Below are 72089 nucleotides of genomic sequence, written 5' to 3' on the forward strand. Positions count from 1 at the left end.
AGTGTTCAGTACTTCTTTACATGAAGTTTTCAAATGTCCTTCCAAAGTCTCTCTTTCTACCTCTGTTTGAAATTGTACATGAAATTTCTGTTATTGTTTCTGCTATATGATTTTATCATATGAAGATACCATGGATTACAGTCTTTCTTTTTTCATATTTTCCAAGAAAAAGTTCCATTGAAAAAAAAGTCTCAAGTATAACATCAAAAAATGATTGTTTGTTAATAACAGTAAATGCTCTTACCTCATATGCTTTCACACCCAAATGAGCTATTAAATTGTCCCACACTTTTCACATTTCACTATTTGCTTTCTTTGCGTATGTTTTTCCATTTCACCACTATTCTTCAGGATTGTCTCTGCATCTACCTTTTGTGTTTTCTCTATAATGTCCCCCCACCCCCCCAGGAAACATCTTCTGGCTCGCTCTGCACAACAATTTATTTAAATAAATCATCCCACAGCCCTTCTGACTGGAGAGTTGTAATTACATAGCCATCATTTTCTTACTCATCTCCACCAAATTTCTCTGAAACATTTTATGAAAATCCTGCACACATTATCCAGTCATGAAATTTGCTTGAACCTCATTTCTTTCACCACTCCATCATCTCCTCTCTTCTTCTGCCTCCCTGTTTCCCTGGGCTGCCTCTGCACCTGGAACAGAAATAGGAAATGCTCCCCCACAATAAGTCCCAGTCACAACAATGATGAGTAGGGAAAGTTCCCTGGTACACTAGCCAGATTTCTCCTTGAATCTCCCTTGAAAAGATGTTACTAGCCTAGTGGGAATAACTCTGTAGACAACGGATAAAGAAGGAAAGAAAGAAAGAAAGAAAGACATTCTGTGTCCATTCTTCTCTTAAATGAAATCAAAGGGAATATGTTTTTCTTGCTGATGCTTCATGAAGCAGAGGGAGGAAGCGTTTCAGGGCAGCCCAGTGCAGAGCTATAAATAAGCCCAATCACCTAACACTCCAATGAACACTGATAACCAAGCACTACATTCCAAAAATATGACAAGCCTGGTGCATTGTGTACTTCAGAAAACTTTATCTTCCCCCCAAAAATTCTGATTACTTTGTAGAAATTCAGCCCTGTAACACATCCCAGACTGATAAATACATCTCCTCATTTTGTTTTCCTCAGCAGTGTATACATCTCCATTATTTACTGAGTGAAACATATTCAGAAATATATCACCCTTTTCCCTCTGCACTCGCAGAATCACTAAGTTCTGATATTGAATCAGGCACAAGAGGAGCTGGCTGAGTGGTTGATAGTTATACAGTGTCTGTTTGCACATCCCAGGGGAAGTGAGATAGTATGATCCTTTACAGTGTGCTTAAAATGTAACCCATTAGAGATAGGCCAGTGTATTGTACATTTTTAAAGGATTTGCCTTACAGTTTTTGTCAAGCAGTGTGCAGCTCTGTAGGCAGAGTCAAGCTGGCACTATCTGGTACACTGTCACGTGATCTACCACAGACACTAAGGGATGGGCTTAAATTTAGAAAAAAAAAATACAGTGATGGCTGCCTGAGGGATGCCCTTTGATGACTGCTTTTTACCCATGAAAAATGGATGGGCCAGATGAACCAAGAAAGGGCTGATGATTGACAGGTGATTGGAGAAACAGATTAAAAAGAAATGACATGACTTTCTAACAAGACTGTGTAAAACATATAACTCATTTTAAGCTTTACTCTCTGAACAAATTATAAAATTCATTTTGACCTTCATTTTGCCCCTACACCCCTTTATAAAGACTATTATATATGATATAAAGGATTTCACCCCCCCCCCATTACAGAGTATTGCTAGCATTTGTATACTTTGCAAAAATGTATATGAAGAGTACCCAGCCCTGTTGCAGTGAGGGATGAAGCCTTGATTACAGCCTAGACAGCCTGAGTTCAGTTAGTGGCTGAGGTTCTAATAGAGACAGAAAGAAAGCTTCAAGTCAGAGGCTTGTGTCATCCCCCACCCCCATCCTAGCAACAAAGATCGGGATGGGGTAATTGTTCAGCTACACCTCAGTAGTTGAGCCACTGCTGGAGACAAGACTGCCACTAATGTGTGTGCCAGTGCTTTATGGTGATGTGAGTAATTACACCATAATGTCCATTTCACATCTCCCCTTGGACACTACATATTTGCGGGTCAGGGAGGTGTGAGTAGAAAATAACAAAGGAAAAGCCCTTATTGATGCCACAGGATGGCTTTGTGATTGGCTGTCTCCATAACAGAATAACTAGGCTGGAGAAAGCTCTCACCAAGTGGGGACAGAATGAGCCACATGGATGACAGTGAGCTGATAGTTAGCGGACATCTTAAACCATACAAAAAATCTACATCAAAAGTGCATGTTTCCTATGCCAAACTGTAAGTACATTAAAAATTTTGAAGAGCTTTGAATCTAACATCATAGTAACAAATAACCTGTACAATACCTATAAACAGCTTAGGTGATAGCATCTTAATGATGAGTTATGTCTTTATGTGGAAATTGTATTTGCATATTCTTTGTTTTCTTATTTACTTTGCATAAGCAATTTGAATGTCAGTTAGACAGCCGGTAATGAAGAAAATGACCTGTTTGTATAATAATTTTATATTTTTCTCTCTCTAGTGATTGTTGCCCGCTCTGTGCCAGTCAACAGCTCTGAGCTTAATGAGACTCTGGTAATAACAGCAGGAACTACCACTATGGCTATTAAAGCAAGGATTGTCATTGAAGGGACTGAGCAAGGTATGAATGGACATTATCTCTAACTGATATCAGATCTTGTATGTTCTCTTGTTGTCTTTACAGCACATTTACACCTCTTACTATCTTGCCATGATGGCACTGCAGATGAAACAATAGATGCCAAGACATTTTCCCAGATAGTTCTCTCCAAGATAAGATGCCTAAATTGTCATTACTTTGAAGGCACTCCTTGATTCATTGTATAGAATGACTGATATTCAAACGGATGTACCAAGACAAGTAAAGAATTTTCTGAGTTAGTATGGCTGTGATAAGACTTGGGCAACAATGTACATTATGGCAGTGTTAGGGATTTACAATTAAAACTAAAGTCTGCAATGTCATAGCCTGCAGCTGACTCCACTGAACAACCTGAACTGGTAATGACAGCAGTCATTATATAATGTTCTTGTGCCTTTTTTAATAGTTACCTGTTGAAATTCTGAGGATTGTAATTGCAATTCTCTCAATACTGCAACAACATGTGAATGAGGAGAATGTATCCGCACGTTGTATTTGCTGTATCATGTATGCCCGCCACTCTAAAGGACGGTAATATCAGAGACCGAATCTATAGGTAGCGAGGGAGAGGGGCAGAGTGGGGGTGTAGATCTCATGCAAAATGCTAACAGTGTGCAACACTGGATGTTAGCATATGCTGTTTTATTTTATTTAAATTTTTTTATTTAATCTCAGTTTATTTTTGAAGGGCTGGGATTTACATAATTTGTTCTCACAGTACTGTTGTGGAGACTTTTTGTTTTTGCTTGATCATAATCATACTCATTTTTTTCTAAGAGAGAAGTTAAACTTCGGATGACACTGCTTCAGTGGAATGCTTCTGGGAAATGTTGTGCAGATATCTACTCAAAAAACTTTATTAATTACATTTTTCTGAAAGATTGTAGAAAATTTAAAATTATTTTGAAAAAGATTTAGATGTCACTGTTACAGATTTAGGTTAATAAGTTCTTACCAGCTAAGAGGCCTGAGTAACCATACATAGGCTAGCCATGGCACCCTACTCAGTGATAACCATACTGCTTGCTCTCATAGTAAATCTGTGAGCACCCATCCAATCTTAAAAGCAGAATTCAAATAAGACCAATATGTATATTATTTGACATGCAATTGTGCTTATTCCATAGGTACGGATTCCTTGGACGAGAAACATATATTGCAAAATGATCCTGTTTATAATGCAGTGAAAACTGAGGTATTTTAAGTGAGTGCATTTACTATATAACCAATATTTCTGAGTTTGAGGAAATTCAGTAAGAAAGGATATTTCAGAACTGGAATGGGAGACAGAGATCACCTTATAGGAGTTGACAGGTCTATGTCAAATAATTGAATGGCTAGATTGTCAAACTGCATCTTGTCGTCAATGCAGGGTATCAACCCCCCCCCCCCTCCACACACACACCGACTCTGAGACTGCACCACAGTGGGGAAAAGACCACATTTTCTGATCCCTACCATAACATGATCTCAGTCAGAGAAGTTTGACAGCCTGCATTGTCGATGAGATGATACATTCAGCAATGCAACCATTTGATTATGTGACTTAGACCTGAGTTGACATGAGAATGTATAAAGTGAGAGGGATTTAGTCTTTCCAGGTATCTTAGAGAACTTATTACTTTGAGTTTTATTTAATAAAAAGATCACCATCTTTCTAGTTTGGCAAGGTGGATGGTGTGATGCATTCTAAATGGTGCATTGCATTCTATGGTTTGTCCGATGAAGGAAGAATGGAGGACGATTATGATGTACTTGGAATTGGCAGATATAGCCTTGATAATTAAGTGCTCAATTTATGAAGATTTTCTAACTATAATGGATACACAATGCTCAAAGAATTGTTTATTTCTGATAAAGGTCTTTTGACCTTTAATAAATGTCCCAGTCTTAAGTGGGGTCCTCTTTATGTGGTAATCAGTTGGATAGACTTGCTTACCAAAGGCAGCTACACTATTTTTTTTTTGTCATTAAGTTTAAGGCTACAGTCAGTATACCAATTATTGCCCCACTAAATAGATATAAATGTCTAAGGAGGAGGAGTCAATAATATCCCCCAATTTACAGTCATTAAAAAATTTGGTTGGCCATAGACCTTTGATATCTGTTTTCTTGTCTGAGAAGTAGATGCCAAACAAGAGGGTAACTCTGGATAGAGTCCTGAGGGACAGCACTAGTAGCATGACTTTTAGATGAGAACGTACCATCAATTTTTCCTGTGTGCATTTAGTCAGGTAACCAGTCTGTAACTCAGTGAATAACATAGGTGTTTATATCTGCATTGTGAATTGTATCAAAGGTTTCTGATAATCAGAATTAACAGAATGGTCTTTCATTACGGTTTCCATTACATGCTCTGAGAAACTAATCAAGCTAAGGAGACAGGATCTACCTTTTTCAAAGTCACATTTCTTCGGATGATAGGTTTATAGGTCACCAGTTTCAATTTTTATGAAGGTGATTGAGGTGGGCTTTATGGTTTGGCAGATGATTCTGATGAAGATAATATGGCAATATTTTTCAGGATGTATGCAGTGGTGCCACCATTGTAAAGTAGCACAATGGTGGCCATTCCTTAAAATAAGGTGTGCACCTTTTGGAAAGACTAAGACTGAAAACTAGAAACACCCTTATATGTTATATAAACAGCCTTATATATTCTATGAACCCATGGATATATTATTTACGGTTTTGGAGAAATCTTCTCAGATATGGATCACAGTGATTTCAGGAAAAAGGAGGCTTTAGAAAAACAAGGGAGGGGTATATCAGGGTGAATGAGTAGGGTGAAACTGAAACTTAATTTTTCAGCTGGGGCATTCACTTTGCCTTTGGGAAATAATAGATAATACCATTATCTGTAGCTCAGTATAGGGTTCTGAGCTATTTCTAATGCCATAATATAGCTAAAAAAGGTTTTCTGGTTCTCCTTGGAGTAGGTGGCTACTTCTCAAATTTTATTTGTTCATGTGTTAGAACGTTAATATTATTTTATTATTAGATTTGTGATTTGCTAATTTCTACAGTAATGGAGTTTTAAAAAGAAAGACATTCTGTGTCCATTCTTCTCTTAAATGAAATCAAAGGGAATATGTTTTTTCTTGCTGATGCTTCATGAAGCAGAGGGAGGAAGCGCTTCAGGGCAGCCCAGTGCAGAGCTATAAATAAGCCCAATCACCTAACACTCCAATGAACACTGATAACCAAGCACTACATTCCAAAAATATGACAAGCCTGGTGCATTGTGTACTTCAGAAAACTTTATCTTCCCCCAAAAATTCTGATTACTTTGTAGAAATTCAGCCCTGTAACACATCCCAGACTGATAAATACATCTCCCTCATTTTGTTTTCCTCAGCAGTGTATACATCTCCATTATTTACTGAGTGAAACATATTCAGAAATATATCACCCTTTTCCTCTGCACTCAAGAGAATCACTAAGTTCTGATATTGAATCAGGCACAAGAGGAGCTGGCTGAGTGGTTGATAGTTATACAGTGTCTGTTTGCACATCCCAGGGGAAGTGAGATAGTATGATCCTTTACAGTGTGCTTAAAATGTAACCCATTAGAGATAGGCCAGTGTATTGACATTTTTAAAGGATTTGCCTTACAGTTTTTGTCAAGCAGTGTGCAGCTCTGTAGGCAGAGTCAAGCTGGCACTATCTGGTACACTGTCACGTGATCTACCACAGACACTAAGGGATGGGCTTAAATTTAGAAAAAAAAAATACAGTGATGGCTGCCTGAGGGATGCTCTTTGATGACTGCTTTTTACCCATGAAAAATGGATGGGCCAGATGAACCAAGAAAGGGCTGATGATTGACAGGTGATTGGAGAAACAGATTAAAAAGAAATGACATGACTTTCTAACAAGACTGTGTAAAACATATAACTCATTTTAAGCTTTACTCTCTGAACAAATTATAAAATTCATTTTGACCTTCATTTTGCCCCTACACCCCTTTATAAAGACTATTATATATGATATAAAGGATTTCACCCCCCCCCCATTACAGAGTATTGCTAGCATTTGTATACTTTGCAAAAATGTATATGAAGAGTACCCAGCCCTGTTGCAGTGAGAGATGAAGCCTTGATTACAGCCTAGACAGCCTGAGTTCAGTTAGTGGCTGAGGTTCTAATAGAGACAGAAAGAAAGCTTCAAGTCAGAGGCTTGTGTCATCCCCCACCCCCATCCTAGCAACAAAGATCGGGATGGGGTAATTGTTCAGCTACACCTCAGTAGTTGAGCCACTGCTGGAGACAAGACTGCCACTAATGTGGGTGCCAGTGCTTTATGGTGATGTGAGTAATTACACCATAATGTCCATTTCACATCTCCCCTTGGACACTACATATTTGTGGGTCAGGGAGGTGTGAGTAGAAAATAACAAAGGAAAAGCCCTTATTGATGCCACAGGATGGCTTTGTGATTGGCTGTCTCCATAACAGAATAACTAGGCTGGAGAAAGCTCTCACCAAGTGGGGACAGAATGAGCCACATGGATGACAGTGAGCTGATAGTTAGCGGACATCTTAAACCATACAAAAAATCTACATCAAAAGTGCATGTTTCCTATGCCAAACTGTAAGTACATTAAAAATCTTGAAGAGCTTTGAATCTAACATCATAGTAACAAATAACCTGTACAATACCTATAAACAGCTTAGGTGATAGCATCTTAATGATGAGTTATGTCTTTATGTGGAAATTGTATTTGCATATTCTTTGTTTTCTTATTTACTTTGCATAAGCAATTTGAATGTCAGTTAGACAGCCGGTAATGAAGAAAATTACCTGTTTGTATAATAATTTTATATTTTTCTCTCTAGTGATTGTTGCCCGCTCTGTGCCAGTCAACAGCTCTGAGCTTAATGAGACTCTGGTAATAACAGCAGGAACTACCACTATGGCTATTAAAGCAAGGATTGTCATTGAAGGGACTGAGCAAGGTATGAATGGACATTATCTCTAACTGATATCAGATCTTGTATGTTCTCTTGTTGTCTTTACAGCACATTTACACCTCTTACTATCTTGCCATGATGGCACTGCAGATGAAACAATAGATGCCAAGACATTTTCCCAGATATTTCTCTCCAAGATAAGATGCCTAAATTGTCATTACTTTGAAGGCACTCCTTGATTCATTGTATAGAATGACTGATATTCAAACGGATGTACCAAGACAAGTAAAGAATTTTCTGAGTTAGTATGGCTGTGATAAGACTTGGGCAACAATGTACATTATGGCAGTGTTAGGGATTTACAATTAAAACTAAAGTCTACAGTGTCATAGCCTGCAGCTGACTCCACTGAACAACCTGAACTGGTAATGACAGCAGTCATTATATAATGTTCTTGTGCCTTTTTTGATAGTTACCTGTTGAAATTCTGAGGATTGTAATTGCAATTCTCTCAATACTGCAACAACATGTGAATGAGGAGAATGTATCCGCACGTTGTATTTGCTGTATCATGTATGCCCGCCACTCTAAAGGACGGTAATATCAGAGACCGAATCTATAGGTAGTGAGGGAGAGGGGGCAGAGTGGGGGTGTAGATCTCATGCAAAATGCTAACAGTGTGCAACACTGGATGTTAGCATATGCTGTTTTATTTTATTTAAATTTTTTTATTTAATCTCAGTTTATTTTTGAAGGGCTGGGATTTACATAATTTGTTCTCACAGTACTGTTGTGGAGACTTTTTGTTTTTGCTTGATCATAATCATACTCATTTTTTTCTAAGAGAGAAGTTAAACTTCGGATGACACTGCTTCAGTGGAATGCTTCTGGGAAATGTTGTGCAGATATCTACTCAAAAAACTTTATTAATTACATTTTTCTGAAAGATTGTAGAAAATTTAAAATTATTTTGAAAAAGATTTAGATGTCACTGTTACAGATTTAGGTTAATAAGTTCTTACCAGCTAAGAGGCCTGAGTAACCATACATAGGCTAGCCATGGCACCCTACTCAGTGATAACCATACTGCTTGCTCTCATAGTAAATCTGTGAGCACCCATCCAATCTTAAAAGCAGAATTCAAATAAGACCAATATGTATATTATTTGACATGCAATTGTGCTTATTCCATAGGTACGGATTCCTTGGACGAGAAACATATATTGCAAAATGATCCTGTTTATAATGCAGTGAAAACTGAGGTATTTTAAGTGACTGCATTTACTATATAACCAATATTTCTGAGTTTGAGGAAATTCAGTAAGAAAGGATATTTCAGAACTGGAATGGGAGACAGAGATCACCTTATAGGAGTTGACAGGTCTATGTCAAATAATTGAATGGCTAGATTGTCAAACTGCATCTTGTCGTCAATGCAGGGCATCAACACCCCCCCCCCCCCTCCACACACACACCGACTCTGAGACTGCACCACAGTGGGGAAAAGACCACATTTTCTGATCCCTACCATAACATGATCTCAGTCAGAGAAGTTTGACAGCCTGCATTGTCGATGAGATGATACATTCAGCAATGCAACCATTTGATTATGTGACTTAGACCTGAGTTGACATGAGAATGTATAAAGTGAGAGGGATTTAGTCTTTCCAGGTATCTTAGAGAACTTATTACTTTGAGTTTTATTTAATAAAAAGGTCACCATCTTTCTAGTTTGGCAAGGTGGATGGTGTGATGCATTCTAAATGGTGCATTGCATTCTATGGTTTGTCCGATGAAGGAAGAATGGAGGACGATTATGATGTACTTGGAATTGGCAGATATAGCCTTGATAATTAAGTGCTCAATTTATGAAGATTTTCTAACTATAATGGATACACAATGCTCAAAGAATTGTTTATTTCTGATAAAGGTCTTTTGACCTTTAATAAATGACCCAGTCTTAAGTGGGGTCCTCTTTATGTGGTAATCAGTTGGACAGACTTGCTTACCAAAGGCAGCTACACTATTTTTTTTTTTTGTCATTAAGTTTAAGGCTACAGTCAGTATACCAATTGTTGCCCCACTAAATAGATATAAGTGTCTAAGGAGGAGGAGTCAATAATATCCCCCAATTTACAGTCATTAAAAAATTTGGTTGGCCATAGACCTTTGATATCTGTTTTCTTGTCTGAGAAGTAGATGCCAAACAAGAGGGTATCTCTGGATAGAGTCCTGAGGGACAGCACTAGTAGCATGACTTTTAGATGAGAACGTACCATCAATTTTTCCTGTGTGCATTTAGTCAGGTAACCAGTCTGTAACTCAGTGAATAACATAGGTGTTTATATCTGCATTGTGAATTGTATCAAAGGTTTCTGATAATCAGAATTAACAGAATGGTCTTTCATTACGGTTTCCATTACATGCTCTGAGAAACTAATCAAGCTAAGGAGACAGGATCTACCTTTTTCAAAGTCACATTTCTTCGGATGATAGGTTTATAGGTCACCAGTTTCAATTTTTATGAAGGTGATTGAGGTGGGCTTTATGGTTTGGCAGATGATTCTGATGAAGATAATATGGCAATATTTTTCAGGATGTATGCAGTGGTGCCACCATTGTAAAGTAGCACAATGGTGGCCATTCCTTAAAATAAGGTGTGCACCTTTTGGAAAGACTAAGACTGAAAACTAGAAACACCCTTATATGTTATATAAACAGCCTTATATATTCTATGAACCCATGGATATATTATTTACGGTTTTGGAGAAATCTTCTCAGATATGGATCACAGTGATTTCAGGAAAAAGGAGGCTTTAGAAAAACAAGGGAGGGGTATATCAGGGTGAATGAGTAGGGTGAAACTGAAACTTAATTTTTCAGCTGGGGCATTCACTTTGCCTTTGGGAAATAATAGATAATACCATTATCTGTAGCTCAGTATAGGGTTCTGAGCTATTTCTAATGCCATAATATAGCTAAAAAAGGTTTTCTGGTTCTCCTTGGAGTAGGTGGCTACTTTCAGTTCATATTTTGTTTTGTTTGTTAACCAGCTAAGCCCACTGGATGGTGTCCCTTTTCATGAGTAATGTGGGAGCACTGTCTAGTTAAATGACTTGCTCATAGCTACACAGTAGGCAACTGTAGGAGGAGGAATCAAACCCTATACCCTTAGTCACAAGAAGAAACTCATTTTCAGCACACAGCCATAATCCTCTGCACTGACTAGAAGACTAACCTAATATCACAACTTAATATTACTAATTATGTGCTTGAGTTCTTTGTTTGCCCAAATACAATCTTATGGTGAGATTGAAAATCTTTAATATCAAGAAAGCAATTTATTTTTCCCCCAAAGCTAGTTAGTATGTTTATTTGTTAGTTTCATCACAGGGTTTTATTTTTTTTTTAATTTCCTTTCATTTTATCTATTTTGAAATTTCCTTAGGTAATATTTCTATTTACCAAAAATCCAAGAATACGCATTACAAAATAAATAAACATAAATTAGTTATAAGTGGAGACATTACACAATAGATACAATACCTCAAATATTTTTTAAATTCAAAACATATTGCATAATGGAAATCTGTTTAAATATACTTATGGTCTGAATTAACAGCTGTTCAAATTACATCTTATTGGAATTTACTTTCTCATCATAGTGGAATTTCTCATGTAGGGTTTTATATACTTTATGAATGAGCAACACCCATAAAATGTAGCATTGCATAGTACAAGGCATCTATATCAGCAGATCGAATGCTAAAAACAGCGAACGCTCTTCTATTGAACTTAAAAACGCAAAATTTTAAAATGTCGAAGGAACAAATCAGCAAATTTTTTCCCAGGTAAAACAATTTGCTGATTCAAAAAAAAAAAAAAACAATGTACAGGCAAAATAAAGTCGAGGGCAGTGCCCCCCACACACCCCCAACTTAAATATACCAACTTCGAGATTGCACCACAGTCGAGAAAACAGCAAAGTACAGAGAACGACCCATCAATTTTTTTTTCCCTGGGAAAAAAATCAATGTTCCCTGCCTTCGACATTTTCAGGTTTCACATTATCGATATGAGCATTCGCTAATTTAAGCGTTCGCTTTTCTGATAGGAGCCCAGTACAAGGACTGAACTTTTTCATCCATTTCCTACAAAAATGGGGAAAAGGATGAGGTTGCAATCAAACAGTTATCAATGCTCAGTATTTTATATATATATATATATATATATATATATATGTTTATATATATATATATATATATATATATATATATATATATATATATATATATATATCACAAAACTCAAACTCATGCCCCACTAGGGCTATTTAATAGTTTACTAAATATCAAATATGGTCCATAAACTCTATTTTTGAACTAAGTATCTACAGATTTTTTTAAAAGCCTTGACATGGTCAGTGCTTGTTATGTGCAAAGGTAGCATGTTTTAAAGTTTGCTAGCCCTAAAATGAATGAAAAGAGAGAAAGTGATGACTGGAGGCATCTAATTTACCACATACATAACTTTATTCAAAACAGGGCCACAGTTTTTAAATGCTGTTTTCCTCTTGTGTTTGGAAGAACTGGTAGCAGTACTTAAACCTTGATAGGCTTTAACAACTTCACGTATTTCAGAATTTACTATTACATCTGAACTATGAGAGGTCATTTTGATGAAACCATGAGGGTTCTTTCTGACAGTACCTTTTTCCTCAATGTTATATTAAAACCTCAGTTGGCTTGAGTACCAAAGTCTTTTAATGCCTTGGTATCACCATCAGGCATGTCAGTTCTTGCATTTTGCAAAAACTGGAACCATTTAGCTCGACTTGAATACCAACAGGCTTTCTAAGAGATGTAGCCATGGTTTGAACACCAGTACTTTTTATAGCAAAAAAGTTGTATATAAGCCACATACCACAATGTCTAGGTTTTTTGCACATACTACTAACTGTCTCGCAATCTTTAGTATCTCTATTCAACATACTATGCACTGAGTTAGGTAACATCTACTTATCAAGTCAGCAAGACAGAATTCATCCATTTGTTCCAAAATTACTCAATGAAACTACTTACAGTCACTTAGATTAAGTATTTCCATTGCCAAAGCTGCAGCCACCACCCAGTGTGCCTAACGTTCAAAGACAGGCAAAACACACCTTTGCATTATTATGTTGACATGAAAATGCATCTGCTGCTCTTACAGCTACATAAAGAAAGTGGAAGAAATGTAAGGGCTTAACACTCCCATACCCTCTTTATAGCTTACAGCTTCTGCATGAAGAAACAAACAAAAAATAAATAAAAAATTAAAGGATAGACATAAAGAAAACTCAAAAGATAGCTTGCTTGGTCTGAGCTGCTGCCAATAAAAAATGATTCTCCCAACATGCACTTATTCTAACTGATAAAGATTTTAAAACTTTATGTACCAAAGGTAATTCATAGGATCATAGGTGTTTACTAGGCTAACAACCACAAGGGTCTTTTTAAGCCTAGCCGTGCATCCCAAATCTCTGACAAGCTCTGATACCCTTGATAAGTGTAAGCATGGGTCTGGGAGATGAACCATTTACAGCTTACCTGTTTGCATTAGAGACATAAGTGCCAAAGCAGGGATGAATTTCCTGTTCTCCATCCAGTTGTCCAAGTTACACTTGAATTGGGTTAGGGAGGAACTCTGCTTCACATAGAAAGGGAACCTGTTCCATAGACGGGGTAGTCTCTGGGATACATACCTCTCTGTCTAGCAGGTCCTATTTATATCACAGGCAAGGTTTAAGTCTTTAGAATGGGTAATTCCGGTGCTGTTTGTTTTGTGGATATGCAGGAGGTCCATCAGAGTGGGTCTGACAATGCCCTGTATGCCAGGCATAGATCTCCCCTCAAAAGTCTGTAGACAACAGAATACAGGGATAGGGCCTTGAGGCAGTCTGCATAGGACATTTTACTTATGCCCTGTATTCTTTTAGTGAAGAACCTCTGTGGACGTTCCAATTGTTGGATATGCTTGGTTAGGTGCATACCAAAGTACTCAATGATAGGTCTGATGAATGCCAAATAGAGTGGAAATATGACTTTCTTAGACATAGATTCCATACCTTTGTTTATAAGTTGTGCAACATAGAATGATTTCCTCACTACTGTAGACATGTAATGGTCAAAGGCTAGATTACTATATGTGTGTGTCCTTAAGTCCCTGACTACTGGGTAACTGTAAGGGGTGTGTTGTCAATATATTTACCAGGGGGGGGCTGATGTCCCAAAAGACACAATTATGCATTTCTTGGCATTTAGTTTGTCCATGGCTCTGGCACCAGTTTTCTTTGTCTGTGTCAGCCCCTCCTGGAGAACATTTGTGTCAGTGTGGGATTCAGTGACAGCTCCTAATTTGCTATCATCTGGAAATTTAGTAGGCCAGAGACCACTGACATTGACCTTGATTTCAGAGAACTAAATGCCAAAAAGGAGTGGTCCAAGGATTGATCCCTGAGGGACTCTACTTGTGACTGGCCTCTTTGTAGAGGTGGACTCCCCAATTCTAACTTCCTGGGTCCTGTCTGTGAGTCAGTTGGCTATCCACAGGGTGACATATGCATTTGTACTTAACCTCCTGAGTTTGCCAACAATGGCCAAGTTGGTTATTGTGTCAAATGCCTTGGCCAGGTCAAGGTAGGCAATGTGAACCATTTTTCCCTCATCCATTGCTTTGGTTATCTTCTCAAAGAAGTCCACCCAGTTGAGTAGGCATGATGTGCCCTTGACAAAACAAAACTGGGTTGAGTCCAGTGTCTGGATGTTTACTATACCTCTTTTGATCATTTCCATGATAATTCTTTCCATGGCTTTACATATAAGACTAGTGAGACGTATGGGTCTGTAGATGGCCCACCTTTCTGCAGAGGGATGACTGTTGCTGTTCTCCATTCATGAGGCACAAAACCTGTTTGGAGGCTACAGTTAAATGGTAATTTCAAAGGCCTTGGTAGGTTATGTTTTATGCTATTTAGAAGGCATCCTGGTATATTGTCTGGGCCCATTGATGCAGTGTTCTTGGTATTAGAGAGAGCATTAAGGATCTGCTCCCTAGTGACAGTGGGGGGAGTTATATTTGGTGGTATTTCCTGAGGAAAGGTTGTTGTTCATTGTTGTTCACCAAAACATAATTTGTCTATATACAAATCAAAATTCAGTTTATGACCTAGTACCAACCTAAGTGTAAGGTGCTACTTCTATAAGCATTTTAAGTAACATCAAGATCCTGCATGCATACCCTGTGACTATGGGGAAACAAGTATCTCCTGAGGTTTTAAAGCATTGTGTTTCATATCCAACTTAGAAGACCTTTAAAGTCTTTCTGTAATCACTCTAATGTACCACGCATATTCTTTTTAGTGGTTATTTGTGCAGTGTCATCCAGACGGACAACAACTTTAGAATTTGATGTCTACTTACTGATGGAATTCACATGTATCATAAACAGTGGGTGGTCCTTTTTACAGCCCTGAGGTACCCATGCTCCTGTGTCTTATGAGAGAAAATGAAACCCCTAATTTAGTAATAATCTGATATGACTATTTAGATTTTACTGTAATTGTTTCTACACCTAACTCTTCCAAACAACAAACAATATCAGAGTATTTTACCTTATCAAAGGCCTTAGTCAGGTCAATAAACTTTGCCATACAAGGCCTGGATTCATGGTATACTTGTTCAGGGAATATTATTATCATATTGCTAAACTTACCTCATGCCATTCATGCAATTGCAGATCATTTTCTCCCAAATAATGTCAAGATAGGCTGCAAATATTCTTTCCAAAATTTTATAAAATGTAACAGTATGGCTGTTGGGCAATCATTTTTAACTAGCACCTTACCGCCTGTTTTAATGACAAGAAATAATATCAATGTTTTTCAGGCAGAATAAAATTTCACTTTAAAATGATTGAACTGAACAGATTTATAACTTTCAGATATAAGTGACACCTAGTTTTAAAGCTCTCAGATCAACTCCATCATTTGTTATGTAAGGGTTGTTAGGCTCCATAACATAATCAGCTCCATCATTTGTTATGTAAGGGTTGATAGACTCTGTTAACACAAGCAGCACCATCATTTGTTGTGTAAAGGTTGTTAGTTTCTGTAACACAATGAAGTACATTTTGCCTCAGAATATAATGAGGAGCTAAACTCTGAATGAGTATCTCTTAATATCAAACACATCTCTCCTAGAATTACCATGGCAACTAAATGCTGAAAAGGAAAGATCCGAGCACAAAGCCCTAGGGGATTTTACTGGTTCACTTCATGCCTCAGATGAGGTACCCGCCACATGAAGTATAGGGGTTCTATCTTTTAGCCAGTTTGCTTTTCATTTTACAACACGGGAACCTAGTGACAAAGCCATATTGCTGATGGACAAGACTAATGACATTTTTTTAATTTCATAACTGATGACATCTTTCTTATTTTTTTTAATTTATTTAACATTTGTTTACCAGGAAAGTCCGATTGGGATAGAGCTCATTTTCAGGGGAGGCCCGGGGAGAAGCTCTGAAGATGCATGTCTTTGTAATACATGTTGTCTGCTTCAGTTGAAGAAGTGATTTTAGTCTTTCACAGCATCTTCAAAACATGTTATTTAATGATAATAGGGGATGAAAGAGATTCTGGGATATATGGAGTTTGGACAATGGTTTAGGGTACAAATTTGCACAGAATTTTAGCTCATATATTGGTAATGCCAACTGGCTTGGAGTGGGTGGTTCAATTTAGAATAAGTTCTGAGTATTGCTGGGTAGTATTCCTTAGTTTCCTAACACAAATAAAGAAGGATTTGTAATTATCATTACCCTCTGTAACAATTTCAGGGGTTGCTTGTTTTTTTTAATTACATAATAATATTTTTGGTACTCTCCTCGGCACGTAGAGTTTTGGATCTGATGTATAATTTGAGGATTTGTTTTTCTTGTGGTAAATTCCATTTATGTTGGTAGACAACTGAGGTGGTTTGTTTTTGAATCTCCCATTTAATTTTACTCTGTTCAGGACTGCTAATTCTATGGAGATATCAAAATAAGTGTATAACTCCTTGGTGTAGCTTGTTGCTATGCTGGCATCAGATCTGGTACTGACATAGAAGAGTTATGAGATCTCATCAAAGAACTTCATAAGGGTTGCATGTTTGAGATCCTTAAATACAGACCCCGGGATTCATGAAGCTCGGCGCAAGGCCAGCGTTAGGCTTGTGCCGACCGTGCGGCGTGAGGATGGTGCAGTAGCACCAAATGCATAGTAATGAAGGCGCGCTGCTGACACAGCCACGTGCACAGGAAAGGAGCGCGAGTGCATAGGGCATGTCGAAGTGCTGCACAGAGGCGTGGAAATGGCAGCTGTCGATGTGCAACCTAAAATGCTTGCATATAACAGGTTGCAAGATAGTAACCACGTCAGTGTCCCTGGAGACTGAAATGTATGCAAAGCATGCAAGAAAGTACCTGCGAACACAAAGTGACGAAGCAAACAGAAATGCACAGCAGGGAATAACGGGCCCCTATCCCGCGAACAAATGACATGGAAGACCGTGTGGCTGTAGTCCAACGCAGTATAGATAGCCATACCAAGTGGAAGTAAAATGCATCATATGTTACCGATCCACCAGTAGGTACGTCCAGCCCAATGGTGAGGGTCACCAGCTGACCCACAATGTGAGGGAGGGTACACAGCTGGGCAGATGTGTCCATAACAAAATACACAAGAAACGTAGATATCTAGTGACCATACGTCCGAATTATATCCCACAAGGCATGTAATAGTCACATACAAAAGGTATGTCCGTATTTCACATACCAAATGTGATAGGAAATAGAATAAGCATGTAAACGAAACAGAAGGAGCATGCAAACAGCCACAACAATAAGGACACATGTAGGCTGAAAGGAACAGTATTATCCACACCATCGACTAGGATTACCACCTTTCCCACTTTGCGAGCGACAGTCCCTCTTTGGGCAGTTGTGTCCCGACAAAAACCTGTAACAATGGCAAATGTCCTGAGATTATAGGACAAAATTATTCCCTATATGTTATGTAATAGTTGCATTAAACAGGTTTTCTGTATCTAAATTACATAAATGTTATAGGAAACAGAATAAGCAACTGAACTGCTACAAGAATAAGCTTTTATATAGGCAAGACGTCTAAGTTCTATCCTGTGTACTGCTGTGGGTATGTGTCGGCCTGTAAAATGTGATGTGTGTACCAAAAATGTCCCACTTTGGCCAATTGAAAAGGTGGCAACCCTACCGTCGACTGTGGGGAGGTGTTGTCCACTACAGTCGGATATGTGTACGGAATATATCCCATCCTGGACATAGGAAAAGGTGGCATCCTACCAATGAGTACAACAAGCTGCCAAAACCCGGAAGTCAGCGGTGCAAGCCGAACTTGTCAGGATGTGTCACAGTCGCATGGGTAGTACCCGGGTATACCAAACATGTAATGAAAGAGAAGTATGGACGTGTGCCTATGTGCGTGAGGTATAGCATGTGGAAAGCAAACATGGCAGGGTAGTCCACACAACCATACAGGTACCAGACACATGTAGGGTATTCAATGTGTCACTCTGGCCGTGTCATGGGCCAACAACCAAAGCACAGATGTATGGGGTGTGAGGAATCTGTGTGTGTGGGGTGGATGGGTAATGGTACAATCCTCCAAGGTGATACTGTGTCGTATGCAGAATAGGTGAACCAGAGGTGTATGAGGGAGCAGAGGGTGAAGCTGAAAGCAACACAAACACATGTATAAACAGCTGCAATACAACCAGACAGGCCATACTGTAGAACACAATCCCACAAACAGATGAATATTGAAATGTGCGATACAAATGTATAGATATGTCACTGGCACATACCCACAGATTGGTCCTGATGGAACTGGCCATAACAAATGCAACACACCTGGATGGAATTGGCCATAACAAATGCAACACACCTGGATGCATAATAGACTACGCAGCATCCCCTCCACATCACACAACCCACTCCCATCCCTGAGCATCCACCAAATCCAGCTGTACTAGGTCCACTGGTGTGGTGCAGCCACAGCTACACATAGTGACCACTATGCATATGTAGTAGATAGTGTCACCCTAGGCAGTTGCAGGATTGCACACGACCTCAGCACATCTTTGTAACTCCAAAACGATGTTCGGTATACCTCTTGTTGTGGACCGGTACTATTCTTGGATATCCCTCATGGGATATGTAACCTGTGTAAACATTAGAACAGAAGACACGAAGTCCAGTCCTGTAGATATCTGGATAGAAGTTGGAATGTGCATTAGAGGTGTACGACACTGTCCAGCCCTAAGTGGTCATGCATAACCTACTGCCCAGGATCAAACACTTTCCCGTGACGCATGTGTCCCGACACGAATAAGTGGAAATATATTGCACACATTCGCATAGTGGCACATGGTATAAGGGTGATGAAGGCACTGACGTAAACAGGATAACCCTGATCTACTGTGTGAGGGACACTTAATGTGTGTGTAGGTGTGACCGACCATACCTGTCAACCTCTGAGAGCAAGATATCTGGACAAAGCCGTGAATAAAAGTATACCTGTCAGCTTCTGAGAGCAAGATATCTGGACAAAGCCGTGAAAAAAAGTGGGACAATGGACCATTTGTAAAGAAACTGAGAAAGTTGATAGAATAACAGTTTGTACATTGGCATTAATTTCCTGAAGTGTATGAAGTCTGAAACTCAAGTGTCTGTCATTATGTTCTGACTTCAGTCTTTAGTGACTAGCTACTGATTTGCCAGAAAACAACAGTGTATTACAGAGGTCCGTACATATTTACAGTAACAAACCTTCACATTCGTTTACTGTACCACTGCATACCTGTAGTTAATTCATGTCCAAAATAATAATCCTCATATGAATGCATACAGGAAATAGTCAAATGTGAATGGGAACACCCCTCACCGTGGATTATCTATTGTAACCACCCCCACCCATATTATGTATTGCCAACATAAAAAGCTGCTGACAGGTGCCGAAAGACCTGTGTCTGTAAACATAGGTAAACCTCTATAAAATGGACAAATGCTGTCCATGTGCTTCATCTGACATTTGAACTCGGTCAGGGCAGTTTCGTTCACCAGGTGGACAAGCCTAAACCCAGATCACCACAGGAACACCCTGATAATCAAAGACCTGTATGTGCCAGGACTATAAGCCTTGGTGTTCTGCATATCCTTGGAGTGATTAAATATGCAACTTGGGTCCAGAGCAGTAGGGAATAGGGAATGTGCAATATGTAGTACCGCGTTTTTCCCAGCAGGAGAATGGATGCATGTGTTGTAAGTGAAGCGGTGAGGCGTATGTTAATGTAGTTATGTACTATGGGTATGCATATAAATGAGTCAGAACACCAATAGTATAGTGGTTACAGCATCCGGCCAATGTGAATGCAGTTCTGGGTCAACTACGACTTCAGCACATATGAGTTAATGAATGCGTGTGTGCTGTAAAGACATTTAAATATGTAAAGGTGAACGTGTATTTCGTATATGTCCGTTAACCGGATTACAGATATTGTACTGGTACCGTCACAATTAAGAAAGCCCACGTTGGGAGGGTGGCCTAATGGTTAAGGTGTTTGCCTTACAAACACAAGATGCAGGGTTTGGGTCTCCCAAGGATAAAAGCTTTAAAATGGCTCGATGGATGAGTAGTTAGTAGCTTCTCTAATCTATGAACCTATGAACGTAAGCACAAAGACTTAGTAAACATATGTAACCCACAATAAGGATATGCAAGTGCGCCTGTGCATGTGTAATCCGCTCAAAGCATAGCAAATGAATGCTGTTTTCTACACGTTTATTTATATATCTATATATGGATATATATATTTGTGTATAGATATATATCCACAGACTTAAACTAAATAAATATATGAAATAAAGAATGTACAGATATATATACATATATATATATATATATACATGTATATATATATATATATATATATATATATATATATATATATATATACACACACACACACACACACACACACAATTACATTAATTGATATATACATAACAAACACAGAAACATTTGTCCTTGCAGATATAACACATGTACATAAAAAGGCTACATGTCATAGCTATTATGGATAGACATACAGACATGCAAGAAAGGTAAATACACTGCTGCTTTCCAAACCATTGCCCGGAAAGTACCAGTGTGGCAAATCTGCAAGTTCTACTATTTAAACATGGATATAGGTGTCCTTTGCAGGACTCCAAAAAAGTATTGTCTAGCAGCAACGGCCACGAATTATCGACGCTAAGGAAGTCACATCGGCAGCTATAATATAGCTGTACATGCAACAGTAGCTTGTACAAGGGTAATAACACATGGGTTGACAGAATGTATGACATATGTCCCAATACGCGGAGAGTGGATAGTGCTTAGAAGTATCTTCATACTTTATTATCGCTCACATTAAATATGTCTTATGACTACTGTGGAGGGGTGTCAGGTATGGGAATCATGGGTATGCAAGAATGGGCCTAGGTTCACAGGTGTTGGTTGGCACAGATTTATTAGGTCCGCCCCATGGGAGTGATTAATATTCCTATGTAGGTATAGCACACGCCTATACCTTCCAAACATGAAGATCCCATCTACTGGATATTGTGTAAACCATTGTGGGAAGACGTAGGGACTTATATCAGTGTCATGTAAGCGATTATCATGGATGTACATGCGTACGAATAAGATGGTAACCATACCTCTCAACCTTTCAGAATAAGACAGCTGGACAAAGGCATATTTAAATAAGTACAAATAGGGGCTATGTTAAATATTCCTCTGACAAAGTTAGAGCGTTGATAGAATAATGGATAATTCATTAGTATGAATGTTTTGAGGGTTATTAGTTTTAAACTACTAATGTCTGCCATTATTATCTAACCTCACAGTCCTTAATGACCTGCCACTAATTTACCAGAAAGGCACAATAATAACAAAGAAGGAACAACATTATTTATAAGTCTTCACCAGTGGGAGTGGTTAACACTGAACAGCCTGCCTGTCCCTGGAGGAGTGGTTACTACCTAGAAGCTGTAGTTTTATTGGCCATTTTGGGTCAATTCTAAACTCCTTGATCTGCCTCTCTTAAAACCCGGCTGCCTAGTGGTTTTGGCGTCTTTTCAGGCTTGCTAGTTGTTGCTGAAGCACCTACCAAGGGGAAAAAACGCTGAGAGAAGAAAAGGAGCCAATTTTGTGATTTTAAGTATTTTCTTCTGATTTTTTGTTACGTTTTACTGCTTTGCCGCCTACTTTTTGGCATTTCCTGGCTTGCTGAAGTTTATATCTGTAACAGTAACAGTACTTGGAACACATCTAGAGCCTGTTTACTGCATTTCCTGTGTTGCACTTAATTTAAAATCGTTTTTTTTCTCTAAAAACTGCATTTTACCTGATTTTGGACTAGCACTCAAGTGCGGGGTCATTTATTGCACTGTTGTGATTATTTTGCTGCTTGTGTATCTCTGCTACCTTTAAACTACAACAAAAAGAAAAAAAAAAAAAAATCTTGCTTTTTCCCACTTTCTGAAACTTAAGAAAGTTCAGTTACGGATTTGCTTTCTGAACTGTTTGGAATTTTCTAGAAGGCCAGTGTTTACTTGGGCTAAAGGGAAGTCTCTGTTCACCAGTGGGAGTGGTTAACACTGAACAGCCTGCCTGTCCCTGGAGAAGTGGTTACTACCTAGAAGCTGTAGTTTTATTGGCCATTTTGGGTCAATTCTAAACTCCTTGATCTCTCTCTCTTAAAACCCTACAACTCTCTTTTTGCGCGGTTTTGCGCACTGAGCAGCGTCGGGCAGCACCGCCTAAACAGGTTTAAACTATTCCAGGCTCCACAAAGTCTGCTCTTCACTTTTTCCCATAGAACTGTTCAAATTCTCAAAGTAATCACTCTATTCTCTTTCTAAAGCCCTGCACTTGCTCAGTTTTTATAAGGAAACACCAACTAACTAAAGCACTACACCCTCCTTGACTTCTCATAAGTATTAGGCTCCCGATTGGTCCTTCCTGATCAAGTGAAAAATCAGTTCCCTTCCCTAATCTGATCAGTAAAAAAACAGTTCCCTATACTAATCTGGTATGCCCAAGGGTCAGTTTTAAGGTTACTCTCCAGTCCAGCTGGTGAATCTGGGAATTTTGAGGCAATGTTACAATTGCCTTATGTACACAGACAACCCTCTCCTCCTTCCAACAAACTCTAATATATGTGAGAGATGCAGTTACACAGCCAAACTGGAGGCAGAGCTCTCTCAACCCAAGACTGGCACAGTCAGTCAAGAGGAAAAGGGAACCACCCACACCACAAATCCAGTCTCACATAGACCTATTGCATCTGCATACCCAACACATAAACACACAAAAACATACTCAGAGGCTCCTCCTAAGCAGATATCCAAGCAACAGCCACCCCTCAACAATACCCACAAATCCCATATCTCACAAAATCAGTGTGCCTCACAGTCACAGCCCTTAAGAGCAAACAACACACCAAATACACTTGTTATAGGGGAATCTATTGTCCGGCACACTGATGTCCCACTCACCAGACTGAACAAGAAGGTCACTGTAAGCTGCCTGTCGGGTGCCAGGATCCGCCACATAACACAAGCACTCAGGTCACTCCAAAGCAAGTACAAGTATGACTCCTTCATTGTCCATGCTGGTGTGAATGACCTGAGACGTACCTCCCTGGACTACATGAAAAGAGACATAGAGGAGCTCTCTGACCATGTAGCCCAGGCTGGTATGACCCTGACCTTGAGTAGCATCTTGCCCTCACCAAGAATGATGCCACAGTATAAAGACAAAATGATCAGTTTCAACAATTGGCTAAAGTATTGGTGTCATTCAAAGATGATCCAGTGTCTGTCAGCCTGGGATGACATGCTCGACAAGCCATGTTGCTTTGCTAGGGACAGCTTGCACCTGTCACCCTTAGGCTTTCGTATACTGGCCAAGGCTCTTGCCACCCCCATAGTGCCTTTTTTAGGCAAGGCTCAAAGGACAAACCCACCTCCATAGACAACCCAAGGATAAAACAACTAAAGGTAATGCTACTCAATGCCAGAAGTCTAAACCTCAAGATGCATGCACTCAAGGCTCTCCTCAGTATGGAGAAAAGCGATGTCTGTGCAGTAACAGAAACCTGGTTCAAGGCTCCTGAGAGCACCCCAGCACTACCAGGTTATAACTCATACCATGCGTTTCCGCCCCAAAACTCGGACCAAAGCACAAAAGGAGGGGGAGTATCTATATTCATCAAAGATACCTACACCTTCAGGTTAGTGGCACTGCACGAAGCATCAGAAACCCTCCATGTGCAACTAACAGCAGGCAAAACTGCCTTTCAGTTTGTAGCCTGCTACAGAATACCCTCCCTATTACAGGAACCCCACTTGGCATTCCTGAGAACACTGGAGAATATGAAGGTCTCTCCAAACACTATGTTATTGGGTGACTTCAACTACCCAAACATTGACTGGGAAAACTACTCAGGCCCAAACACCCTCGCCCAATGGTTCCTTTAATTTATAAACTCTAATACAATGAAACAACTTTGTCACCACTCCCACAAGAGGGAACAACATATTGGACCTGGTCATCACCAACATGGGGACTCTATGTTCCACACCACAGGTAAACCCCTCATTGGTAAGATCAGACCATAAACAAATTTCCCTGGACATCCATATCCCGTCCCCACCCCCCAGTCAAGGAAATCACTGTAAAGAATTTCTCAAAAGCCAACTTTGCACTTCTCAAGACTGAGGTGGAATCCTTCAAAGCCCCTGAGCCAGAGGATAATACAGCCCAATCCGCAGAATCCTTTACAAATGCATTCTATGAGCACTTGCAGGAATGCATGGATCGTGCTATCCCAAATAAAACCAAGACTCACTCCTCCAAAAACAGGAGACCGGTCTGGTGGACCCCGGCCATAAATAAGCTATACAACAGAAGGAGGAAGCTACTGCATGACAGAGCAAAATCCCAAAAAGGGAAGGCATCTCTGATCAGTATTAGCAAGAAACTTCGATCCCTCATAAAGCCATCAAAGGCCAGTTTCGAAAGAAAAATTGCCCTAGACACTAAAGATAATCACAAGGCCTTCTTTAGTTATGTCAGGAACATGGGCGGAAACTCCCAGATATGCTCTGAATTGTTGCATAATGGTACAAAATATACCAAAACTACAGACATAGCCAACATCCTGGCAGACAGATTCAGAGCAAACTTCTTCCCCTTCCCCCACAAAGGAGCAAATGCTGATCCCAACTGAATGTAACCTCCCTGACATCACAGATGCACAGGTGAAAGCTGCCCTCTCCAAAGCAAAAAACACAGCATCTATGGGACCAGACGGTGTCCCAGGCTGTGTCTTACATGAGCTCCAAGAAGAACTGAACCCTCACATCAAGTCATTGTTCAAACTTAGCCTTGCTACAGGATATGTACCCAAAGAATGGTGTACTGCTACAGTGGTCCCACTCCACAAAGGTGGTGCCACAACGGACCCCAGAAACTATCGCCCCATAAGCCTGACTAGTCTGGTCTGTAAAGCTATGGAGCATATTATCACGGAACTCATAATCAAAGACATTGGGAGTCTCCAGACACTGGACCCTACCCAATTCGGCTTTGTTAAGGGCAGATCTTGTCTCTTAAACCTAGCTGATTTCTTTGAAACAGTTACCAAAGCCATAGATGAGGGCAAAAGCCTTTGACACAATACCCTACTCGGGCATCATAAATAAGCTTACCAGCTTAAATATTAACTCCTATATCACAAGATGGGTTGCAAACTGGCTCAGAGATAGAACCCACATGGTCAGAATCGCAGGTGCCATGTCTGAATCCAAACCAGTTACAAGTGGTGTCCCACAGGGCTGAGTTCTGGGACCTCTCTTGTTCGGTATATACTTCTCTGAGGTTCAGGCTAACACAGGGGGATTATGGCTGACAAAGTTCGCAGATGACTGCAAACTAGGGGCCATAATCAAATCTCCAGCGTGTCAGCTTGTGTCAAAGCATCCTCCAAAAGGGTCTCACAGAGACGGATGCTTGGTGCCAGAGCCACAGCCTCAAGCTAAATGCTCAAAAGTGCATAGTCATCCCCTTTGGGAAAAACAAGGTGCCCACAAATTACCACATAGGTGGCAATCCATTAAGTACAGAAGAAGTAATTAGAGATTTGGGGACCAACATAGATAGTAATCTCTCCTTTGATAATCACGTTGCCAAAGTGGTTAGAAAGACCTTCTATATAGCCCACCTTATCACGAAAGGGTTCGCATCTAGATCAAGAGAGGTCATTGTGCCCCTCTACTCATCACTCATCAGGCCCATAATTGAATACAATGCCCCTTTTGGGATGTACCTTACCTGACACCTGCAGCAACTGGAGAGACCCCAAAAGTACTTCACCAAGAGGATTATGGGCTACAAACAGATGTCCTATGCAGCTCGAATAAAGAAACTCTAGCTCTACTCAGTTGCTTACCGCCTACTCAGAGGCAATCTATGCCTGACATACAAAGCCATGTCAAACCCAGAATTGATGGACATGCTCCACCTCAAAAAATCCAAGTCCCTTAGAGCTACACGCTCCAGGGACCTAAACCTCAGCACAAAAATAAATAGGACATGCTGGAGGGACAGATTCATTTCCCAGAGGATCCCCTCACTCTGGAATAGAATCCCAATTCATGTTAGACATAACCCCTCGCTCACCCTCTTCAAGCAAAAACTTGACGCGTGGATGGGAAATCGGAAATTCACCCCTGGGATCTCTTCTGTGTCCCTGCTAGACAGAGGCACAGTAAACTAATCTTAAAAGGGTACCTTCTGTGTCCTACTTTACAGAGGCACAGTAGGCTAATCTAATAGGGAGGCAGAAGCCAAATACACTCTGGTTAGGCTTATAAATGCCTTAGGGCAGATAGCCTAGTATCTACCTATGAACCTATGAACCTAAGTCTAAGTTCGGGACATTTACCCAACATGTGTACAGTTGAGAGGTATGAAGGTAACCCTGTTCTAAATAAATGCACAGAACTAGTGATATCAGGTGGACAGGTGTGAAGAAAGACGGGATGACAAATGACAAAACATGTACAAATCAAAAGCATGTACCTCGATAAATGTGAATGAAAACTAATGCCCTGTGATAGTCAATGTGGAAGGTTAATAGTGTCCCTCAGGGTGTTATGCAGTGTCCCCAATACAGTGTCCAGTCTCCCACACTCTCATGTGAGTTCTGCCACTGATGGACATCGCAAATACCGGCGAACACATAAGGTAGATGATAGCATAATATGTTTTGATTAGCACCTGTTGGCTTTTGTGAGGAACACAACACTCTTGGTGGGTGTGTCCTGCAAAAGGAATGTAATGGCATCTGGCCTGTGATTTTTTCTTGTGTGTAGTGGTGTAATACAATGATATATCTTGTATCAGAAACAGATACATGTGATAGGAAACAGTATTATCGACTATACTACTACAAGAAAACTCTAGAGGTATGAAAAGCACTGAAGTAGTCAGTTCAGTATTGACCGCAGGTATGTGTTGACATGTCAAATGTCACAGCTGTATATATAGTACCTATAGGGCTGTCACCATTACAAATGATGAAGGCGGGAGCTGCTTTGTAGAAATGTCAGACATAGCAGGTCAAACCATACCTACAGCCATGCATACTCCACAAATAGACATATTAGCACACAGCAAAGCTTAGGCCAGGGGTGATGGAGCCCTGGCCAGCGTGTATGAGTAGAGGAAGTGTAGAACAAGGCAAAATGTCTGCCGAGCTATTCAGCAATATCCTGTAGGGGCGTGTAAGACAGCCCCTAAACCGAACATTGCACGGACAATGTTAGGATATGCAAATTACCCCATTTGTAGGTGAAGGCTATGCAAATGATGTAAATCTGCGATACATGTAACAGTAAGCTGTCCGTGCAAGAGTAGAGTTATGTGCAGAAATGTACTCGGATGTTAACCGAGTTATGTTCTGCAAGTAGCTAAATGGAGCAATGTCAGCTGCAAATAAAGGATGACTACAGTTGAAGAAGCATGCCAATGGCCAAGTATAAGGCCAGTGGCATATTTCTCCATTGTAAATTAATAAAACTCTATTTGTCCTCCCCCGATCTCCGGTGTGTAAGTGTAACGCAGTGGCGCGAAAACGCGCTGCACTTTTAAAACAAGAGAAATATTTAAAATACATAGACGTTGTAATTATCGTTAACAGTTAGTTCACCATGCAGGTGAATGGCAAGCTGAAGACAAGATGGCTACTGAGTACTGGCTGCTATGTGTGGAAGCGCTCTGTCAGAGATGTAACCAAGCATTAATAGGCAATCCGATGCAATTGAGGCTGAGGATAGTGAATCACAATTTGTCATGCCATATGGGCCAAGCCACTACAGTGGAAGAGTAGGTTAAGGGGACTATCAGAGTAGAAGATAGGTGACATCATGAGTGTGTATGCATAATCATGAGTGTGTATGTATAAAACACTGTAATCCTATCGGAGCAATGTGTCACATGTTTGCTGTCAGTTACTCAGCAGTGGAAGAGGCGTGTTGTGATCTATCCTATGTACAGTCAGGAATCTGACGGTGTACGTCATGGATATCACTGAAGTTTCATGCAAACCTGCTGACAGTGTGTTCGCACCTGTAAGCCCGAGTAAGCATGTGTGCGCGTGTCAGCCCGTGTGCGCGCGTTGAAGAATGAGTAAGCTAGTGTAAGCATGTTGAAGCCCGTGTAATGTCGTGTAAGCCAGTGTATGCGTTTGTAAGCATGTATATATCTGTACTACACACATCACACACGTACTGCACACTCTGAAACACATGCTGCCAATACTACACACGTCAGTCAAATGGCACATGGATGGATAATAAATCGTCAGAATCAACAGTGCTGTAAACTATACTACATTGATGGTCATAGCTGCAATGCATCATGCCTGCTTACATACACCTAGAAGGATATCACACTTTGTGTTAACTACATTTTAACATTAATACAGTGTTATAAAGCCACCCTGAGCATCAGCACCATTTTAGTCTGTTCCTGCATCTATGTTACACATTACAGGTGGTGGCACAGGTGTCATCATATGCACAGGGTATGGTGTTTCCTTTCCAGAGCCTGTCATTGAGCCATCCAAGCAACATGTAAGTATGTGTGTGTGTGAGGGACAACAGTGTTTTCATGGCCCAATGTTGATGCAATGTGTGTGTGTATGTATTAGCCCTAGCTGTTTGTTTCATGTGTGTGTCTGCATGTACACAGTTTTAGCATGTGTCATGCATATACAGGAGGTTGGGGACAGTCACAGACCGTACCTGCCAGGCTGTACAGATCGCCATTACTGGCCATGGACACCCCTGCATGCATTCAACAATATTCCAGTCATGCACCTGTCAATGTATACACATACATTCTTGGGATCTGTATCACAACCTGTGGATAAACGGGAGTCAGTAATGTTAACCTGATTTGCATAGTAGTCTCAGGTAATACATAGTCATATGAGCCATACTCATCCTCCAAAGTAACAACCACTGCTGACTGTTGCTGAGATGTGCACACGACCGTTTAAAGGTGCTGTACTATCATTGTTGTCAATGTCCCTTGTAATACCCAGCAACAGAGTAACTGGTCACTACACAACTATAATCCAGGATCACTACAACACACAGTATGTGCACTATCACAGAGCCATAGCAGATTTACATACATCAAAGGTGTTCATGTACAGATAATGCAGCACATTCAATAGTGCTAATATCCACATACATATCAATATCTATCTACATTACATATATAGAAATAGAAATACACACACACACACACTTGGCAGGGTTGTGATCAGAACACAGACCTAACTACCTTATCACACTACAGCATTACGCATGTACAGAAAGCGCTACAGTGATTACTAGATCACAGCATTCACACAGGCATAAGTCCAGCTTCCTGGCATCAGCATCACAGGCAAAGATGCCGTACAGATTCTACGGAGAGTGAAAAGTGTAAAAGCAATGTACTGTTGTCATGCAGCGGGAAACTCTCAAACACACATGGCAGGATTGGGATTAGAACACAGACCTAACTACCTTATCACACTACAGCACTACGCATTTACAGAACGTGCTACTGAGATTACTGAACACAGCACTCCCAGAGGCATACTTCTAGGTGGGTGACATCATCCTTAATGGCAAAGACGCCGATAGGGAATGTATGTGGTGTGAGGCGTCTAAAAGCATTACCATGTGGCTGCTGCAGGAAACACACACACTTGGCAAGGCTGGGAGTCAAACATACACCTAACTACCTTATCACAGTACAGCAATACGCATTTACAGAATGCGCTACTGAGATTACTGAACACAGCACTCCCAAAGGAATACTTCTAGGTGGGTGACATCATCCTTAAAGGCAAAGATGCCGATAGGGAATGTATGTGGTGTGAGGCGTCTAAAAGCATTACCGTGTCCCCAGGCTGCAGGAAACACACACATACACAGACACACACTTGGCAGGGCTGGGAGTCGAACATACACCTAATTACCTTATCATACTACAGCAATACGCATTTACAGAACGCGCTACCGAGATTACTGAACACAGCACTCCCAGAGGCATACTTCTAGGTGGGTGACATCATCTTTAAAGGGAAAGATGCCTATAGGGAATGTATGTGGTGTGAGGCATCTAAAAGCATTACCGTGTCCCCAGCCAGCTGGTGACACACACTTGGGAGACCTGGGAGTTGAACATACACCTAACTACCTTATCACACTACAGCACTACACATTTACAGAATGCGCTACCGAGATTACTGAACACAGCATTCCCAGTGGCATACTTCTAGGTGGGTGACATCATCCTGAAAGGCAAAGACGCCGATAGGGAATGTATGTGGTGTGAGGCATCTAAAAGCATTACCGTGTCCCCAGGCAGCTGGTAACACACACACACTTGGCAGAGCTGGGAGTTGAACATACACCTAACTACCTTATCACACTACAGCACTACGCATTTACAGAATGCGCTACCGAGATTACTGAACACAGCACTCCCAGAGGCATACTTCTAGGTGGGTGACATCATCCTTAATGGCAAAGACACCGATAGGGAATGTATGTGGTGTGAGGCATCTAAAAGCATTACTGTGTCCGCAGGCAGCTGGTAATGCACACACACACACACTTGGCAGAGCTGGGAGTCGAACATACACCTAACTACCTTATCACACTACAGCAATATGCATTTACAGAACACGCTACCAAGATTACTGAACACAGCACTCCCAGAGGCATACTTCTAGGTGGGTGACATCATCCTTAAAGGCAAAGATGCCGATAGGGAATGTATGTGGTGTGAGGTGTCTAAAAGCATTACTGTGTCCCCAGGCAGCTGGTAGCACACACACACACACTTGGCAGAGGTGGGAGTCGAACATACACCTAACTACCTTATCACACTACAGCAATATGCATTTACAGAACACGCTACCAAGATTACTGAACACAGCACTCCCAGAGGCATACTTCTAGGTGGGTGACATCATCCTTAAAGGCAAAGATGCCGATAGGGAATGTATGTGGTGTGAGGCGTCTAAAAGCATTACTGTGTCCCCAGGCAGCTGGTAACACACATACACACGGCAGAGCTGGGAGTCGAACATACACCTAACTACCTTATCACACTACAGCAATATGCATTTACAGAATGCGCTACCGAGATTACTGAGCACAACACTCACAGAGGCATACTTCTAGGTGGGTGACATCTTCCACAAAGGCAAGGATGCTGATAGGGAATGTATAGAGAGTGAGCAGTCTGAAAGCATATTACTGTCCCAAGGTAGACGTCGACAAACACACGGCAGTGGTGAGATTGGGGCAACTAAATATCTACGAAGCACCACAACAACACTACATAGATACGGGACGCGCCACAGACAGTACACTCTGCAAGACAGTCAGCCAGTGTGTTCAATGTAGGCATCCATCGTGACATTGTAAATGGATATCTGTTTCCTGGATGTCCACCATCGCTATACAGGATGTCAATGGCCATGCCCATACACAGACGCACAAGGTGTCACTGGCCATGCCCACACACTTAGTATCACATGTCCGTTTGGAATGTACTGCGTGTCCATCTACACAGCGGCGTACTGGGCATGCTCACACAGCAGTTGCAAAGGGCCGTCTTGCATGCACATGGATTCTAAACACGTAAGGGAGCAGTTTGGAATGTACTGTGTGTCCAACTACACAACGGCGTACTGTGCATGCTCACAAACTTAGCAGTTGCAAAGGGCCGTCTTGCATGCACACGGATACTAAACATGGAACGGCACAGTATGGTATTACTTTCCCCATGTACATGATGGCCACTCACATGTATTGACCAGTACACACTCAGGAGCCATCACAGATGTCTCAGGTGCAGATCACAGAGGTACACACCGCAGTCTACAATGTAGCCCTCAGACACCACCATGTAGTTGGACCAGCAATAAATCAACACAACACCGTGTGATGCATGACCAGTGGACTGTACATAGGTGTACAGCAACCATGCAGACTACACATGTACCGACAGAGTTCCATCATGTGTTATGCATTGCAATGATACCACTGTACATAACCAGGTCGGCTCTACACATAACAGGGGCCTTGGGTCTTACACAGCTGTGACAGATGACTGTCGCTGTACACCAACAAACACACATATTCGGATATGTCATACATGTAATTGCAGTGGATATGTGCATGGACCACACACACAGCACATATGTACATAGCATAGCTTTTGCTGTCCTCTGTGCAGACAACACAGTGGCTACAGCAATCATATGCACGCAAATGGGAGGTGGGTCCATGGCTGTTGAATGCCAACAGTACATGAGGTAGCAATGTTGACCGAGTACACATTCCCTCTGTACTAGTTACCCATGACACCCATCATATCATACAACAGTCCATGTGTTAAGTATGTCAACACACATGTCCACCGATTGCAATGCATACAAACATGGCTACATGACAGGCATGTAGGACCAACACACATGTACAAATGTAGCTGATGTAAGTAACTCATCTGTGCCAAACTACAACATGCAGTTGCAATGCAGCCCCATCATTGACACCTGTATATGGTGACATACTGACAGTACGGTAAGATGTACATCAGGTATGGATGGATGTGTGCACGTAAAGTGGTGATCCACCTGTGTAGATGGATGTTCACCAGGTATGGCTCACAGGTGTGTCAAATGCCATCATACCATTACATGTGCAAACAGTACGCTATGTTACTGCTACCTGATGTTGAAGACATAATACCTACACAACGGTCAGGTGTTACCGACTGTATGTCACTCAACTCCTGTAACACTTACATCCTCCTGTGTGCATATAGCAGCACAATTGCTGGACATAGCGTTGGTACACATAATGCGGCCAATACTGCTGCATGTCTGTCAGACGTATCATCACATAGCAGGTGTATCATTCACAGTACTGCCATGTGTGTTTGCATGTGTGACCATATATGCCACATATGGTGGGGAATACATCCCAAATGTGACACACCCCTGTACACTGTTGTAGACATCTGTACATACTGCAGTGTGGAAAGCATGAAGTAGGCAGGTGTGGTGTATGTATCACACACATCAGCTATCCATATATGTATGACAGTTGTGGTCTCCACAGTGTGTGTGTGTGTGTGTGTGTGTGTGTGTGTGTGTGTGTGTGTGTGTGTGTGTGTGTGTGTATGTATGGCTGTCTGGTGCATGGAGTGTGGGTGCATGCTACTATACGGAACACACAGGATCCCAACCCCTCATGGTGATGCAGTCAACTACCCTGTTGATGCCATCAGACTCAGCCGTACTGGCTACCTGTACATGTCCCTTCTCTGCATCACATCGTGTGGGTGCACAGTACTGTGAAGGGATGACCACATAGGCAAGTGCCCTCACCTCAACACTATGGGGTGTGCGTTATAGTGTTGTCGACCCCATGAGTGTGAGCATGTTCCTGTACTGTGACAGGGTATTACTGCTGCACAGTGAGACCTCATGCTATCAAGAGCCTCTAATGTTATCATTGTCCAGGCCGCTGTGTACAACCCCTGCACCATGTCAGCATACCTGTGATGTGACCTGGTATGGATGTCACGTCTCTAGCCACTGTAGCCTATTACACTGCACACAGGCTGCTGGATCAGTATATGTGTGGACATCTGTGGTATGTTAGACTTTCCAGCTGTCCGGTTGAGGCTACATATAGCATGCTGAGATTGCCATACGTGCCTGTGAGTACTCCACAGTTACACATGGGAGACTGCAAACACTGCTACCTGTAGACACATGCAAGTAGACCATAAGGAGGGAACCTGGGCATCATTACCAACATGCTGTTACTGTTGTTACCGAGACACATACTGTGAACATATAACAATGCATGCTACACCTGTACTACATGGTTGTGCACATATAACAATGCATGCCAAACCTGTACTTCATGGTATGTCTGGTGCGTGTGAACAGTACACAACCAATGTAAAATACACATATCTCACCATTCTTACACAACTAACGTAATATACACTTCCCTCACTAGTCGTACACAACTAATGTAATATACACATCTCACTATTCTGTTCACCCTGTGCATCAGACCATTTGAGCATGTCCCTGCACCGATGGTGTGGATGACAGGGATGTGGCACAGGCTTCATCATATGCACAGGGTGATATTGAGTGCCAGGGATGTAGGCTGCACCAATGGGTGACATCATGTGTGTGGGTAAGGGCCGGTGATATGAATGGACATGTCTGTTCAGTATGCATGTGGGTGTTGTGGTGCCCTACAGATGTGTTTGCTGTGTGCGTGTATGTGTGCACACAGTTCTGCCTTTTGTGAGGCCTACACAGGGGTATTATTGACAGCTCCAGATTGTACAGACCAGGTTGTACAGCTCATTATGTCCAGCCACGGCCATGTGACCTGTGCCTGCCAGGGGTTGCACGGGCACTACCAGGCGGAGGTACAGATTGTCTACTGTCCGACAACTCATGTCCACTGGAACCGTGTCCCCGCTGGGAATGTCCAGGGCCACGTCCACATGGCCTGCTGCATCCTGGTGTGGACAGCGCAGCACCAGCTGCACTGCTACTGCTACCGGCACTATGGGAGCGGGCATGTGAGGTATCACGCTCACGTCCACCTGCACTAGGTGGTGTAGCTGGCCTACATCCACGTGGTCTACGCCTCACTCCTACCAGATGTTCCAGCACAGACAGCTCACGCTCGTGGATTGCCATGCCATGGTCAAGGATTCTGACCATGTCACCCAATTGCCTGTCCAGAACATCAGCAATCTGCTGTTGAGCATTTGCCAATGCCTAGATGTTGTCATTTAGGGTACAGATAGCAGCCCTCTGCAGCCTCTGCCCTTCTCTGTTCTGCTGTTCAGCACGTGCCTGTGCTGCCATTACAGTCTGGAACATGCGTCTGGTGATACCAGCTGCTGCGCTCTGTCCTGCAGGTGCATGTCTGCCAGAGGTCCTCCTACGACCAGCACCAGCCACATGCCTGTGTGGCACATCGGCAGACATTACACTGACACCATGGTGTGGAGACACACCTTCTGTAGCCACCACACGTTCCTGTTCCACGCTAACAGACACTGACTGTCCTTCCTCTAAGGCCACTGGTGATGCGGTATGTGTTAGCAGCAGAACTGTGTGTGGGGAAGAGGGGGACATAGCTGGGATGGCAACCATTGGCACAGATTCAACCCCTGACAACCCTGCCTGTACCTCATGCATATGTTCATCACTGCTAGTATCTGTGGGGACACTAACATCAGATGGACCGCAGGAGGGTAACGCACCTACATCACCTGTGAATGCAAAGAAAGACTCTAAATTACAATAGACACAGACACACACACACACACACAGACCACACAGACACACACACACACACACACACACACACACACACACACACACACACACACACACACACACACACACACACACACACACACACACAGACACACACACACAGACACACACCATGCATGTGATTTGACAGACAGCATGCAGCATGTCTGTGATACAACTGACGGCATGCAGCTCAGACATTAATAGTGTTAGTAAGCATACCCCCTGGGGTGCACAATACAGCAAGCAGGTGTCATATCAGTAGCCATGCAGTTCACACATTCATGGTAGTATGCATGCATCCCCGTGATACACCATGTGGACCAGAACAGGATAACAGTACACATGGCTGACGTGACCTTGACATGTAATCTGCTGACGTGTGCATTAACATGCATACATGTCTGACACAATGGTGTCCTGACATGTACAGCATCATAATGGCCATTACATTGCGGTGTTGTCTGTATGCCCTACATATAGAATACATGTTTAGCAAATGTGCATGTGCATGGAAGGGTAGTGTGAGCCATCTACATTGCTCTACAGTGTGAAGTACAGACACTGTGCCATTGCATGGCATCATGAGGTGTCTATATTGCTACACAGTGCATAATATGTACACATTGCATAGCCATAACTGCATGCATACCCATGACATAACTGTGGATTGTGACCCACGATGCTGAGGTGTGTACACACCAAACTATGCTGTGTCATGTGGCAGGTCACTGGAGGACCTACAGATGACACCCCTGCACAACAACTACTGGCAACCATGTCCACACATAGCGGACTTGTCAATTCACCATGTCCAACATGAAATTGCTGTACCACACACACGAGGTGCACAGCTAACGGTGATGTCCTACAGCAGCAAGGGAAATGTACAGTATCTGTGGCCTGATGTGGTGTCAATGTCTGTGGAAGCTGTAGAGGTGACTACTGTCATGCTATGACACAGGCATGATGTTCAACACATCTTATATGGCAGATGTCAGTGACACCTCCACCGGTTGTGCACAGGCTGTTAGGATGTCCAGTGTACCACATCAACTGTATAATCAGTCAACTAAGGCTATAATTGGACCATGTGTGGACAATGTGAAACAGGGTGTATACACATCACATCTACTGTGTGGCTGTGTATCTCTGGCCACCCCCCATGGCCATGTGAGCACATGTTGGACAAATGTGTGTGATGGCCGTCTATCACACATGTCTGTGTTGTCCCATATGACATACACCCATAGATGTCAGATATGTCACCATCCACAGGGCTATGCAGACAACAGGTTGTATGTGGGGTATGGGTTATGGGATAGTGTGACATTATTGCAGCCAATACACTACGTGTCTGGGACATGTCAGATGGCACATCACAATGTGTGCACCCATTGCAGGGGCATATAACACAATGGTGACTCCTGTGGGCTGCCCATATCACAGCTCACTGTGTGGTACTGTTTGCATTACCACCGTGTTGTTCCAATGTATAGTACATATGCCTCCATTGTAGAACACCTCCACTGTTGTATGCACAGCTGACCACACATGTAGCAATGACAAATACTCTGGTTTCATGTCGGTGTATCATTTCGTTTGTATATATTGCACATGGGTGGCCTGTGTGAATGATGGGTGATGCGACCTGTATATCATGAATGGAACGAACATCAAGTGTACAAGTGTTAACTGGCCACATGGCGAATAGATATATGCTTTTACATGACTGATATTGATGACAGTCTCACATGCAATGGACTCATGTCTGTGCGGCACGCCAGAGGTACCTGTATAGGGGTGACACAGCAGTATGAACATTATTCATGACTGTATGACAGCCACAGGGTGCACTGTGCATGTTAACACATACGCCTGTACAATAGCATATAGTATGCACATGTGTGCATACACAGGGTAGCATACTGTAGTATGCAGCATGTGTGTCCACATACTATGCATATGTTGTTACATTACATAATGTACAGTGACACATGGACGTAAATGAGATATAGTAGCCATATGTGCAGTACTGACTTACAAGGAAACTCCAGGCTCATTGGTTGGGAGACACCCACCTCTACAATGGCAGATAGTGTTTGTGGATGCTGTTCTGAGGGTGTCCCCAGACTGGCCAGTAACTCCTCAGTGTGTGTGAGTGGGGGCTGGGTTGGTTGCCCACCACCTGTTCCACCTTGTTCCCTGGTGATTGCAGTGGCACGCTGTTTTGCATGCCATATCAGGTCCGTGCAGTGTCTGCACACCTGCTTGTAGGTGCAGTTATGGCCACCCACATCGTTCATCCTCCTGCGCAGATCCTGCTACAGGTCGTCCTGCTGCTGGGCATGCTGTGGCACATGGCTGAACAACACCTCATAGTTCTCAGGGAGGTACGGGATGAGGACATCATCCTTCTGGCGGCTGTACGCTTGAAGGCATGTATGAGGCATTATCTGTAAGACATAATGATGGTGACAAGTCACAGTTTCAAAGATGTACAGAGATACAGCTGCACATACATTTCTATGACATCTAGTACATCTGCACAGTTATCTTTGCAAATCAACATGACACTGACATGACTGACGTGTTAGTGTCACACACATGTAACACCCGTTATGCATTGGATATCATCACCATATATGTGTGTCACCTCATTAGAGTGTTCATACTCCATGTGAATGCTGTCTTGATGTGGGCATGTCTGTTTGCCTGCACTGGTGTTCTTACCTATCTGCACATGCCTGGATGTGTCCACAGTATTGCTGTTGACCTTGATGCTGTGTATATGTCACATATCAACACAGACACAGCCTTAATGGACTTGAGCAATGACAATCCACACATACGCATGGAAACCTGTACATGCATGTGTTTTGCCATATACATCTACACAGCACTGTACAGCTGTTCAACATCCTGCCACGGATCGCCTGTGTTGCACATGTGATAGACATGGGACAATGACTAGTCGGACGTCATTCGCAGGGATGGTTATCAACCATAGCATGTACGGGCAAGGTTTCTTAGCTGTAACCAACAGTCATTATGCCACTGCGAGGTGCATCAGTGCCACATTACTGATCCAGATAGTTGATACTGCATCTACCATGCGGCCATCACACCATGTATGACTTGGATGACATGTGCAGCTTTGATGGACAGGGTTGCATGGTATAGTGGGAGTATGTCACATGTATGGCACAGGGAACTCTCCAGCATGTGGCGATCCTAGCATTAGTACGGTGGCTGTCCATGTTGTATGTCTTTCAGATCAGGTTATGGACATGTGGCATGTCCATCATCATGGTGCAGCAAATATCTTTATGCAAGGTAGACAGCATGCTGCATAGTGGAGGTGAGGATTGTAAAGGCTGGTATCGCCCATCCACGCATGGCCATTACCCCTTACAGGTGATATGTGATCCAATATTGGTCACCCCGGTGCTGTATATGCCTGTTCAATGATCTCCATGGTCATGGATGGCACCCTGTCATGACATGGGTACCTCGTATGACTACCTACGGGGCCTGGAGATGTCACCAGGTCAGAGAAGTGTACTGCACAGCACCTTCCCTTACACAGTGTCCATAATGTTGACCACAGCCTAGGTGGTAGTTAATGGGTACAGGGATGTTCACCTAGCGGTGACAATGCTGATATCATCCATCAGACTGTGCACATATGTCACACACCTCACCCACACAGCCCATTCTGCATGTTGTTCACAACACTGACACAGCTATTGCTCATAGGTCATGGCCATTCACATCCTTACATACGCAGATGCCTAACATTTGTCTGTGTGGTATGGGCTACAATGAGGGTGGAGGACAACACATTAACCCTGTTCTACTGTAGCTGGCACTGGTGTGATATGCACATGTCACTCTGGCACCTTTTGTAGTTGTGAGTCTGTCAACAGGCCACTGGTGGAACACTCCTGTGACATACAAAGGTATTTGTAATCAAACATCCGTACTGTCTTGTACATCTGTACTGCTAACATCTACAGTGATAATGGGTTCATAGGTTCATAAGTTCATAGGTTCATAGGTTCATACTAGGCTATCTGCCCTAGGGCATTTATAAGCCTAGCCAGAGTGTGTGTGGCTTTCACCACCCCTTAGGATGAGAATACTATGCACTTTTAGGGTTTAGTTTACTGTGCCTCTGTCTAGTAGTGACACAGAGATGACCCCCGGGGTAAACCTACGATCTCCCATCCACTCGTCAAGATTTCTCTTGAATAGAGTCAGTGAGGGGCTCTGCCTAACATGGACTGGGATTCTGTTCCATAGTGTAGGGAGCCTCTGGGTTATGAATCTGTCCCTCCAGCACGTCCTATTTATTTCTGTGTTGAGGTTTAAGTCTCTTGCTCTCGTGGCTCTGGTGGATTTGGATTTACTAAGGTGGAGCATGTCCATTAATTCTGGATTGGACATGGCCTTGTACGTCAGGCACAGATCACCTCTGAGTAGGCGGTATGCGACTGAATAGAGCTGGAGTTTTTTCAGTTGGGCAGCATATGACATATGTTTAAGACCCTTTATCCTCTTGGTGAGGAACTTTTGGGGTCTTTCCAACTGCTGCAAGTGACGGGTAAGATACATCCCAAATGGGGCATTGTACTCAATCATTGGCCTGATAAGAGAAGAGTACAGGGGCACAATGATCTCTCTTGATCTAGATATGAAACCCTTCATGATAAGGTGGGCAATATAGAAGGTCTTCCTAACCACTTTGGCAATGTGAGTGTCAAATGAGAGGTTACTGTCAACCTGGGTCCCAAGGTCCCTGATTACCTCTTCCGTACTTAATGGATTACCACCTATGTGGTAATTTGTGGGTACCTTGTTTTTCCCAAAGGGTATGACTATACATTTTTTGGCATTCAGCTTAAGGCCATGGCTCTGGCACCAATTATCCGTTTCTATGAGGCCTCTCTGAAGGATGTTTGTGTCCGCTGGAGTATCAATTATGGCCCAGTTTGCAGTCATCTGCGAACTTTGTCAGCCACAATCCTCCTATGTTTGCCTGTACCTCGGAAAAATAAATGCCGAACAAGAGGGTCCCAGGACTGAGCCCTGTGGGACACCGCTTGTGACTGGCTTAGAGTCTGACATAGCTCCAGCAACTCTGACCCTGTGGGTTCTGTCCTTGAGCCAGTTTGCAACCCATCTTGTGACATATGGGTTTACATTTAAGCTGGTGAGTTTGTCTATGATGCCCGAGTGGGGTATTGTGTCAAAGGCTTTTGCAAGGTCAAGGTAGGCTGTGTGAACTGCCTTACCCTCATCAATGGCCTTAGTGACTGTTTCAAAAAAGTCGATCAAGTTCAATAGGCAGGATCTGCCTTTGACAAAGCCAAATTGGGTAGGATCAATGTCTGTAGATCCCCAATGTCTTTGTTTATGAGTTCCATAATGATCCTCTCCATAGCTTTGCAGACCAGGCTTGTCAAGCTTATGGGGCGGTAATTTCCAGGGTCCGTAGAAGCACCGCCTTTGTGAAGTGGTACCACTGTCGCCATACGCCACTCTTTGGGTACGTATCCTGTAGTAAGGCTAAGATTAAACAGCAGCCTTATGTGTGGGTTTAGTTCCTCTTGAGTTCATGTAGCACACAGCCGGGACACCGTCCGGTCCCATTGATGCTGTGTTTTTAGCTTTAGAGAGGGCTCTCACCTGGGCATCTGAGATATTAGGGAGGCTACACTCTGCTGGGATAGTTATTTCTCCTTTGGGGAGGGAGGAGAAATTTGCACTGAACCTGTCTGCCAGAATGTTGGCAATGTCAGTGGGTTCAGTGTATTTTGTATCATTTTGGACTAACTCTGAGCATATCTGGGAGTTTCCACCCAGGTTTCTAACATAGCTAAAGAAGGCCTTGTGATTGTCTTTTGTGTCTTTTGCGATTTTTCTCTCAAAGTTGGCCTTGGATGATTTTATGAGTGATCGTAGTTTTTTGCTAGTACTGATCAGAGATGCCTTCCCTTTTAGGGATTTTGCTCTGTCATGTAGTAGCTTCCTCCTCCTGTTGTAGAGTTTGTTTATGGCTGGGGACCACCAGACCAGGCGCCTGCCTTTGGGGGAATGGGTCTTGGTTTTATTTGGGATTGCATGATCCATGCATTCTTGAAGGTGCCCGTAGGAGGCATTTGCAAAGGATTCAGCAGTGTGGGTTGTGGTTTCCACTAGCCCAGGGGCCTTGAATGATACCATTTCAGTCTTAAGAAGTGTGAAGTTGGCTTTTGAGAAGTTCTTCACTGTGGTCTTTTGTGCAGGGGGTGGGGGTGGGATGTGGATTTCCAGTGAGATTAATTTATGGTCTGATCTTACCAAAGAGGGATATACTTCCGGTGTGGAGCATTTTGTCCCCATGTTTGTGATGATCAGGTCTAGTATATTGTCTCCTCTTGTGGGAATGGTGACCAGTTGTTCCATTGCATTTGAGTTTATGAATTCTAGGAACCTTTGGGCTAGGGTGTTGGGGCTTGAGTAATGTTCCCAGTCTATGTTTGGGTAGTTGAAGTCTCCCAATATAATGGTATTTGGAGAGACGTTCATACTCTCTAGTGTCTTGGACATGCACACCATACTCAGCAGGGTTATGGTGCGGTGCCACCCATTATGACTGTCATCACCACTTGTGGGTTGATATTATCCAACACCCTATCTGTATTGCATGTTCATGCTAGGCACTTGTTCAGAACCTGTGAGCATGTCATGAGCTACTGATTTCTATAGTACCCATTCCACACCATTTCCCACAGGTACACTGGCTGTCCTACAATTTCCAGCTTGCTTACGGTACAACAGCTGTTGTACACACGTAACTTACATATCCTGTGAGACATGGTTGTATATACAGGCATGTCCAACTGTCACGTACCAGTGCTGTTGCCTGTCTATATGATGGATATGTCGTACATGTGACAATAGAGCAATTGTCTCATGTACACAATAAATGCTTGCCTCCAAACATACGACACTACAGCCTGTGGGGGATGCACTTATGCAGCCCTGCTGGGGGTAATGCTGTCACCAACCCTGACTGCACCTGACAGTCATGTTGGGATGTGTAACATTTGCAACACACTCCACACATCACATAGTCTCACATGATCTCCACCACAGGCCACACATACGGGGACAACTCGTGCAGTACCTCTCCATATTCTGTGTAGGCACCAGAGGCAGCCCCCATCACGGAACACAACATCACCAACTTATAGCCCACAGACTTGTGTGCCCATCACATACAGCCAATAGGGTGTTATAACATACACAACACACCAGTCATAGGTGACTCTGTAGGCGGTCACACTGCAGTTCCACACAGCAGGCTACACAAGGTGATAGTTGCTTACATCTTGCTGTCGGGTAACTGGTTCTGCAACATAACCTATGCACCCATGCCACACCTCACCAGGTACGATGTGACTGTCATTCTCCATGTTAGTGTGACTGCCCTGAGATGCCACTTCACAGACTATGTGTGCAGGGACATGCAATAGCTCACCAGTCTTGTAGCCCTGAAGGTGTGGGCCAAGCCCTGGGGAGCATTATGCATTCATCCGGACCCAATACCACTGTACAACAACTGACTGTGTCACTTCAACAGTTGCGTATGCTTCTGCTGTCATTCCACAGGCATCTGGTATCTGTCCGCTTTGACTGACCTGGTCAAACACAATGCTTTGGCACAGATGACCTGCACCTGTCAGCCCTGGGAGTACAGATCACATTTGAGGCTCTTGCTGCTTCTATACTGCCTGTCTTGCACAGTTTCCAATAACAGTCACAGGCGGAATGGGAACTGGCAAGCAAGACATGGAGTCATGTGACACAATGCTTGCATCTTCCTGTGTGACGCACGCAGGCAAGGCACACCTTATAATGCACCACTCCAATATCTCTGCAGTGACTGGGATCTGCTTCTAGGCTCTGCAGAGTACACCTGCAATGACAGGTTATAGATAGACCATACCTTTCAGGCACATATCTGTACCGGCACACCCACAGCTGAGGTGTTCCCATATCTCACTATGTTGTACACACATCCTGGCTAGTTACTTAGCACAATGCATCAGAGGTGCTCCATGTGCAACTAACTGTGTCCGGAACTGCTATACACATTGTAACCAGCTACAGATTCAACAACACACCCCACGGTTACCAGACCTCATTTGTTGGTGTACTGGACAGTAGGGCTCAGACAGCTACTACTGATGTGTGACTGACACTACCCCACACTTAACTGGGATAGCCACTCATGTACCGACACATCTGTGAGTCATAACCTCCACTCGGCTGGATCAACCCATACACACCACCTCCAAGACCAACATTATCCTTGACATGAACACTACCAACATGTGACTGGTGTTCCACACCTGGGGTTTTCCCCTCATTGGTGGATTCTGAACATATGCTAATCACCCTTGTTACCCTCATCCCGGCACCACACCCTTCACGGCATACACAGTACATGAGTACTACAACACCTACTACAGACGTCTTATGACAGCGGTTATTGACGTCATGAAACCCATGCAGACGGACAATGCACATACAAACGCTGAAACATACCCCAGTGCACTTCATTAGCAAGTACACAACTGCATGGATCATGCTATTTCACACAGAGCCATGATGGTACACACCAGATAACAGACGCCACTCTGGTGGTCAAGTTCCATGGACATAATGTACAACAACAGGTGGAAGCTGTTGCACAGTGGTGTACAATCCCATGGGTTGGGTAGCTCACTGGTCAGCCTCGGTAGGACCACGGGATCCCTCATCACATACTCCATGACTAGCTACGTAAACATTACTGAGACACATTCCAGGGTGAACCACAAGGCATTATGGTGGTATGTCAGTAGTCAATGGCAATACCCACATCTGCTCTCACATACAACAGTCACTCAGGAACATTACAGACCCAGGTGATGTAGGCAACATGCTGGCGGATGGATTCAATGCTAACATTACACCCTCACACTCACTACAGGGCCACAATCCATGCAGGAACATTGTGGTGTCCCTGCAGTCACACCAAAACAGTACTAACCTGCACTCTATATGTCCTGGGACACTGGCCCCATGTCACCTTCCAAAGTCCCAGGCTGTGATGTCCACAAACCTCTGAACAACATGTCTCCCCACTAGGCCACCATATTCAGTAATAGCCTTGTATCAGACATTGTGGCCCATGAATGGCACACAGCAACAGTTATCACACTCCACACAGGTGCCGCCACAATGCACGTGTGGGCTATAGTCCTACACACCTGTCTGGACTGTTCTGCTCTGCTATGGGGCACATCATCATGGACGTCATTCACAGAGACATTGTTGGGCTCTGGTCCTGTGATGCCACCCGGGTTGGACTTGCTAGGGCCAGAGCATGGCCCCTACACCTGGTGGACTCCTTTCATGCAGTTACCAGGGTAGTTTATGATGGTACGGGGGTCCACACATCCTACATTGTCCTCTCATTGCCTTACAACACCGTTCTCCATTCTGGTATTGACAACATATACATCCACCTGCACATCGTACCATATGTCTCAGGATGTTATGCAACGTGGCTCATGGACAGGACACACACAATGAGGGTAGCATACCATAGTACCTACTGCATTTCAGTTACACTTGGCATACCACAGTCCTCAGTCATGGGGCCCCTCATGTTCAGTATATGCTTCCCTGAGGTACAGGCTAGCACAGAGGGACTTTCCCTGCCTAACTTTACAAACCCCTGCATACAAAGTGCCATGATTGATCCGCCAGCTGATACTGACTCTATCCATACAGGTGTCACTGTGACAGATACCTGATATGAATATCATGGCTTCAAGCAGCATGAACATCACCTTTGCATTACACCATTCACCCACTGACTATCACATAGGTGGTAGTCCCCTACATACATGTCACATTGTACATGTTCATAGTACACACGTATGTTGCACCCACTCCTGTGGTTACCATATTGCCACTGTGGCGTGGATATCCCTCTATGTGGCCACACTTATCTGTACTGGGTGTGTAGCTGGTACATAGGCACCCATTGTACCTCTGAACCCAAGACTTCTACACACATTCAAGGGTAAACCACTCCGTGTAGGGTGTACCTTACACAACAGCTACAGCTTTACATACCACAACATTAACACGCCTTAACATTTATTGAGCTCCGACAGTTGAAGTATGCGGCTGAACTACAGACACCACGTCTGTACACATTTGTATACTACATACTCAGGGGTGACCTCTGCTGAACAGACAGGGCCCATGTCCACAACAGTATTAATGGATATACTCCACATACGCGACATAAGCAAAAGCCACTGTGAGCAACATGCCCATGGATATGTGCGCACATGCAACAATGAGTGGGATGTGCTTGAGGGTTATATTCCCAAACCGGACACTCACCATGCTTTGGAACATGAGTTCTATGTACATCACGCAGGGACACTCAGTAGCACTGTTCATGTGATAAGTCCCTTGGTGGTTGGGGGATACATGTTCTCCAGGTATCACTGCAGTGGCTGTACTGTGCAGAGGTGCAGGTAACACATGGCTCTGCTGTGCACAAGACACTACCCTAGAGAGGTGCCACTGGTGTGAACACTGTAGTTGTGCTTACACATACACATGCCAGACTGCATAGTACCCCACTATGAACCTATGAAGCTATTACATGTCCTTTGTGCATGGTTACTTGGTAGCCCTTCCATTTAGATTAGCTATCATGCTATTACAATGTCCCGTGCCTACAAGCCATATGTATCCTGTTATTGTACATGCCAATAGACGATACCTTTGGTATGCATGATATGCCTGTTATGCTGTGTAGAATATCTGACATATCTACCTACAATACTATACATTACACATATTTTACATAGTATCCCGTAATGCAAAGCATACTTGCACAGCGGGTCCACCTTACACATGTCATTGTCGTTATATGCCCATACACATGCCTACTGTGACAGTATATCAACATATGCTATCCCCTGCTATGGCACGTACTTGTTGGACATACCCTACCACTGACGGCAGGTTGTATGGAATTGTTCTGTTTAAAGCACTTATGTAGCACCCCTTGTGGTGTCTGTGATGTGTACCTTGTGGTCCACTGCTGGACGCACAGTTTCTACAAGCGTAAGTATGCTCAGCAAGACATCACTACATAAATACCTTTTCCCACTTTATGCATTGCGGACACTTTTAATTAATGCAAACCAGGCTATACATACAGTAAATAATTAATACAAAACATGCTATACATAAACCTACATACCAAGTGTTCTACACACCTCGTTATCGTTCCGGACTTTCGTCTCTATCTCTCTCACACTGCTTAAACAGGTATATGGTATGAGCATATGGTTTGAATGTCTGGCAAGTCATCCTAATATACGTCGATACCTGTAACATGTGGTTTCCTGCCGCCAATTGGTGTTCCTGAGTGACTAATTACTTGCACATCAGCTGTGCAGCTACTCCATTTGCCAATTACACGGCAACAGTGGTGTATAATTGAATTCTCCACTTGGGCGTTGCCCATTTACCATACCTTCAGGGAGACAGCCTGTATTGTGTTTTGTTGTGTGCAATTGCAACTGCTATGTGTAGAGACAAGTATACTTTGGATTCATGTCCCCCATGGATTGTGTGTGACAGCTAGAGTATGTGGTTCAACATGTGGGTGTACCTGTCATCCCAACCGTCTGATAACGGACTATTGCAAACAAAACCTGTAACATCGCCGTTTGCCACATTATACAATGGCTACAATTATGCATGGTGCCTTTAATTGTGTCTCTAACAAGGTATGTTGACGGTTCTGCAGATGTAATTGACTGACTGGATGTTTGTGCTGTTATTACTGTCTGTATTGCTATAGTTTCTAGTGGGGGGGATGTCTGTGGGTGTACGTAGCATATACAGGTTTGTAGGGCTTGCATTTCTACATATTCCATATATATATATATATATATATATATATATATGTGTGTGTGGTCTCCATCCCTAATTAAAGAGCTATCAGTTAGTAGACTTATGTTACAGGATTTTACATTAGGCCATTGTTAATTGGTTTCTATATAGTATGCAGGTGAGGTTGATACTTCCATACCTCTGGAATTGCAGCGATATGTAAAGGGATATGTCTAAATGACAGCTATCCCGTGTATTTCTGTCCCAGATATTTGCAGTCATTGTGGTTGTGTTGGTAACAGAACCTCTTTGCCATGGGTTGCCACCTTTTCATATGGCCATTGTTGGACACTTGCGGGACACACAGCGGTGTTTACAGGCTGACACATAGCCACGGTCAGTACACAGGATAGCACATACTTTTATCTTCAATGCATACCTATTGTTGTGGGACTTTGGCTACTTATCATATTGCATGTAACATTTACGTTTCTTACATACAGGCATAACTATTTAATGCAACTATTACATAATATATGGGACATATTAATATCCTACAATCTCGGACATTTGCCCTTTGTTATGTTTTATGTCAGGACACACCTGCCCAGGGAGGGGCTGTCCCTCCTAATGTGGGATAGATGGTAACCGTATGCCTACGGCTAGCTATACCCACCCCTACCGTAATGATCTACCTCTGAGTTGGCACTAACAGACACACGATGCGGACGCACACACACACACAATACAGTCACACAGAGACGTACACAGCACCCTCAGCACACACATACACAGACTACGGCACTCATAAACACAGTTGAACACAGTACCTACATGGACCGCAACACCGGCAGCGGTAACTACATGTCCCTTCATATCGTCATACTATTACTCGCGGTTGTACTGTTCCGGTACTGTGTTCTTTCGGTCTTTCAGCCTCGTGGTTACGCGTGTTGGTATGTTACACTTTCCATAGTTGGCGGTATCCTATTTATTTGTACCTCCAAGGTGTTATGAATGTCATTGACCTATCTATATATATTTACAGATATCGTTGAATCCGTATATATCAACATATACCACTGTATCGCCCTTTCTATCTGTATTATATATATGTATGTATGTGCACATATATATATATATATATATATATATATATATATATATATATATATATATATATATATATATATATATATATATATATATATATATATATCTGACAGGGTAAGTGACAGGCAAGCTACACCTTTCATTGTGTACTTGGTGTATACTGTTTCCTGGACTCCGCACATTTGTGTCTGTACCTGTCACATTACACACCTGCCGTAGGTTAGGGTTACCAGCTGTCCCACTTTGTGAGGGACAGTCCCTCTTTGAGCAGTTGTGTCCTGCAAAATATTTGTAAACATGGCAAATGTGCTGAGATTGTAGGACATACGTATTTCCTATAGTTTATGTAATAGTTGCATAAAACAGTTATTCTGTATCTGAACCACGTATATGTTATACTCACAGAATAAGTAAGTAAACATTACAAGAATAAGCATTTATCTAGGCAAAACAGTGAAGTTCTGATTTTCGTACTGGCCAGGTGTATGTGTCAGCCTGCAGACATCTGACGTATGTCCCACATTGGTCATTTGCAGAGGTGGCAACCCTACCATAGGTACATCTTGGCTAGCAATAGTGTTAGGTGATTCTATACATGATTGTGTGTTCTTCTCCTGGCAGTGGTCGTTTTACGCTTCAGAGAAGGCGCTATTAGTACAGGGGTGGATAATGCTGGTTTCACCTGTTCTGGACATCATTGACCATGATCTGCGCGATATTCGGAGAAGCTTATCCCTGTTTCGCGCATATCCGTATAGTCATATTTAAACATCGCTTACCAGCAGTGGGCAACGCATATTCCCGCTAACGTGTGCTAAACATGATCTGATGACCTGCATCTGACATGCATTACTCGTGCCTTTGGGATTACGTTGCATCCCTTGCAGGACGTGGGACCTGGAACATGGACGACGGTCACTGCATTTAACACATGGATATCTGGGATATGTACACGCGTTATGTCATTTTGTACGTGGAGTATACTATGGCTGTTACTCCATACTGCACTCACATGGGTAACTCAGTTAGTTTACATATTGATGAGTCCAGTTAATGGTGCATCCATGTGATGTTTACTGGATGTGCTCTGGCATTGGGTATGTATATCACAGTGAGCCACACACGATACTGTGCTACACCTTCAAACGACCCTAGGTGGGGCATGCTGGGGTGACGAAAAACCTGTCATGGGTACAACCCATGCCTTGACACAACATCCATGATTTTATTGTGTGGAGCCCCTCATTAACGCAGCAGGGACTCCGTGATGACTATGTGCAGAACAGTGCCTACGCACATGTGCTCCCGCGATTGCCTCTGTACCACTAAGCAACAGTTGGTTACTCAATGTTGTGGCGACAGCGGACACTGTTTGCCCCATTTGGTGTATGGCCTCTGACAATCGGCCGTGTACCTACTGATGTACCTGGGAACCTATACACACAGCACCACCATATGCTGATAGGCACATGTACTGTTCAGGTGTTGACATTCCATGTTCCATTAGCTGTTGTGTGTACAATGTTTGAGGGCTGCCTATGTAGGATTCACACAGTGGGCCACCTATACATTACAATTTACAGGTGGTCGTGTTTGTGTGCCATCCATTTTAATGTGTATGCAGGTGGAGAGGTGTGTCAGTCCGTAGGGGCCTACACTGTCAGAGCATGTGCTATACGTTCCCTCTTTGCCAAGGCATAGGCATATTGGGCACACCTCCGTCTGCCTACTGGGGCTGGCACAGTGTGTTTGTGGTCTGAATCCCTCTGTGCCTGTGATGGCCTTGGCAATTGCGGTGGGCTATGAGGGCCTTCACCATTTTGTCCCTGCTGCAGCTGTTTCTGCAGGATCATATTATGTAGCATGGCACATACTATGACGATGTGGGCACACGTGCCTGGAGAGTACTGCAAGGCTCCACCAGATGTGTCCAAGCACTGGAACCATGATTTCAGCATCCCGAACACACGCTCTATCATGATTCTGGTTTGTGCGTGTGCCTCATTATGGCATTCTTGCATGGGTTTGTGTGCATTTCTGATGAGAGTCATCATCCATGGCTCCAGTGCATAGCCAGCATCCCCCACAAGGTGGCCATGTGGGATGTCCCCATGACAAATACCTGATACAGCTGTGAGGCATGCCAGATATGGGAGTCATGGTAGCTTCCAGGGCTGCCAGCACACACATCCATGATAATGCCCTGGGCATTGCACATGACCTGGCAGTTGATGGAGTGGAATAGCCTTGTGGTTTATGTGGTGCCTACCATGCTCACTGGGTGGTGACTTGATTTGTATGTGCGTGCAGTCTATCGCACCCAGTACCTCCAGGTAGTGTGCCACACAGTGGAATTGACGCATATTGCTGGCCAACTCCTCCTGAGTTCGGGGGAAGTATATATGCTCATTGGCATGTGGTAACATGGCATCCAGGAACTGGTGTAGTACCCTAGATGCCGATGCCTGTGAGATCCCCATTATATCTCCAGTCAGCCTTTGAAAGGTACCTGTGGCTAGTATTCGCAAGCTTACACATACCTTCATGTCCACTGGGATGGGTTCCCCCTCTGTTGTTTCTGGTTCTCAGGCGTGGCTGGCACAGCTCCTCTGTTTGCTGTAAGATGTCCCTGTCCACCCTGTAACACTCTACTATCTCCAGATCATGTAGCCCCTGGTAGGTTACCCTTGGTCTGAACACTCTTCTTCTCCTTCGGGGCCTGCGGTGGTTGTCGGCATCATCCTCCACAACACCGTCAGTCTCTAACACATGCTGATGAATCACAGCTATGACAGCTCCCAACATGCACATTTTAAAAGTTCCCCGTGTGTTTACACCTATGGTACAGTGTTTGGGAATACACAGGTGTGTGTAGGGTGCTTTCACACTTTATACTGTTGTGCTGTGAACACCGATGGTGTCATAGGGTGTGTATGAATGATCATAGCTACAGGGTATCTTATGTGTTTTCCTACCGGAACTACTATTGTGGTGCCTTTGGTGTTGAATTATATTTGGCTGCTGTGGATTACCTCTTGACCTTCCCTTTACATTTCTGCACATTCCACCTACCATTTTCTGGCATGCATCCAGCAGCCTGCTTTCATTTGTACTTTCCTAGACCAGGCTTATCTTGCTTAATGTGTGCTATTGCCGGTCTACTGTCAGTTTGCTTTGCTCTGCTATGACAGATCTCCTATCTTTGCAATCCAATGCTTCCCCTCCTTTCTTTGCATTCCAATGCCTCCCCTATCCTGTTTTGCAGGTTTCTGCGAGCAGACTTGTCAGCTGCCATCGATTGGCTGCCGTGAGGTGATTGGTGTTAATTGCTCATTAGTACTCCAATTACCCTACTTCGGCATTTCCTTCTTTTCTTCCCCTGACCTTCCTGTTTGTGCTATTGTTCGGGGCACGTGCATCCGCTTACCTGGTTTCGGGCATGTTTTCATCCCCTTACACATGCACTTTCAGCCACCATGTGTGCTCTCAGCTAAACAATTCTATACCTTCCTCCCCACCCCTGTCCTACAGCTTTGCTTAGCAACGGCCAGGCCAGATTTGCATTGCTCCAATGTGCTTACTGCTATGGTGGCACACCCCTCTGCTGATGTCATGTATCTCCTCTGAGCCACTCCTCGGTGTTATAGCGCTACGCCGTATGGTACAACCTTCATCCGGCGGGACGTTTGCGATTCAGTATTACCTGCCTCATTTGCATGGCATTGACTACTAATTCATAGTTACCGTGCCAAACACTGTCGCAGGCCCTTAGCAACCCTTGCACCTTGGTTGTGGTGTTCCATGCCTACCATTGCATATTATGGTGTAAACCTGATTTGTATTACATTGCGATTTTATGACATTTTTATATAATTTCTTTATGTTCCTGTTTGCTCACACATGCCCTGCGGTTGTACTGTGCGTTACTGTGGGCATGACATTAAATGTTGTTTTTTAGGTGTTGTGCATCTTTTCTTATGCCATTGGCTGTGTATTTAGCCATTGGCATATGTTAACTTTGTGGTACTTGAGTCTGGTCCGCTTCCATAGCTCCTATGTTCTGTTTGGGGAAATGTAAACCGTTTTTTTTTGGTTTACATTTCCGTGGGCTTATGCTACGCCTGCACCACTTCATGAATCGCTATCTGCCTTCATTTGCATGGTGCGACACTGCGCATGGGGTGATTAGCATACCTATGCCATGGGCTGCGCAGTTCTGGCGTACGCCGGTAGTGCACGTGGAATTGGATCGTACCTGAATCGCTCGACAGCCATATTTAGCATTATTCCGCCTACGCTACGCAATTGGAATGGAAATTTTTGAAAAAAAAAATGCCACAAGTTTTTGCTTGGACAACTAAGGAAGGAGAAACCATGGGAATGGTAATGCAGGTGTTATATTTGTGTGAACTAAATCTAAAATATTGTGTCCTTTAGTGGGTTTATTTACTTTCTGTCCCAGGGAGTTTTTAGTGATTAAATCCAGTAACTTCTGGGTATAACCCACATTGGAGGTATAGGCACTCCAGTTAAATGAGGGGAGTTGAAATCTCACAAAATTATTGAATTCTTGTTAACAGGGAGTTCTTGAAGTACTTTTAGGAATGTAACATGATCACCAGTGGACATGGTGGGTATCCTGTATCAGAATATGAGTTGGTAGTTTGTCTTGTTTATGGTGATCTGGAGTTGTATAAGTTCTATTTGTGAATCTCTGGGAATCTCATTGCAGGTAATATCATCCTTGATAATTGTGGAGCTACTGCCGCAGAAGTTTCAATTAGCCTGAAGGTATGAAAGGTATAAAACCCAAGTATGGAGGATGTACTTTCTTTGCACTTTACATGTCTCAGTAATTGCACAATATGGATGCATTCCAAATGCAGGAGTGCAGCATGACTGGCCAATTTGTTGCTGAGACTTCTGACAATGAGAAGAGTCAACATAATATGATCCAATTTGGGGTTTGATGTGTTTGCCATGTTAGAATGTCCATTAACTGGATTCTGCCTACAAAATGCCCTATGGGTTTTTATATGGGTTTTCAATATGGTTGCCTTTTAATTCTTTCTGTGGCTGTCCAATATGGTAAGTAGGTCTTGGACTGCTTTATTCTTCATCAACATAACCAAAATAGCATCCCACCATCTATTCTTTATTAAGAAGGTGATTTTCTGCATCCTTGTGGAAGAACTGTGCTGACCTAACTTATCTGAGTTGGGGATTGCTGGTGGAAGGCTTATTGTGTCCTTTCTTGATTAACTGATTAAGTAAAATTTCTTTCTTTTTACTCGTATGTAAGCCTTGCATTTGCATGATGCTGCTCTTCTCACAGTGGAGGTTAACAGTGTGCCCTTGCATAGTATAGACTCAAAAGTCTAGAACTCAGTTTTTCCCCTAAACAGCTGTAAGTGAACCCCTTCCAAGCCTTTCTGCTGCTCTAGGTGCAACTCGGTTGCACACTGAGCAGCATTGCCTTATTGATCAAATTTAGCCTACACAAAGTATAGGCCCCTCTTGTAGTCTTGTTACCAGCATAGTCCTGTCAAATTAATCCATTCCCTTCCCTAATAAAACATACAGTAAGAGCCTACTATCATGGATGGGCAGTTTCCCATCATCTCTGTAGTCATCCTGATAGACATGGGCAGCTTGAGGCAATGAAGCAAATGTCTCATGTATACTGACAACTACTTACTCCTGAAACAAACAAATACTTTATGTGAGAGATGTAGTTACACTATGAAATTGGAGACAAGACTCTCACATAAGGACAAATCAAATGCCTAACAGGTTGTCAATGCACACAAACTTCACACACTAAATAAGTACATGATACATAAACCAACATATGCAGAGGTACTCACTAGTAACTTACCAAAAGATCAAAGGCCTCCCAAACGAAAACCACCTACACAAATAACAATGCAAAAAACAACCACAGCACCTAATAACATACACACACACACACACACACACACACACACACACACACACACACCACAGTCTCAACAAATAAGCCTATAAGGTGTAACATGACAAAACCTAATGCACTTGTCATAGGTGACTCCATTGTGAGACACATGGATGGTCCTCTCACCAGTCTGGGAAAGAAGAGGGTTACAGTTAGCTGCCTGTCAGGTGCCAGGATCCATAAGTCACTCAAACACTCAAGTCACTCAACCACAATTACCGGTATGTAGGGGTGAATTACTTGAAACGTACCTCAGTGGACTATATGAAGAGAGACATGACTGAGTTCTCAGATTATGTGTTATAGGCAGGTATAAGCCTAGGTCCAAAAAACAAATTGCTGGAACCACTGAAGCTGGAAATAAACATCTGTTTATTTCCAGCTTCAGTGGTTCCAGCAATTTTTTTTTTGAATTTGTGGTTTATTCATTGTTTTTTGCTTATCGGGTATAAGCCTAGGCTTTAGCAGTATTCTACCTTTTCCAGGGATGTTGCCACAATAAAAAAAAAATGATTGACTTTAACAATTGGCCTAGCTTCTGGTGTCAGTCAAATGGATCCAATATCTGTTAGCCTAGAAAAATATGGTCAACAGGCCATGCTGCTTTGTGAGGCATTGTCTGCACTTGTCTTCTCTAGGCTTTTGGATGCTGGCAAAAACATTAGCCACCCCTATTGTGCCTTTTTTAGCCAGTGTTAAAATACTAAGAGTATAAGAAACTGCACTTTGGAAGATGCTAACATCTTTGCTGGCACTGAGACATGATTTAAAGGCACAGAAAGTGCCCTGGCCATAGAGGGCTACAATGCCTTCCATGTGTTCAGACCACAAACTGAGCATGAAAGAACCAAAGGAGAAGGTGTAGCCATCTTCATTAAGGATAAGTACACCTCCATATTGGTCAAACAGTATAACTCTCTTGAGCTACTCCATGTCCAATTAACTATACACAAAGCCCCCTATCACATCATAGCTAGCTATAGGTCCTCCATCATGAAACAGGAAAAGTATACCACATACCTGGACTTACTGGAGTCACTTATCATACAGCTCAACACCTTAAATCATGGGTGATTTTTATTATCCTGCCATCAACTGGGAAACATACATGACCACAAACATGCTGGCTCAGAGGTTCTTAGACTGTGTCAGTGCAAATGCTCTGGAACATAGTCAGCACACCCACAAGAGGCCCAAATGTCCTAGACATAGTACTCACTAACAAGGGAGAGAATTGCCCCCTCTTTGTGTGATGTCCTCACTTGTAAGATCAGACCATAAATCAGTCTCGTTCTATGTAATTAAGACCAGATACCCCATCGAGCTCAAAAATGCTTTTGAGTTTTTCTAAGATAAATGACCTCCTACTAAGTGATGGTATAAGAAGTTTCAAAGTCCTCTCAAATGCAGATAACATTGATTCCTATGCAGAGATATACACCAATGCTCTGTATAACCACTTAAGTAGTTGTATAGAATCGGCTGTACCTGACCAGATTAAAATGAGGTCTTGCCAAAAAAACAAGCCATCTTGGTGGACCCCTAATATAAACAGGCTATAAAACAAGAGAAAGAAACTAATGTCCAAGAACAAGAGGAAATTGGTTCAGTACAGGAAGAAATCCCTCTCTAGCTTAAACAAATTAGAGATCCTGTCAAGTCCTCCAGATCTAATCATGAAGCAAAACTAGCCTCCCTAGATAAGGATAATCACAAATCATTCTTTAACTATGTCCGAAATCTAAAACGGAATATGTAGCTATGCACTGAACTGGTTGTGGATGGCATCACTCATACTCAGCCAGAGGTAATAGCCAACCTGCTAGCTGACAGATTTGAAGGAAACTTCACCTCCCTGTCCCATCCAGTCATCCCCCAAAGTATACCTGCCACCATTCCTCAGCCTATTATCTCAAGAAACAGATCATCTGGGTGATCTCCAGTGCCAAAAACATGGCATTAATGGGACCAAGAAACATCCCAGGTTGTCCTTTAAACAACTTAAAATATGATCTAGCAGATCCATTAGGATCTCTGTTTAACCACAGCCTGAGAACTGGTTATGTTCCAGCAGAGTGAAGGACAGCAACAGTTATCTCTCTGCACAAAGGGGTTCAATCAATTGACCATGGAAATTATAGGCCTGTAAGCTTGACTAGCCTCATCTGTGAGGCCATAAAAAATTGTTATGGACCTTATTTACAAGGAGATAGGTAATCTACAAACCCTGGACACAACCCAATTCGGATTCATTAAAGGTAGATCATGCCTATAAAATATGGTTGACATCTTCAAAAAAGTCACCAAGGCCCTGGACAAGAGAAAGACAATGCATACCACCTATAGTATCTTGACTTAGCCAAGGCATTTGATGCAACTCCCCACTCAGGTTTTATAGAGAAAATCTCCCAATTGTGAATTAACCCCTACAGAATAGATGAGTACCCAAATGGCTCACCAACAAGACACATACTGTCAAAGTGGGTGACGTCACATCTAGTAAAAGACTAGTCACCAGTGGCATACCAGAGGGCCTTGTAATGGGCCCCTTACTGTTCAGAATTTATTTCTAAGAAGTCCAGGCAAACTGGGATGACCTGTGGCTGACCAAGTTAACTGATGATTACACATTGGGAGCAATCACTGAGTCCCCCAATGATGTTAATATACTGCAGACAAGGTTAACACAGACACATGATTGGTGCCAAAGTCATGGATTAAAGCTAAATGTAAAAAAAAAATGCATTATTACCCCCTTTGGGAAAGCTGACATCCCTGCTAATTACATTACAGACAGCACCCCCACTAAGTGTACACCCAATGGTACATGCTCTGGGTACTCAGGTTAATAGCAATCTGATTTTTGAACACCACTTATCCACACTAATAAGAAAATCCTTAGTGTGGCACATCTTATAAGTAAAGGCATTGCATCTAGATCTAAGGCTGTTATAATTCCATTACACTAGATCCTCATAAGACCAGTAATTGAATACAGTGCTCCCTTTTGCATGTACCTCTCCAGACACCTGCAACAATTGGAGAGACCACAGAGGTTTCTCACCAAGAAATTACAGGGAATACAAAATAAGTCTTACAGAAAAGACTGAAAGCCCTGTCACTGTGTTCTCTCTCCTACAGGTTAAGGGGTGGACTGTGCCAGGCTTACAGGGCAGTCTCTGACCTGGCCCTCACAGAAATGCTACACATTCATAAATCAAATTGCAGGAGGTTTAATCATCCCAGGGTTCTTAGCCTGTGACATGAGCAGGTCCTGCTGGAGAGCTAGATATCTCTCCCAGAGACTGCTACTTCTCCTCTCTGGCACTGTTCACATGCAAACTAGATCAATGGACGGGTGACCGCAAATTCACTCGTGGGGTGGTGCCCATGTCCCTCCTTGGAAAAGGAAGTCAGTGTTAACTAACATAAACCCTTATCTCTGCAAACTTCATTCACCTAACCACCGACAACTGGGGCAACTTGAGATAAATATGGGTAGGTCTGTAAGAGCTCTAGGGCTGTTAGTATAGTAACCTCTTATAAACCTATGAATCAAATGTACACTGATGATTAACTTTATGTTTGAGGAACTGCGCAGTGCCGAAATATTGCAGCTCACCTAATTGCATGACATGTAACCGTGTCCCCACATAGCCCTAAACCAAAGTTCTAGTGAGTCTATCATTAGGAAGTAACTCCTTACACCAAAACCTACACTAAGCAAGTGATATCAAAGAGCTACTCTAAAATAAGTGTTTCTGTACAAAGCAAGCCCTCACACCCTCTGCAACATAAATATACTATCTCCAAGACTTTGCAAAAACAAAGAAATTGAAACAGCTGATATTAAATACTCCAGATGCTGCCAATTCCCTGGGCTAACCTGATATTTAAGTTGGCAAGTAAACAATAGAATGATATTGCTCAGTGACTGAGCCCTGGATGTCCAGCAGCAGATGGCTACTACAGTGTAACTCCATTAATGCAGATTCACTGAACAGTTCCATGATCAAGTGTCCTGTTATTGCTGAAACTAGAAAACAGACATTCTGTTTCTTTTAATGGTCTTTGCATGTGAGTTAATCATAGAGATCCTTGTCACTCAAGGTATGAAATGGTAAAAGAGCAAACATTTATAATATCAGATTGTAAAAATTAATAAAATTATTGTTTTCCAAATTTTGGACATGTTATTTACAAGTAACATAAGTTTTATTAGAAGGAATATTGTAATATCTACTAGGATACCTGTGTCTAGGCTCTGGATGAGCAAACTACATAAACTCAACAGTTAGTAAACTCTTAACAACTGTATTGTCTATATTATTTTATTAAAAAATCAAGAGGTATGATTATAATACTCCAGATTATATATCAAAAAGGCCATTGAATATACTAAAACAGGTCTGTTTGTAACATTTATTCCTTCTTTTCTGCCAGGTTTTCTCCCTGTTGCTGTTCTGATATCATTTCATGGCTATGAAATTGAATCCATTTTGTCTCATGGAAATACCAGTTATGAGATGAACTCAAAAATTATTACTGCAACAATTTCAAGCAAAATCAAGAATGATCTCAGTCATCCAGTTATTTTTACATTTCTTAGAAACAAGGTGTGTATTCAATCAGATATAATACTATTCACTTGTATCCAATGGCGTGAGCATATGCGTTTATGATCAGAGATGTCAGATCATATGAAGAAACAGCAAATTCAATTACTTTGAGTAAACTTTCAAATATTCTGTTCAGACATGCCATTTAATCGTAACTATGAGGTAAATCCCTTTAATGTGTGATATAAGTCTCACAAAGGTACTCTGGGGCAGTGACTTGATGTCATAAGGGGAGTGAATTGGTCCTAGAAATGAAGGAGAGGGCTAATGGTTGGCAATCACAGGAGTACCTCGATAAAAATGTAATATCTGTACTCAAATTAATGTTATCTGATGTATTTATTTGTTTAGGTCTTCACTCACAAAAAGCACATTTAGTTACCATGGCCACTAAATTATTAATTGTATAACTTTGGAATACAGAGGTTCTAAACCTATAAAGTTAATAATTTAGTAACCGTGATAACTGAAACTTTTTTGTGTCAGCACTTTAGAAATTTTCATTATGTTAATTACTAATTGTTCTAGGAGCTGCCTGCTGACTGTCAACTATAAGGCCTCTCTTTCAGTTCCAGTGTCTAGTTATTTACCTTATGGCACCAGGTTGCCATACCGCATTGCCATTTGGGAGGCTTAGGGTCACACATAAAATAGATTAACCTTGTGGTTATGATTTTGACATACCTAAATCCACCAAATGTAAACCTCTGCACATACCTACCAATAAAGAGATGAGTTAACTATTTCTAATGAATAATGCCACCAGTCCATGTGATTAGGCGAATTCTGAACTACAGGAGAAATTTTTGTAACTGTATTACTGTATTCCTTCTAGTGATATGCATTATCAAACTACATGATAAATCTCATTGCATGAATTACTAGTAAAAATACAATTCATATAATTTTCTAAGGTTCATAGGTGAATACTAGACTAATGACCACTGAGGCCTTTATAAACCTAGCCATGCAACCCAAATGCATCCCACAAGTTATTTTGCATTAGAGGTTATTTTATGGAGTGTGTCTTAGAGCAGGATTTAATGGCTGCCTCTGACCATCAGCAACATAGATCTCATGCCAAGGTGGGTTTTGGATTTCCCATCCACTGGTCCAGATTGCATTTGAATAGGGTTAGGGAAGGGCTCTGCTTCACATGGGTGGGAAGCGTATTCCAGAGTTTTAAGCTGTGGCTTTGACACCAGTCATTTGCCTGTGTTAAAAAAAATGATTCAGTCCCAGTACCTTTTGCACTTATGCACAGCTCTTATATTTAGCAGTGAATTAGCTCTCTGCATTAACTCTAGAAGTAGAACAGTTGTATACAGCTGCACAGTTTAACCACAAGTGTGTATTGGCAATCTGAACTATCAGAGGGAGTTTGGCATAATGGTCAAGATATTTGTCTTACAGACATATTTGATTCTCATGAGATAATTGGCTGCACTTGAATCTATGTACCTATTTATAATTGGTGTTTGGCTTAGGGGTTAAAGTTTTTACCTTATAGATATAAGGTACAAGGGAACCTATTTATAATTAGTGTTTTGCATAGTGGTTAAAGTGTTTACCTTAGAGATATAAGGCACAAGGTTCAGTTCTCACCTTAAGAAACATGTGAAGGCTTAAAAAATAAGACCCTTGGGATTATTAGCATAGTAATTACCTGTGAAGCTATTATAAATAAGTAGACTGGACCATTACAATCCATCTTGTAAGAACAGGTTGGCATAATGGTTTAGGTGTTTACCTTACAAACACAAAGTGCTCAGTTTGATTCTCACATGGGGTAACTGGCTAGGCTTAAAATGGTCCCCAAGGACAATTAGCCTAGTAATAATCTACGAACCTGTGTTCATAAATGGCTTGTGCAGCTGCTCGGTTAAATAAGGAAGAATTTGTCAAAGTGCTGGTATATTTCTTTTGCACTATAAGCTTGCATTTATACTGCAGTATTGCAGTTGTACATCTTATTGTGCTGAAGTTATATTACTGTTGTATAGACAAGTACTCAATGCACAGAAATACGGTCCTTGCTTGTGTAGCACATTTTGGAGTAGAGTGTTCACTAATTGGTGGAACTATCACTTTCTGCAAAACTGCAGCAACTCTAGATTTATTACATTAAGGTGACTGCTGCTGGTATAAATCTCAGTGTAATGGATGAATTTCCCCTGCAAAAAAGTTTGATTTTCTGTGTGCTATATGCATTTTCACTGAGTTGTTACTTTCACTTTCTAGGGTGCAATGCCCTGCAGTCTTCCTCATGTTGCCTACCAGAACTGGCCTTTATTTGCCACTGTATGACTGGCCTGGACCAAATCCTCATATTTCCTTTCAATTGGTTTTATCTGTCTTATATACATTTTATTTTAGAAACCAGAATATTAACATTGCTGTTGTCTATAACATTTTTGAAGGTTATTTTCCCTTGTGAAAAATGAAAAAGTTTGTAACATACTCCAGCTGGCTGTGTGAAAATCCAAGCCACCCCAAGTGGAGATCAAGTATTTGTGGTGATCTTCTTCCTGCAGCTCCTCACATTTCTTCCTCACATTTTGTCTGATCTTTATCAAAAACTCATTATGTCTTTAAAAATTCTTGTCTGTCAATACACAAAATTCATATTTACTTTGTATTATGCTTTTAAATCATCTGTATTATTAGGTGAAGGGTAATAAAAGACACATTCCTGGTGCAAAAAACAAAAATGAAGTAAAACAAAATATAAACAATATGGTTTGTAAAGATCTGGTTGACTTTGGGTTCCTATTTGAAGTCGAGACCACTGTAGGATCAATTACTTTTGATGGCTATTTCAGGTCTTTTTATAGGACAACAAACCAAATGAAGTTAGTTTTGTGACTGTAAAAACTTCAGTGTTACTGAATTCCAGTGTAGTAGAGTCTAACCAAAATAAAGTCAGCAAATTTAAGACAAATGTGAGGAAATATCGGTGAGAGGCCCATAATTTACATTAGTGCCCAAAGGTTGTCATATTAGAATACAGATTTTTTAAAATTCTGTAGCCATGGTGTGCCATGTTTTGCCTTTATCATAAAACAGGATGGCATAGCCAAGTAACATCCCCTTCCATGAAGAACTGAAATACAACTTTTGTTCAGTAAATTAAAGAAACTTAACACCTCAGCTGTCACCTTCTCAAGGTTACATAATACAAATGCAAAGCATTTATAAAATACAATTCCTGCAGTTAAAAGCAACAAATCACAGTGCATTCCATGAAAACATGACCCTTAATGCACTAATGGGCATTTATTGAAATACACTGTTATTGGCTGTTGGAAGTGTATTTAGTAAGCATTTGAAGTCATTTGTAGCATATAACGTCAAGACAATGATGACTGAGGTGTTAGTTTGTTATTTTAATTTATTAAATTGAAGTCATGTTTTACTTCTTCATGGAAAAGGTTGTTATTTGGCTGTGCAGTTTAGAACTATTTAATTATATTAACAATGTAAGGGGAGTTTGTATATCAGTTTAGTTTTTTTTAACAATCCATTTTTTTGGAGTTTACCCCATTTTCCAGTACTTATAGTAATCATGAAGAACAGAGATTTTAGTCAGCTTTTATGGCTGGTGTTATTGATTCATACAGTATTTTGAATTCAAAGGGGACTGATTCATACCCCTCAATCTCTTAAGCAAGAAATCTGGACAGAGCCACAATTAATAGGGGAACAAGGGCCAAAAAATAGGGAACATTTTTAAATATTGCTCTTACAAACTTAGGAAGTTGATAGAATAGCAGGTTTTGCTTTAACATGAATTTTCTGAAGGGTATAAAATCTGAAACTCAAATATTAGTCGTTAATTTCTGTTTTCAATCTTTAATGACTTGCCAATAATTTTCCAGAAAACCACAAGTTTATTAAAAATGAACTAAAATATGAGACAAAAAATCTGGACATTCTGCAAAAATCTGTACGGTTGAGAGGTATGGCACTGGCAGCAGCAGAAAATACACGATTAATGCAACACTCTCAAATGCTATACAAAAGTATAATTATAGTTTGGTAGTCCATAGGTGTAATTCTTCTTCACTAATGTTGTCTTTATCAAATTATTCCTTTGGGGTTAAGGATTTCTATTAAACCATAATTTTAGTTTAGTCTAGATTCTGCAGATTTGAAAAAAAAAACAATGTGTGAAGGCTGCACTGAACTGTTCTCTGTAATTAGCACTTAGTTTGTTCTACTTGGATGATAACAGGCAAACACATATTTGCAGTGTAAAAGTGATGTGTGTACAGAATACTGTTTAAAAATCACATTGTTCAACATCTCAAAAACATCTCCAGGGTGTGTTTTAGGCCTGAAGCAGTTTGAAGCAAAGATTATTAAACAGACAGGCAAAAACTGCTTGGTGACATAGATTCTTCATGGACGCAAGAAATTATGGAAGGAGATGAGGACTGACATCTTGTGGTCTTGGGCAAAATGAAACTGACAGAGCTGTCTCAACAGTAGCGATATCAGAAACCAAAAAAAAGAAGAAGAACAAACTGCCATGAACTGCCAAGGATATGAGAATTTCTAATTACTATCAAACAAAACATCACTAATCCAATGCATAAATCAACATACACAGAGGTTTTCTCAAAAAACTTACCAAAACACCAAAGATCTCCTAAACAAAAGGCTGCTAAAACTAACACAGTTCCCACAGCATGCAAGACACATAGCAACACCAGTGCCTCACCTACCAAGCCCTTAAGGCATAGCACTCAAAAACCAAATGTTATTGTTATTGGTGACTCCATAGTGAGATAGACAGATGTCCCACTCACCGAGTTAGATAAGGAAAACGTCATGGTCAGGTGCCTGTCCAGTGCCAGGATTCATCAGATCAAGCATGCACTTAGATCTCTTGGCAAAACGTACCATTGTGACTCTCTCATAGCTCATGTTGGAATAAATGACCTGAGACATACCTCACTGGACTATATGAAGAGAGACATGATAGAGCTCTCCAAGTAAGTGTCCCAAGCAGGCATGTCCCTAGCCTTGAGCAGCATATTACCTTCACCTAGAATGATGCCACAGTATAAACAAAAAAATGACTGATTTCAATAATTGGCTTAGTTTTTGGTATCATTCAAAGGAGATCCAGTTTCTGTCAGCCTGTGATGACATCATTGACAAATGTTGATGTTTTGCCAGAGATAGTTTGCACTTGTCACCATTAGGGTTTTGGTTGCTGGCAAAGGGTCTTGCCTCCCCCATAGTGCCTTTTTAGGCAAGGTCTCAAAAACAATATTGCTGACATTAAAATTGCAAACCATAACAAAATAAGGGTTATGCTGCTAAATGCTAGGAGCTGAAACCAAAAACTGCACACCATGAAAACACTTCTGTCACTGGAGGATGTAGATTTTTGTACAGTCACAGAAGCCATGTTCAAGGCCTCAGAGAGTCACCAGGCCTTGCAGGGCTACAATGCTTTCCACACCTATAGACCACAAAATGAACATGTGAAAACCAAAGGAGGCAGTGTTTCTATCTATATTACAGATAAATTCACCTGCTGACTAGTTAGCCTGGACAACTCCATGGAGTTACTCCAAGTTCAGATTACGTGGGTAAGACCCCCATTTAAGTTATAGCTAGTCATAAATCTCTCTCCATTGATGATGATGCTCACAAGGTCTACCTGACCAAACTGGAGTCAATCCAAATATTACCAAACCCTCTGGTCATGGGGATTTCCATTATCTCACCATCATCTGGGAAAACTACTCCAGCCATAAGTCACAAGTGCAAAAGTTCCTTGACTTTGTTAACTCAAATGCCTTGGAACCAATTGTTCAAACCCCAACAAGAGGAACAAACATACTTGATCTGGCCTTCACTAACATGACAAACAGATGCACCACCATCTGACCACAAATCAGTTGCCTTCAAACTGGCACTAACAGCAGAACTCACAAAGGGTGAAGTCAGACTACACAACTTCACCAAAGCAAACTATAGCCACTCAGGGTAATGTATACATGCATTTCAAAACCCACCTCCAGCTGCAAGTGCTAACTACACCAAAGCTTACACTCAAGCCTTGTACAATCACTTGTATAAATGTATAGACTCAGCTGCTCCATAAAGAATCAAATCCAGAGCCCCAAGTAAAAAAAAAGTCACCCTGGTGGGCATCCAGCATCAACAAACTTTACAACAAACTCAAAAAGTTGTCTAAGAAAACTAAGGTGAGGCCCCAACAATGGAAAAACACCCACCTCAGCCTCAACAGGCAAATAACACAACATGTCAAATACTCTAAGATTAACTTTGAGGAAAAACTTAGCAATCACAGCCAAAGATAATCAAAACCTTTTACTGCCACGTACTTAGCCTAAAAGGTAGGACCCAAGCATATGCCAAACTAGTGACTAATGGTATCACACACACATTGATCCTGCAGAGATATCAAACCTGCTAGCAGACAGATTTCATGAACATTTCACTCTCTTATCCCTTCCAAACTTATCACAAACCTTGTTGACAACTCCCCCCCCCCACCATACATATCTGAAGAGCAGGTCATTAAAGCCTTGTCTAAGGCAAAAAAAGCCTCAGTGGACCAGATGATATCCCAGGCTATCTTCTAAACAAACTAAAACAAGAACTAGCATCACCATTAAGAACTCTGTTCAACCATAGCCTAATCACTGGCTTTGCTCCTGAGGAATGGAGAGCAGCAACATTCATTCCCCTCCACAAAGGCGGCTTAGTAACAGACCCTTATAGAATTATAGATACATAAGTCTGACCAGTGTCATCTGTAAAGCTATGGAACATATCATGATGGACCTCACAAATAAAGATATAGGAGATCTCAAAACTCTGGCACTGACCCAATTTGGCTTTATCAAGTGCAGATTCTGCATGTTAAACCTGGTGGAATTCATTCTTTGAAAATGTAACCAGGGCAATTGATGGGGGCAGATTTGTGCACACAATGTACCTTTACTTGGCAAGAGCTTTTGACACAATCCCACACTCAGGCATTACCAATAAATTTATTAAACTGAATGTAAACCTCTGTGTTGTGAGATGGGTTGCCAAATGGCTCACAATGTGGTCACACTATCGAAGTGGGTGACTCCACATCAACCAGGAGACCTATTACCAGCAGGGTGCCACAAGGGTCAGTGCTGGGCCCCCTACTGTTTGGTATATACTTCTCAGAAGTTCAGGCCAAATCTAAGGGGCTGTGGATGAACAAGTTTGCAGATGACTGCAAATTGAGTGCAATTATTGAACCATCAGAATACTTCAGGAGGTCCTTAACTTTGACCACCATGTGTCTGCTGTAGTAAGAAAGGCTTACTGCCTAGCACACTTGATTAGCAAAAGCATCACCTCTAGAGCAAAGGAGGTTATAACCCCTCTGTACTCATCATTAATCAGGCCCATAATTGAGTAAAATGCCCCTTTTGGCATGTATTGTACAAAGTATCTGCAGCAATTGGAGAGACCTAAGAGGCTTCGAACTAACAAGATCAAGGGACTCCAGTGCTTGCCTTACACAGACCAACTAATGTCCCTGTCACTGTACTCAGTATCATACAGACTTCTTAGGGGACACATGCCTGGCTTGCAGAGCAATCTCCGACCCAAACCTAATGAATTTGCTGCACATCCATAAATCAAATGAGACTAGAGCTACCCATTCCAGGGAGCTAAATATGGCCTGTGACTTGAATAGAACATTCTGGAGGGACAGCTTTATCTCCCAGCAACTGCAATATCTTTGGAATAGGCTGCCAATTCATGTGAAGAGAGCACCTCTATGACAATGCTCAAATGGAACCTGGATGAGTGGATGGTGCACTGTAAATTCTCACCAGGGATAGTGCCCAGAACCCTCCTGGACATGGGCAGATTACTAAAAATAGTCCTGGGTATTGACTAGAGTATCTCTGGTATTACATTGGGATTAAACAGCTACGCTTGAAATGACCTCTGGGTCGATAGCTTAGCAACCTCCTATGATCTTAAAGACATATTATTCACAAAAAAATCTGTGTTGGCTGATTCCTGTATTGCCAAACTGCAATTCTGTGAGTGTCTTTGTTATAGATATCATGGTACAGGGCAGATCAGGAAATGTATCATTTTCCTCATTGTAGTGCAATCTCAGAGTTGAAATATATAATTTGCACGGGGTGTGGGGAGTGCAGGGGGGCGATGTGCAGTACTGAAATGCATACATTTGTACGGCTGGAAAGCAGGCAAGTAACTGGCAACAGGTATAAAGAAATGAAACACATTGAAAATGCCAAATTTGATATCGTTTGTTATATAGTTTGACATTTTCAGCTAATTAATATACAGACCTACAGCATTTTCGCTCAGTATTTTGACTACAATTTGTTCTGACATTCAGAATTGTGATAGTAAATATATTTATCTTGCTCTCTCTCTCTCTCTCTCTCTCTCTCTCTCTCTCTCTCTCTCTATATATATATATATATATATATATATATACACACACACACACACACACACACACACACACACAGATATATAAATATATGTTGATATATATATATATATATATATATATATATATATATATATATATATATTATATATATGTTACTGTTGTGAAACCAGCTTTCCTGAGCAGATCTCTGTTGATATGCAGATGTGGGTAACAACCACTGTCCTCACCACATTTGTTTATTCCAGTGCTGATGTCTGTTTCATAATCATCCCCAGGAATGGAGAGGAGCATTCCTCATCTGGTGTTAAAGGAATACTTGTTGGAAGCATGGAGTACAGTTACAGGCAACTGCAATCTGCTTTCTCTTGGATTTTCCATGTGCTACCATATCGTTGGCCTTCTTCTTGCCCTGTGTTAATGGTCAGCTCCCTCCACCATCAGCATGTATATCAACTACTTGGTTCCACGCCTTTTACCTCTCAGCTTGTTTTGGTCCCCCTTTTCCAAAAAGGCATTTGTCATATGTTGTCATAAGGACTGCCATGAGGATACAGTTCACCTAATGGTTGAAGTTGTGCTTTCTATGGCTGGATCACTGCTGTTGCATTATTCATTTGCCTAAAACAACATGGCAAAATCATACTGAAGTTTTTGTTCCATTTGTCAGCCAAACACAGCAATGACAACACACCTGCTTTAATCACAAATAAATCAAAGATATGAGGACAAAGACATGCATCTTGATACAGCACTCATATTCATATACACACCTAGTGTGAGTCCAAACTCAATCAAATTTATATTGTAATAACATGTATAGCATCAAAAATAAGATCAGATAACATTACACTGCCATTGCTAACAGACTTTTATCCCTTCCCAACCAGTTTTCTGTATTTATACTGATACTTTTCAGAAATCCTCCATATGAATAATGCCATTTTTTATGAGTCACTGTCAGACATCCACCAGGAAAGCAGCATATATTCTGGCACAGTACATTGGTGAAAATGCAGTACATCAGACATCAATCACTTTAAAAGTATGTACTTCTAACCTGGGTAGCGTAATCAATAAGTATCTCCAAAATAATAAAATAACTTTTACGTTGCACCTATTTCCTATTTAATTTTAGTGCTGCTGTCTTAAATTCCCATTTATAATTGACACTGACATCATGAATGAATACATGGATCATTTGCATTATGTAATGCTGGTGATCTTCAAAAATCCCTATGATTAATAAAAGGAAAATGGAGTCATATCTCCTCGAATCTGCATGTTCATGAATTGTGATTAGTGGACATCCTGCATACCGTGATACACCTTATTACCTCAAATCAGTCAAAACAATATAAATTCCTAAAGACATATACAGTGACATATCACTATGTAGGAAAGCAAAAAAAAAGTTATACATAGAAATGATTTACATTGATGCAGTACTGAAAATAGCATGCTTAATGAAAGGATTTATACATGTAGTTCAGATCATGGTTTAAAGGGGACCTAGGCAGGGTAATGGACCAGGGTCCCCACACCAGCCATTCCAGTATCCCATTACTTGACTGTCTCTCCCCATTTACCATGACCACTGTTCAAACACATCATCTTGCAAACTATTTTCTTTGTTTTTATAATAATTACAGAAATTTGGATTTAATTTAAAGCATTTCTTCAAAATTTTGAGCACAGTTATTGATAGCCATTTGCTAAAGAAAACAGTTTGCATGAGCAGCAGTAAACTCCACTTCCCTTGAAACTAACATTCATTGAAAATGGATTTGGCCAGTGGTGGATTAAATATGACTTGGGCCCAAGGCTGTTTTCAACCATGACCCCTGCACATATTTTTAGGACTGTGCATAAGTGCATGATTTAGTTCACATTCCTGATTCTTCTTTAATATAGCAGCATTGTTTAACCAATTACATCCAAGTGATGCCTCCAGGTGCATCTGCAGTTAATTCCTAATGATGCCTCTAGGTGTCAAATGTTGTCTGTTCATATTTGCATCAATAATTCCAAAACCATGCTATATACAATATTTTAAAAGATTCCCCCATGGATTTAATAAACTCTGTGTAGGAATAGCTCTGTCTGCAGTGACATAGATCACAGCTCTGGCCCCTGAATAACCCGAGCAATGGTCAGCTCACATATGACTGCTAAGCTTGTTGTCTGTTGTACAATACTGACAGTAAGAACTGGTAGATACAGACAGTATATGACATCATGTACTGTCAGTGAGCCCCTGTGAATGTCATACAGGCTTAGTTCAAAGATTGTATATGTGTCCCTCACCATTAATGAGGTACTCTGGCTAGGTCACTGTGTACTCCACACCTGGAACTCATTGCCTGACACCATTGGCTAGCATATGTGGTGACCACCTACAGCAGAACAGCAGGTTATAGTTACTAGTAGTGGGGGACACTGACTCTGGCTCAGCGGCAGTGCATACATATTGAGCATGCAATGTAAGGGAATGCATAAAGTACCAGATATTCATGTACCATTACTGTGTTGCCAGTGGTTTGCCATGTCACAGACACATTCCCCAAACTCTGGGGACAACCATCCTGTATTGTCCAACTGGTGTTTGGAAATACACAATTGTGTGGCAGGGAGTCTGCATCTGTGAGGCACATGTCCACATTCTGCAAAAATCCATGTACTGCAGATGTGAGACAGCTCCATGGAGGACACACTACACCACATATCCACTGCTCTCAGTTATTGTGTAGCACAGATGTTGTTGGAATGTCCACATAAACTTGTAGTACCACTCTCATATTTTGTGGATGTAGGCTGGATGACATGGTACTAACATGCTGCCCATAGAGGACACCCAGCAGTCAATGACAGTAATGGGTGTGGACACATACCAGCACAGTGTGTCACACCACTCAGGCCTATCTGCTACTCCCGGTGCCATATCATGTTACTAGGCTATGGGCCCTGAGCAGCCATATGCCCAGGCCAGATGTTAGCCCATGTGTATGCAAGGCAGCGCCTGATGCCCCCATCCAACAAGGACACAGCCTGTATCCCAAGGATGTATGTGCAGTTAACCATGCAGTTATCCAAGCTATACCTGCAAAGATGTAAATAGTTACACTGCCTGATGTTAACAGGGTAGCCATTCCACCATAGGCTGATTGTGCAGGACACACATCTGAACTGCCAACAAGGCCACTTCATGTCACACACCAGGCTGAGGGTGTGTGTGTGTGTGTGCGTGTGTGTGTGTGTGTGTGTGTGTGTGTGTGTGTGTGTGTGTGTGTGTTTGTGCGCGTGTGTGTGTGTTAACAAAGTGGAACATGACTTGCAGTTTTGCAGCAGTCCCAGCAATCCAGAGTCTGTGAGTGCCTTGCATGCCACACTGAGGTCACCCATGAGGATTATGTATGAAACCTGGTAGAGGTTTGGCCTTATGGCCTATCGCTGTGAGGTACATGTGTGATGGCCTGGTATTCCATGTTGGGGAACCTCTGCGATGTCCCCAACTGCTACACATGCTGCGTGATGTGAATGACAAACAGTGATTTATAGACATTAAGGGTCCTTAGTGGGGGGGGGTGCAGGAATGTGTATACCCCATGTCCCGAGATGACATACCCTTATGTATGACATGGGCCATGTAGAAGGTTTATCTTACAATGGAAGCAACATTGTGTTGACATGTCATGTTGCCAAAGAGTTATGTTCACAGCACACTCATGACTAATTGCATGTCTAGGATGCCGTTTGTACTCTCATAATATGTGGTGATGTCACTCTCTCCGTAGGGGTTCACACTACATGTACTGTTATGTGGCCTGAAGCCATGTGGCTGGCAGTGGTCATGTATCTGTGTGAGACCCACCTAGGCAGATGTCCACATCAGAGGGAATCTGGTAATGGCACATGATGGTTACTTTGCCATGGAGGATAACACTGTAGGGGTGTGGCAGTGTTAACCTGTGTTGTGTAATGTCAACTGCAATGCACCTTTACCTCATGTGGGGGTAGCTTCTGGTCACACCAAGGTGTTCCTACATCCACTGATGATGGCTTACTGGCCATCTGTGTGCTGGCATGGGTACGTCTTACAAAGTATGCTAGAGTTGTTCAGCTGGCACAGGTTCAGGGTATAGAACCAACTCCGAATA

General features: G+C 42.0%; 1 long non-coding RNA gene across 1 annotated transcript; it reads left to right on the forward strand.

Annotated features, from left to right (window-relative positions):
* The first annotated feature begins 7615 nt into the window (after positions 1–7615).
* LOC122810958 lies at positions 7616–59457 on the forward strand. Its single transcript, XR_006366164.1, has 2 exons — positions 7616–7731; positions 59293–59457. It is a non-coding gene; the product is annotated as an uncharacterized LOC122810958 (long non-coding RNA).
* The last annotated feature ends 12632 nt before the right edge of the window (positions 59458–72089 follow it).

Source organism: Protopterus annectens, chromosome 9.part0 (genome assembly GCF_019279795.1).
Source record: "Protopterus annectens isolate FY-2018-M chromosome 9.part0, PAN1.0, whole genome shotgun sequence".
NCBI lineage: Eukaryota > Metazoa > Chordata > Ceratodontiformes > Protopteridae > Protopterus > Protopterus annectens.